The sequence below is a fragment of the Corylus avellana genome, chromosome 2, assembly GCF_965113065.1.
Source record: "Corylus avellana chromosome 2, dhCorAvel1.hap1.2, whole genome shotgun sequence".
Lineage (NCBI taxonomy): Eukaryota > Viridiplantae > Streptophyta > Magnoliopsida > Fagales > Betulaceae > Corylus > Corylus avellana.
In genome coordinates this window covers 22957376-23029464 of record NC_142491.1, presented here as the reverse complement: position 1 = coordinate 23029464, position 72089 = coordinate 22957376, and the positions used below count along the sequence as shown (strand labels likewise).

The 72089-nt window shown below is 37.3% G+C and overlaps 2 protein-coding genes across 2 annotated transcripts in view; one reads left to right on the top strand and one right to left on the bottom strand.

Annotated features, from left to right (window-relative positions):
• Positions 1–15744: 15744 nt before the first annotated feature.
• Positions 15745–34487, bottom strand: LOC132180647 (putative magnesium transporter NIPA4). The gene is made up of 9 exons (XM_059593543.2): positions 33938–34487; positions 32531–32587; positions 31214–31304; positions 30973–31133; positions 30694–30821; positions 30465–30602; positions 21686–21778; positions 16248–16353; positions 15745–16126 (listed from the first exon to the last, which is right to left on the bottom strand). The coding sequence occupies exons 1-9, from the start codon at positions 34104–34106 to the stop codon at positions 16020–16022; spliced, it is 1050 nt and encodes a 349-aa protein (XP_059449526.2). The 5' UTR covers positions 34107–34487; the 3' UTR covers positions 15745–16019.
• A 29596-nt stretch (positions 34488–64083) lies between these two features.
• Positions 64084–72089, top strand: part of ATP-PRT2 (ATP phosphoribosyl transferase 2) — a 13298-nt gene continuing 5292 nt past the window's right edge. The window contains exons 1-6 of the mRNA XM_059579028.2: positions 64084–64399; positions 64494–64553; positions 69559–69672; positions 70387–70452; positions 70544–70651; positions 70778–70861. Coding sequence (XP_059435011.1) covers positions 64181–64399; positions 64494–64553; positions 69559–69672; positions 70387–70452; positions 70544–70651; positions 70778–70861 — 651 coding nt within the window. The 5' untranslated portion in view covers positions 64084–64180. The remainder of the gene's footprint in view (positions 64400–64493; positions 64554–69558; positions 69673–70386; positions 70453–70543; positions 70652–70777; positions 70862–72089) is intronic.

Sequence of the window (72089 nt, the reverse complement as noted above, 5' to 3'; positions counted from 1 at the left end):
TGGTCTTCCCATGCAAAATATGACCACACGTAATGCCATTATGAGTGGTAAGCCCTTGGCTCATTACTGGAGGTGGAAAACTGTTCCACAATGGGTCTCATTTGTAGGCAATATTTACAGATTAAGGTTGATCTAAACACTACAAAACCTTTGATTCCGGGCTTTCACATTCCTCGTCCTGGTAAAGACCCATTGTGGGTTAGTTTTAAATATGAGAGGCTGGTAGATTATTGCACTCTCTACAGACTCATTGGCCATAAGATGATTTTCTACCCTGCTTCACCATCTACAATTCCTCATACAAAATATGGTATCTCTTTGAAAGCTACATCTTTCTCTAGCCCAAGGATTGTCTCAGCTGCTTCTATGGATGATTTTTGGTTCAGGGTTGTCGTCAGAGGGGCAAGGTATTCATTCTAAAGCTTTTGGAACAGCCTCTCGTGGTGGTGAGTCCACTCGGTTACAACTTGTTCCACGTAACCCATATTCTCGGATCAAGATCCCCGGCTATTCCTTCAAAATTGCAAACCGATTTTTTTGTCAATCTCAGCCATCGAATTCCATCCAACCGTCTAAATATCACCACGTGTCCCACTAAAAAGAAAATAATAAAAGATTATTTATATTTTAAAAAATAAATATAAAATAAAATAATTAAAAATTAAAAAATTAATTTAATAATATGGGGTGGCCGACCACCCCATTTTCCCTATAGGGGGTGGCCGGCCACCCCTAGTTGGCCCTTGGGGGTGACCGGCGCCACCCCCAAAGACCGGTTGGGGGTGGCACCGGCCACCTCCGAAGACCGGTTGGGGGTGGCCCCGCCTAGGGGGTGGCCGGCGCCACCCCCTATGGGCAAAATAGGGTGGATATTATTAAATTAATTTTTTAATTTTTAATTATTTAATTTTATATTTATTTTTTAAAATATAAATAATATTTTATTATTTTCTTTTGAGTGGGACACGTGACGATATTTAGACGGTTGGATGGAATTCAATGGCTGAGATTGACAAAAAAATTGGCTAGCAATTTTGAAGGAATAGTCGGGGATCCTGATCCCATATTCTCGCTTGTTGTGCGGATCAGGATCCCCGGCAATGGGGAAGAAATTGCCCACAATTTTTTTTTCAAATCCTAACCGTTTAATGTCATCCAAGGGTCCATATTGAACCATGTGTCCCACCATTAACAAAATAATAAATTATTATTTAAATTTTAAAAAGAAATTATAAAACAAAATAATAAAATAAAATAATAAAAATTTTGGGTGGCCGACCACCCCATTTTTACCATAAGGGGTGGCCAGCCCACCCCAACTGAGGGCCGGTCTGCTGCCACGTCGCCGGAAACAACCACCGCCCATCACCGGTGACCTGACCACCACGGTACACCCCTCTCTTTCTTTCTTTCTTTCTTTCCTCCTTCTCTTTCTTGTTCTGGTTGGGCAAGAGAACACTCCCTCTTCCTTTGGTTTTTCTCTTCTAGCTCCAGCTCTCTCTCTCTCTCTCTAACTCCAGCTCTCTCTCTCCTCTGAATATCTTTCTCGGGTCTAGTCTGGGCAAGAGGGAAACAAGCCCTCTTCCCAGACCCAAGCCGAAAATCCACCCATCACCCTCCTAATCTCACACATTTTCATCCATATTGTAAAGGATAAATACTCTTATAAGATAATTTCTAATCTTATCCCTACAGACTCAAGATAACAAGCTGTATTTTAGATTATGATAAATTACATATTTGAAACTCTATAGATAGATTATATTATCTCTTATCTCAATGAGATTATCTCTTATCTCAAAGAGAGTTTATATATTTGAATTGTAACGCTCCAGATTATAAATATCATTAGCCTATGCTAGATTAAAGCAAGGTGAAAAATATTCAAATTCTCTTACTTTACATGGTATCAGAGCTACCAAATGACTAACGTCAATTTTTCTCTCCTTCTGCAATTTTTTATCCTACGTTTTTTTTTTTTCCCCTCATGTCAATACCTACTGCTCTTCATCAATGGCAACCGTGCATTTTGCCTCCCAAAACCCACCTCACCGTGGTGGCCGTGGCAACCGTGGAGGCTACTTCAACAACTCTGGCTGTGGCTCCTCCCTCCACCGTGGATGCTACCGTGGCTCATTTCCAAATGGTCGTGGCTCCTACAATAGTGGATCCTCATCCACACGTCCTCTTTGCCAGATTTGTAATCGTCTAGGTCATGTTGCAATTGATTGCTACCAACGCTATGAAGAGCAAATCACCACCCAAGAGCCTCATCCCCTCATGCAAGCCAACTTCTCCACTCCATCAGGCGGCCTAGACCAAAATTGGTACCCCGATTCCGGCGCCACCCATCACTTCAGATCCGATTTCAATAATCTCAACCACCGATCCATCAAGTACATCGGATTTGACCTAGTTCATATGGGTAATGGTACGGGTTTAACCATTCAAAACACGGGTGACACCCTTCTATCCTCTCCTAATGCATCTTTTCTGTTGCAAAATGTTTTACATGTTCTATCCATCACAAAAAATTTACTATATGTTCATAAATTCACTCTTGAAACCAATACTTTCATTGAGTTTCATTCTTGGTATTTTTTTGTAAAGGAACAGGGGTCGGGGAAAATTCTTCTTCAAGGCCTAAATGATCATGAGCTATATAAGCTCCCAATCAAGGTCTTTCCTAGTCGTCCACTGATAAGCGTCGAATGTTGCACATTCAAGCCCCTTAATTTACATATGTTAATTCCTTAGCATTGTTATTTGTTTGATTTTGTTTTGTTTTTGTGTTTTCAGGATATAAATCAAGATGCAATTAATTCCATTGATTTTGGGCTTAAAAGCACACTTTGAGAAGACCTAGAAGATATGGTTAAACTTAACCAATCATGGTTAAGTTTAAATCAAATAAAGAAAAGGATTAATTCGGAATTTCTCAAATTGGAGTCAAAATCGGATTGGATTCAATTTTGGACTCTGCATATGTCTCGGTATTTTGGCCATAACTTTCAGCTCAAATATCCGATTGAGGTTATTCAAGCGGCACTGGAAAGCTAACTCAAATTTCTACAAATCATTGTGAAATAGCATTTTCCTAATTCGGAGCACCGCATTGCCAAAATTGCCCCGCAAGATAGGAACGCAATTCTGGGCGAATCCTATTTCGATTTGGACTTAGGTTTTCTTTATCATAATTGGACTTGGACTTAAATCTCCGAAATTTTATAGGATTCCTAGGGCTTCTAGGACTCTCCTAAGCCCTATAAATAGGCCTCTAAGCATTGAGAAAAAACACACCGCCTCTTAGAGCAAAATTCAGTAAATTGTCTTTGGAGCTTAGGAGATCATGAGCGGCTAAACCCCTTCGTGGGGTATTGATGTAGCCCTTTCCAAGCACAATGGTTTGATTGTATTTAATTTCTAGATTTTCAATTTATGCATGTTGATTGTATAATTATGAGGATTGCTACAATTAATTTATGTTCTTAATTATTAAATGCAATTGCTCTTAAATTCCAAAATCAATATTTGTGAAATTCTTCTCTTGTCTTAGAAAGTATTTTACTTTTATTGATCTCAAATCATTCTTGTTTTCTGTGATTATGAGGATGATGGTTATACAATGGGTTTAATTGACATATGATCAATAGGATTTGATAGGCCATGCTTAGGGAAGACGGATTGTACTACACCCTAGTTTAGTCTAATTTAGGTAGACAGTCCGTGCCAATCGAATATGGGTTACACTTATTCATTGATTGTATGTATCATGTTATAGAATTTGATAATTTATACCTAGGGAAGACGGGTCGTACCGCGTCTTAGTGGTTAGGTGGACGATCCGTGCCAACCGAAGATAGATTATGCTTATTCTTTAATAAGGTAGTTTCTTGTTTATTTATAACATGCATAGAATGAATTTATGGGATTAATTATGATTAACCATTGTTGTGCGGATAGAGGTGAAGTCAATACCCTACTCTCTCTCTCTCTCTTATTTTAAATCTCTTTTATTTTCATGCACTTTAGTTTTTAAGCAAATCAAATCAAAACCCCTTTTAATTAAGTTAACTTTGATCTTTTAATTTTGATAATTAAACCCTTGCAGTCCTTGAGGTTCGACACCCTCTCTATAGCCGTATCCTACAAAGATTCGTCCTATTGCGAGTGGTTATTTTTATAATTGATATTTTTTGTCGCAAAAATACCACATCAATTTTTGGCGCCGTTGCCGGGGACTGCTTAACGGTTTTATTGTCACAATTTAAGGATTGATTTTAGCTTAATAATTCATTTTTCTGCAAATTTTAATTGTTTGTGTTTTGTTTTTGTTTTATTTTAGAATTTGCAAACAGGTCCGTAGCTGCCTTCACTGTGACTGCGATCGAGCGCAGGTCGCGTGCGATCGAGCGCATGTACGCACTCCACCTTTTGCGCTCGATCCCTCCACTCCTGTGCTCACACCTATCTGCGGCAGTAGGCTCGAGCGTACTCTGTCATGCGATCAAGCGCATTAGCAGTAGTCGGCTTCCAAATTTCCAGGGCACCTAAAGGCCGTTTGTGAGTTTTTATTTTTATTTTTCTGTTGTTATTTTATGTTAATTATATTAGTTTAGTTCATGTGGGGAGGCATTCCAACACCCCATGGACCATGTTCATATTGCTATAGTCCTTATCATCATATTAGAGATTGTCCTACAGCGGGACAATTTTCTAATTATTCTTATGAGCATATGAATAGACCGTTCTCTAGACCGGGGAATGGCCATTATTCTGATTCCTATAGCCCGGCGTGGAGCAACCAGTCTAATCTTTCGTGGCAAACTCAAGCTCCTGGGAATTATGCTCCACAACGTCATGAACTGTACCATCAGGCATATCCTCAATTCAATGGTCAATCCTATTCTCCTCCATATCAAGCAAGTCCACAACAGATATACCAAACCGAACCACCTCCTCCGATGGGTTCTGACTTTCAAGAATATCAAGAAGAGCCATCTTCCATCTACTGGCCTTCACAACAACAATACCAGGCTGCACCACCTCCCTCAGATTCTAATTTTGAGGCCCGGATACTAAAAATGATAAGTGAGCTAACGGGTGAGATAAAGCAGACGGTGAAATCTCAACAGGAACTTTATACTCCTCAATTCTTCGCCAAGATAGACGCCAGGATGGAAGCTCATGTTGAACAAATCATCAACCACCTCAATAGGATGGAAGAAGAAGAGCTTCAAAGTCACCCGATGGCCATTCCTGATGAAAACTACATGGAGGAAGAGAGTACTTTGTGTCATGAGCAAGCTATCACCACATTGAGGAGTGGAGAGGTGGTTGGAAACCACGTGGAAGAAAGGAAGGAGGAGCCAAAGGAGGAGCAAATTGAGGTCCCACAGGATCTACATCAGGAAAAAAGCAAGGAAGCGAGCACTGAGACTTCTTCACCATCACCTCCTATTCCTGAGATGCCATATGAGCCTCGAGCCCCTATTCAAGGTAATCTGAAATCTTCATTTTTAGGGACAGATGACACTATCCCGATCATTATTTCTTATGACTTACCAAGAGGCCAGGTGGGTAGTCTGTTAGGGCAGTTAGACGAGGAAAAAGAGACCATCGAGGTAGAAAAACTCCCCAAGTATTCTCCCCATTTTATTCCAATTCATGATTCCTTTTCGGATGAGAAATTGTTTGGAAATACTCAGAAGGATCTACCTCGATATGCTGACATTTGGAATTACCCATTTGTGGGTAAAATTTATTCTCTTTGGTCCAAGAGAAGAAAAGATTGGTGCTTCAAATTTAAACTTAAGGGTCCGAGAATACTGTGCGAATCAAGGATGTGGATTCCGTTGACTTGGCGGATTCCATATATTTTGACTAGATGAGTCAGTTTCATAAGATCGAGTGCAAGTCCTGTGCGCTCGACTCCTCATTCCACCAGGGCATATGATCTCCATCCAAGTTTATTTTATCCATTGTTGCTTCATTCTTTGTTTATCTTTTTACAACAATGTGTGCACTTGATTGGTATTTGGTTGGAGTATCACTTTGTTTTTCAGGACATGTGTTTTTGCATACAAGTTTGGGGGTATGATATGCCCACATCTGCTCATTCAGGTATTTTTGTACTCTTGATCTTATTCTTTAGTTCTATACATACATTGGGGACAATGTATGATTCAAGTTTGGGGGTATGGAAAAACAAAACACAGTCCATTTTTGTTGTTATGTCATTCTTAAGCATATGGTTGAGCTTTGATTTTGGTTTAAATTTCATTGATAGGCTTAAAGTTATGAACACATGATCATATGACTTAGGGATTTTAAGTCTTGTTACTTACTTTTGGCAACATGAGATGCTTCTTGTTTCAATTTAAATCTATCTTGAGCACACTAGCACATGTCTGTGAGGTATGAATTTTGAGACCAATTATGTTTGTTTTCAATGTCTTGAATTCTGTTGGGTGGCATATTGGATGAATAACTTTGGCATGATATATATGTATAAAATAAAAGAAAAAAATAAAAAATAAAAATAAAAATTCAAGTTTGAATTTTTCACTGAGTAACCGGACATCTTGCCTCATTAAGCAGTGAGTGTTCGCGTCAAAAAGTGAAATTTTTTTGGGTTGATTAATAAAATGGCTAGCTTAGCTTCGTAGCCTTTTTGACTCGAGTTAGTAAGTCCTTAGGGGTGTCTTTACACCTAGTGCCCTAAAGCCATTTGGTTTGGGAGACATTGGCCTAACACTCGATACATGGGTCAACTAGAAAGCTTAAGGGAGCTAAGCATTGCAAAGCCTACAACAAGAAAAAAGAAAAAAGAAAAAAAATGTATGCCTTGGTTGTTTCATTTGATATGAAGTCCAATAAATTCTGAAATGTTGATTCATTCATACTGGAATTATTTTGAAGCCTCATGATTATGTGTTAGTTCACTTTGCACTAATTGAAATTTATGTATCTCAATCTGCCATTTGTAAGTGATTTGACTTGTAAATTCCTTGGAATTTTGAAGATGAAGTTTATAATTTTAAGCTTGTTAATGAATGAGAACCATTATTTTTGTGATGCTTTATCCTTTTGAATGACATAATGATGACAATGTTTGTGGGTATCATTCCTGGAAAACCCTCACGAGACTTCACTCGTCCTCTAGGGAATGCCTGGGGGTTTAAAAGACTTGTTGCATATGCTAAATGCAATCGTACATCCCACGAAAGATGGACTTATCTTTTTGTTTTTCAGTTTATTTTCTGTTTTCTATTGCTAAGGGACTAGCAATATGTAAGTTTGGGGGTGTGATCAGCGTCGAATGTTGCACATTCAAGCCCCTTAATTTACATATGTTAATTCCTTAGCATTGTTATTTGTTTGATTTTGTTTTGTTTTTGTGTTTTCAGGATATAAATCAAGATGCAATTAATTCCATTGATTTTGGGCTTAAAAGCACACTTTGAGAAGACCTAGAAGATATGGTTAAACTTAACCAATCATGGTTAAGTTTAAATCAAATAAAGAAAATGATTAATTCGGAATTTCTCAAATTGGAGTCAAAATCGGATTGGATTCAATTTTGGATTCTGCATACGTCTCGGTATTTTGGCCATAACTTTCAGCTCAAATATTCGATTGAGGTGATTCAAGCGGCACTGGAAAGCTAACTCAAATTTCTACAAATCATTGTGAAATAGCATTTTCCTAATTCGGAGCACCGCATTGCCAAAATTGCCCCGTAAGATAGGAACGCAATTCTGGGCGAATCCTATTCCGATTTGGACTTAGGTTTTCTTTATCATAATTGGACTTGGACTTAAATCTCCGAAATTTATAGGATTCCTAGGGCTTCTAGGACTCTCCTAAGCCCTATAAATAGGCCTCTAAGCATTGAGAAAAAACACACCGCCTCTTAGAGCAAAATTCAGTAAATTGTCTTTGGAGCTTAGGAGATCATGAGCGGCTAAACCCCTTCGTGGGGTATTGATGTAGCCCTTTCCAAGCACAATGGTTTGATTGTATTTAATTTCTAGATTTTCAATTTATGCATGTTGATTGTATAATTATGAGGATTGCTACAATTAATTTATGTTCTTAATTATTAAATGCAATTGCTCTTAAATTCCAAAATCAATATTTGTGAAATTCTTCTCTTGTCTTAGAAAGTATTTTACTTTTATTGATCTCAAATCATTCTTGTTTTCTGTGATTATGAGGATGATGGTTATACAATGGGTTTAATTGACATATGATCAATAGGATTTGATAGGCCATGCTTAGGGAAGACGGATTGTACTACACCCTAGTTTAGTGTAATTTAGGTAGACAGTCCGTGCCAACCGAATATGGGTTACACTTATTCATTGATTGTATGTATCCTGTTATAGAATTTGATAATTTATACCTAGGGAAGACGGGTCGTACCGCGTCTTAGTGGTTAGGTAGACGATCCGTGCCAACCGAAGATAGATTATGCTTATTCTTTAATAAGGTAGTTTCTTGTTTATTTATAACATGCATAGAATGAATTTATGAGATTAATTATGATTAACCATTGTTGTGCGGATAGAGGTGAAGTCAATACCCTACTCTCTCTCTCTTATTTTAAATCTCTTTTATTTTTCATGCACTTTAGTTTTTAAGCAAATCAAATCAAAACCCCTTTTAATTAAGTTAACTTTGATCTTTTAATTTTGATAATTAAACCCTTGCAGTCCTTGAGGTTCGACACCCTCTCTATAGCCGTATCCTACAAAGATTCGTCCTATTGCGAGTGGTTATTTTTATAATTGATATTTTTGGTCACAAAAATACCACATCATCGACCTCCATATGTCTCTCCCTCCACAATCCAGTCTCATTTATCCTCTGTGTCGCCCAAAACTGCATCTGCTCATGTTGGGGAACACACGTCTCCTCAAAATTGGCATGCACGGCTTGGGCATCCAGCTTGTCGCATTTGTTTAAATGTTTTGTCTAGATTTAATTTACCAATTTCTTCAAATAATCAGCCTTTGACATGCTCTGCTTGTCACATGTCAAAAAGCAAACAACTTCCTTTTTCTTTGTCCTCAACACGTGTTAATCATTCTCTTGAATTGATATACACTGATGTTTGGGGACCAGCTCCTATGTTTTCCACAAATAGCAATAAATTTTATGTTTCATTTTTAGATGCCTATAGCCGTTATACGTGGTTATTTCCAATATCTCACAAAAGTGATGTTTGCTTTATTTTTCTAAAATTCCAAAAATATGTTGAACAGTATTTTAACTCAAAAATAAAAACCATTCAATTTGATTGGGGAGGTGAATATCGCTCCCTCAACAAAATTCTCACAAATTTAGGTATTTCTCATCGTCTCTCTTGTCTACACACACCAACAAAATGGTGATGTGGAGCGCAAACACTGTAACATAGTCGAAACTGAATTAGCTCTACTCTCTCATGCTCATGTTCCATTTGAATATTGGGAACAAGCTTTTCAAACTGCATGTTATCTCATAAATCGCATGCCCACGCCTCTTTTGTTAAATTCATCTCCTTATGAAATTTTATTCAAAGATTCTCCAGATTACACACTTTTACGTATTTTTGGGTATGCTTGTTGGCCAAATCTTCGTCCATATAATTCTCATAAACTGCAACCTCGATCTGTGCAATGTATTTTTTTTTTGGGTTATAGTATACGTCATAAGGGTTATCAGTGTCTCAATCTCAAAATTGGTCGTCTTTACATATCTAGAGACGTTTTCGATGAAAACATATTTCCCCTCCAAACTCCTTTATCCATTGAAACACAAAATCCTTCAGATAATACCCATCTCTACCCAACAAATCCTATTATTATCCAACAACCTCTATCTCCTACGTCTGACACCTACCCTTATGTAATACCCCTCCAATCTAGAATTCCATCCATACACGGCAATACCCCTGCAGTTAGAATCCCACCCGTACAAGGTAATAATCCTCTAGCTAGAGTCCCACTCCCACCTACACACGAAAATAACCCCTCAACTAGAGTCCAAACTATGTGCCCATCCATTCCTCTCTCCACCCAACCCATGACTTATCCTTCTGCACAGCCCACGCCACAAACTACACCAACTCACGTGCCTAATATTCTCTCCTCAACAAATCCCACGCCTCACGTGCCCTTGTCCCCTGCTCAACAGCCCCTCCATCACATATCTTCATCTTCTTCTCCAATTGCCGACACTAACCCAGATATCCTTATACCAGTCATACCAGTAAACAACCATCCCATGCTCACACGAGCAAAAAATAATATTACCAAACCAAAGCCCTTCTCTGATGGTTCCATAAAATACTCATCCCCACATACTCTCATAGCTGACAATGCTCTCAATGTTACAGAACCCACATGCTATACACAAGCCTCCATGGATCCTCACTGGAGAATGGCTATGAATTATGAGTTTGATGCACTCCTACAAAATAATACTTGGTGTTTAGTTCCTGTTTCTACAGCCAAAAATTTAGTTGGATGCAAATAGGTATTTCGTATAAAAAGGAAAGCGGGTGGTTCAGTTGATCACTACAAGGCACGATTAGTGGCAAAAGGATTTCACCAACAAGCTGGAATCGACTACTCAGAGACCTACAGCCCGGTAATTAAACCAACAACGGTACGTTTGGTATTGTCTATTGCAATTTCATCTGGTTGGTCACTTAGGCAAATTGATATTCAAAATGTCTTTCTACATGGTAATTTATCTGAGGAAGTTTACATGTCACAACCCCTTGGTTATGCCCCCCCTCACTTTCCTAACCATGTTTGTCGTCTTAAGAAATTACTCTATGGTCTCAAACAGGCACCACGGGTCTGGTTCTCCAGATTGAGCAATAAATTGCTAGAGTTTGGTTTTAGGGCTTCAAAATTAGATAACTCTATGTTCATATATAAATCTGCTGCTTGTATCATATATGTTCTTATATATGTTGACGACATAATTATCACAAGCTCAGTTGTATCAGAAATTGATAATTTACTCCGTAGCATGACATCTGAGTTTGCAGTAAAAGATTTTGGTGAGTAAAATTTTTTTCTTGGCATTGAGGTCTCACGGCTTCCAGATGGTGTTCATCTCTCTCAGCATCATTATATGCTAGACATTTTACAGAGAACAAAAATAGCTGATGCAAAACCTGTTTGCACTCCAATGTCTACTTCACTTATTTTATCTGCATTTGATGGTGTGATATTTTCAGATCCCACCCTTTACCGAAGTATGATTGGTGCCCTACAATATCTGTCTATCACTCGACCCGACATAGCTTTTACAGTGAATAGATTGTCATAGTTCATGCACAAACCTTTATTACCTCATTGGTAGGCTACAAAAAGATTACTGAGATATTTAAAGGAAACTATTCATCTTGGTTTAAAAATCCACCAATCCACATCCAATAAACTGCAAGCATTCACTGATGCTGACTGGGCTGGGTGTCAAGATAGCTGTTAATCTATAGGGGGTACTGCGTTTTTCTAGGAAAAAATTTTGTTTCATGGAGTTCTAAAAAGCAAGCAACAGTGGCTCAGTCAAGTACGGAAGCTGAATACAAGGCATTAGCAAACACAGCAGCAGAATTATCATGGTTAAAATCTCTTTTATGCGAACTAGGGATCCCTGTCTCTCATCCTCCAGTCTTGTGGTGTGACAACATAGGCGCCAAGTATCTCTCATCCAATCTGGTTTTTCATGCTCGAACCAAACTTGTGGAGATCAACTTTCATTTTGTTAGGGATATGGTAGCTTCAAAATCTCTAGACGTTCAGTTTATCTCATCCAAAGACCAAGTTGCAGATATCTTCACTAAGCCTTTATCCTCAATCCAGTTTTCAAATCTACGAGACAAGCTCAAAGTTGTTACACCCCCACTGAGCTTGAGGGGGAGTGTAAAGGATAAATACTCTAATAAGATAATTTTCAGTCTTATCCCAACAGACTCAAGATAACAAGCTGTATTTTAAATTAAGATAAATTACATATTTGAAACTCTATAGATAGATTACACTATCTCTTATCTCAAAGAGAGTTTATATATTTGAATTGTAACGCTCCAAATTATAAATATCATTAGCCTATGCTAGATTAAAGCAACGTGGAAATTATTCAAATTCTCTGACTTTACACATACCCACCGAAGCCACCCCCTCCTGTAACGTGTCCCTTTCGTCCTTCTGCCTCTTCTCTCCAGCAATTTACTTCTCATCTCCCATATACACCTTCTCCTCCATTAGCACCAGACTTGCTCTTAATGGCCAAACACAAGAAAAAACAGGTGTTTTTTTGTGGATATTGGTGAAGTTCCTCCTAGGATTCTGAAAAAATCAAAGCCAATTACTGCTCCTCAATTTGAATCTTTCTCAAGTATGGAAATGGCAGCAATTTCTTTGGCTTCACTCAAGTGTTTGGTTCCACCTGGTCTCACGGCCTTTCTACATAGCTCCTTGTCTTCTGTTGGGTGATCAGTTTTCAGCTCAAGCCATGCAGACATCTCAAAGGACAAGCTCTCCCAATTTCGGAAGTGGTTCTCAATCTTTGCTTGAAAAGAATAGTTCCTTCGCCACTGCACGGCTGAGTCAAACCACTTCTCTTGGTCCACAAGCAGCTTTTGGAAATACTTCTTCTACTTTTGGTAGTAGCTCTTCCATGACTTTTGGAGCTAGAACTATGATAGCTGCTCAAGTTGTGAATCCAACTCTTTCCCAAAGGTTTTATCGGGCAGCAAGGGGAAGTAGGAGTTCTTCTAAAGCTCAACAAGATGATGGGGATATCTTCTAAGGTTTCAAGTTCTAAGGGAGCGGATCCACCTAGGCGCCCTCCCAAAATATGATTTTCCTTACATAGAATTGCAAAGGTTTAACATGTGCCTCCGCAATTCGTAGTTTACTAGCCAAGGTTAGAAAGCATTCTCCTGATGTAATTTTTCTTTCAAAAACTAAGGCTAAACCGTATGATGCTTCTATTCTACTGAATAGGCTAGGTTTCTTTTTGATGTCCCATGTTCCTTCTTCTGGTTCTAAAGGAGGACTTTTGTTGGCATGACGTATTGGTGTTGAACTTGAATGTTTTCTTACTAATGTGAATACAATAAGTGTTTGGTGCTACTCTGATCCTCCTCATAAACCTTGGATATTATCTTGTATATATGGTTCTCCTTATAGTAATCATAAATTTAAAATGGGATTCTCTTGCTACTGTGGGTAAAGAATTTTTTGGGACTTGATTATGTATTGGTGACTTCAATATGATTTTGGACCAATCTGAAAAACTAGGTGGACATCCTTTTGCAAGTTCTTCTAGATTTGTTCCGTTCTTTTATGGATTCCTATGGTATGGTTGATTTAGGGTTCTCTGATAATCATTTCACGTGGTCTAATAATAGGCAGGGGCGTCATTATACTAAAGAAAGATTGGACCGGGGTATAGCTTCTACAAATTGGATTCATCAATTTCCAACTTTCTCTCTTTGCCATTTGCCTGTGCATGCTTCTGATCATAATCCCCTCTTATTAAACACTTCTATGGACTCTTCCACCTTATCCCGTCCATTCAGATTTGAGGAATTTTGGACAGAAGATCCTACTTGTGAGTCTATTATTTCGATGGCTTAGGCCTATTTTTCTAATGGTTCTCTAGCTTTCATTTTGATAAAAAAGTTGAAGTCTACAAAAGTTGCTCTCAAGAATTGGAATTCTTTGCATTTTGGTAATATTCAAAATAATAATGCTGCAACTCTTAGAATGCTGGATGTTATTCAACAAGATTCTCCCTCTATCCAGAATCATAATGATGAATTGTCACTCAAGATAGAGCTCAACGATCTTTTGGAAAAAGATGAACTTCTATGAAAAAATAAATCTCGTGAAATTTGGCTGACATACAAAGATTTAAATACCAAATTTTTCCATACCTATTTTCTTATTAAGAGAAGGCACAATGCTATAAATTTTCTTAAGGTTCATTTTGGAGCTTGGGATTGAAATGCTATTGGTAATTGTTTTACGAATCATTTCAAAACTTTATTTACCTCTTCAAATCCAATCATTTCTGACAATATGCCATCTCTATTTGATAGTTCTATTTCTAAAGAGGAAAATATAGTGTTATGTTCTATTACATCGGAACAAGAAATCTTCAATGCTCTTTCCAACCTCAGGGCAACAAAAGCTCCTGGACCTGATCGTTTCACTGCTTTTTTTTACAAGCAATATTGGCACATTATGAAAGATGTGGTTCTTCAATGTATCTAGGATTTTTTCTCTAAAAATCATCTTTTGCAAGAACAAAATCATACTTTTATAGCTCTTTTCCCAAAGCAACTGGGTCCTTTTTCTGTGAATCATTTTAGGCCTATCAGTCTGTGCAATATTATTTACAAGATTATCTCCAAAATATTGGCTAAGAACATTCACAATGGAAGAGCTAAATGTTACTTTTATCTAAAATGGCTAATTAGATTTGTAAAAAAACCCTACATTGGATAAGCCAAAAAAAAAAAAAAAAAAAAAAAAAAAAGGCTAAATGTAGTAGCATTTTTCAAGGGAGCCATTTTATTTTTTATTGTTTCTCTCACCTGTTTTCTCTTTTTCCCAAAACTTTTTCTCAATAAAGAGTAAAAAATAATATTTAAATGATATAGATAAAAATATAACTAATCCGATATAGGGGGCCTTTAAAAATTCATTAGGATATCTCAAAACTCACTGAGTTTATTAGAGCCATTATGCAACACTGCCTTGGATTATCTGCATCTCTTTTTCAATTGCATTTTTGCTTGAGTTGTGTGGCGGAATTCTTTTTGGCCTCTTGACTCCTCATCACTAAATTTTTCAAATATGGTTGATTGGATAAATATGATTCTCTCCTGGTTTGTCTCTAGCCATCCCACCTACTGAGCATCATAAATTCCAAATTTTTGCCTCAGTAGCGTGTGATCTTTTATTGTTCTAACGAAATAAAGCCTTTCATGAAGGCAAAATTGTTGATGCTCATACTATCTCTGCCCATATCAACAAAATTGCTTTGGAGCGTTTTCATGCACGGAAAAATCGGTCTTCTTTCATAGAAGAATCATGAATTCCTCCTCCTAATGATTGGTTCAAAATTAATTTTGATACAGCTATTAGAGATTCTTTTTCTGTTCAAACAGCGGTTTTCTAGGATTCCAATGGCTCTATTATTTGGATGATTTCTCAAGTCAATCCGACCTATTTGCCTAATTATGGGAAGCCCTTGTAGCTCAATTGGCAGTATCTTTAGCGGCTACGCTCCAACTTGGTAATTTTTTTTTGGAAGGTGATTCACAAGTTGTTATTCTAGGTTTTCAGCAGCCTAGCATTTCACAAGATTGGCGGATTTCTTCTATTATCTTAGATACTATTGACTCTATCCCAACATCTTCATTTTTGGAACCTAAGAAAGTCACCAAAAATGTAAACTTCTGCGCCCATTATGCGGCACGCTAGGCCGCGGCCAGAAATTTCTCTGGCTGCATTCCTTGTTACCCCTTTCCTTCTCTCTTGATTCCTATTACTAGTGGGAAGGATCCTCTGGTCTCTTTATCGCTTTCTTAGTTTGTTGTTGTTTGGTTTTTGGGTTTCTTTGTTTGTTGTTGTTTTCTACTGTACCCACACCCAACAAAAAAAAAGAAAAAAATGTGAGAGAAACATCAAATTTTGGCAATAAAAGCATCGAACCTTGGAAAAATTGAACTAGAATACACTATATAACAATTGAGCACAAAGTGGGGAGAGAATGCGTATACAATGCAACAGCTGAAAGCATGGTTGAGAAAGGAAAAGATAAAATCAAAATCTCACATTTCTCTCTTCCTCTCTCTCTCTCTCTCTCTCTCTTCATTCAAGAATAACATGATCGTGTAACCAGATGGATAACTTGATAAAATACAAGTTTCATCAGCAAGATCCCTCCCCAGAAAAAGCACGAAAGTTTTTACGCCTGGCAAAGCAAAGATACATACATCATGATCTCATGGATTCCTGCCGCCTTAGAGGGATGCCTTCAGCTCCATTAACGCCATCCTCTTCCGAGTGCTTAGAAAGTCGCATCGACAGGGACGCTGACAAAGCTGTACACGATTTCACAAAATCATCCATTAATTCAAAGTCATGAACCACACCAAGTTCCCACGGGACCCTTGTAACCTATCATCATTTGATATGAAGGGTTGTGCTAAATAGAGAGCATACCATCAGACATATCCTTCGTTTTGTGAAGAAGAAAAGTCCCCGCAAGGATTGTCACAAACCCACACATTTCTGTGACTACCTGGGTTGGACTCTGCCTATCCCAGTCCTGAAAGCAAATTAAAATTACTCAATCTCATCATTTTGTTGTCATCACATGATAATTGCAAATGAGTCAATAATGTAACCAGGAGGGAAAAAAGGAGCTGAAACTATTCAAAACAAAATCAGAAATATTTACTCTTTGTACATCAGCTTAATCTAACACTACATAAATAAAAGCAAGATTACTATTGTTATTCAAGAAGAACAGCAATTGAAACAAATGACAAGGAAAAAAAAATAGTTTGTACATAGAGTACAAATATTTACTCTTTGTACATCAGCTCAATCTAACATTACATAATTAGAAGCAAGATTACTATTGTTATTCAAGAAGAATAGCAATTGAAACAAATGATAAGGAAAAAAAAAAGTGTGTGCATGAGAGAGAGAGAGAGAGAGGTGAGGGGTGGAGGGAGATGGAGCAAAATTACATCTGGTAAAGTACAGTAAAGAGTCTGGAAAGACTGCAAGATTTGGAGTATGACAAATTATGTTCACCACTTTGCATATGAAAGATTAAAGACCAAACGCAGTCTCACAACCGGTTATGTGAATTTCATTTTATATTGATGTACATCAATCATATCGTACATGGACTTCTCAATTCTTCACTTGCATTTCTTTCATTTTATGAGCAAAGTTATCTTCAAAATTCCTTCTTCCTTAAACAACCACTCAAAGACAACAACAGCCAGCTTTTAGACTATCTTTATATCATCAATCTTCATTCTCCCAGACCTGTACTCTTGGCTCTATAAAGGTTACAACTATCAAAGCCTAAGAGCGTAGTTACCAATGCCAACAATCTTCCTCAATTTAACTTCCTTTATTTTTGGATCAGTGACCGGCCTTACATTCTCCAAAACTATTTTAATAGTTTCTGTATGTTCATGTCTTAAGTACATGATAGGTTCTCATTAAGTTGACTCTAGATGTGGGTCTGATTCACCCTAGTTCTTTCTTCCCTCCTAAATGTCAATATGTAGCTCTACTTCAGATATATCCACAAATTTGATTAAAGTCAAAGGTTTTAATGGACAGGGGGTGTAGATTTAAAGATAAAGCAGTCACAACTATCAAACTCAAAACTTCTTTTGAAAACGTATCAAGGAAACTTACCAAATGCTGGTTTACAATTTAAACATATTTTTTAATTATTGCACTTACCTAAACCCTTATGATTGCAAAACATCTTCAAAATTTGAACTTAATCACACTCTGACCTAAACTAAAGCCACCTTGGCAATCAAAAATTTATTAAGGATATTTTTGTCATTTGTGGGTACATAGCAATCTTTAGTTTGGGGAGGACATTGGGTGTGATTCACCCTAGTTCTTTCTTCCCTCCTAAATGTCAATATGTAGCTCTACTTCAGATATATACACAAATTTGATTAAAGTCAAAGGTTTTAATGGACAGGGGGTGTAGATTTAAAGATAAAGCAGTCAGAACTATCAAACTCAAAACTTCTTTTGAAAACGTATCAAGGAAACTTACCAAATGCTGGTTTACAATTTAAACATATTTTTTAATTCTTGCACTTACCTAAACCCTTATGATTGCAAAACATCTTCAAAATTTTAACTTAATCACGCTCTGACCTAAACTAAAGCCACCTTGGCAATCAAAAATTTATTTAGGATATATTTGTCATTTGTGGGTACATAGCAATCCTTAGTTTGGGGAGGACATTGCAAATTGAGTGTTAGTTTGAGAAAGGGAGGGGGAGGGGGGTGGGGTGGTTGGTGATATGTATACTTTTTTGATAACCATAGCATTAACATAAGATAAAACTAAAATTAAATTGGGAAATGGATCTAAATAGATCCGGTCCCATAATTCCTTGACCAAAAGGCTGAGGAGAGGGGCGCCTTGAAGGCGATATGTGATGATTGGACAGCTGCAAAAAGGGTGCACTACCAATGATTGTGATGAGGCAGTTAATGAAGTTCACCTATCCTATTGGTTTAGGTAAAAATAGAACTCACACACACACAATTAAGTCTGTAATTTATAAGAGGGTAGAGGAAGGAGCTGCCATTTGGGCCAAATACCATTGGCAATAGAAAGGAGAGAAAATAATGGACTGAACCATGACAAAGGAGATCATTAAACTTCAAACTATCACCACAAAAACTATACTTAACCAACTACCATCAACACACCTTTTTTTTTTTTTTCGCAGGGGCAGGAGGATAGGTAAATACAACTCGCACATCTATATGGGGTTAAATTTGTAACTTCTTATTTATAAGGGGTTGCGATCTTAACAATACTAATGCACCGAATCCCGTCAAAACTCCACAATTAAGTGTCTAGCATGGGTAACCTCTTTGGAAGAGTTGACGAAGGAGCTGCCAATTGGACCAAAGACCATTAGAAGAAACCTATGAGGCAATAGAAAGGAGAGCTAGGAACGGACAGAACCATGCCTTTAAACAAGTAATCAAGCTACAAGAACCAGACTAAAATCCTCCTTGACCTGTGGCGGCTTTGGGTCTAAACAAATGATAGATTTGCAGAAGCCACACATAACAAGCAAGCAACATAGGCCTGCTTGGCACAAAAGATTTTACCAAGCTGTGCCACAATGGAATAGGTCACAGCTTACAGACCAAAGTCTAACAAACAGAGAAAGAACACTACTTCCAAGAATGCAGCCCAACTTTTTCTTTCTACAATGACATGGGCAAGGGCTGTCATGCAAATACTCCTTTATTACACTAACATAGACAAAGGAGCACCATTATCAGCTTCTCACTCTTCTTTCTTTATATTCAAATTTTGGTGCATTTAGTTGTTTAATAGAACTTTTTCTTTTTTTTTTTGGATAACTGGGTATCGACTAGATTCCTAAGACACCATGCAAAATGCCCCATCCACACAGGTCGGGTAAAACTCAAGTTTTTGCTTGCGGTAATAACCCCAAAGAATTGTTTGCACTAAAAGGGAGTCGAACTTTAAACTTGATGCTTCATAAGGCAACAGGACCAAGTAACTTACCACTCGAGCTCACCCGTTGGTTAATAAAACTCAAATTTGAATCAGATGTTCACTCGGTAATTTGAGTTCAAAGTTTTTGAGACCCAGAATTAAGAAATACAAATTGAATCCCACAAAAAATAAATGAGGCTAAAACAAAGTGCAACTGATTAAGGAATAACAAAAGAGTTCGGCTCAGTTTACATATGACAGAAACTCCAAACAAAAATCAGGAATGAGCACTGATTTTAAAGTTGAATAGCCTCAATTCATAGGAAATAACAATGGTCTATGACATGCCTATTAGAAAATTGGTATGAACCAAAGTCCAATTGCATATCTTGAATAAAAGGCCGCATGGTTATACTTCCTTATTTGCAGACCTTTCCTTCTCTGGATTGTATTTTCACTAATCCTAAAAGTTATTAGAAGGAGAGTATAAGTTTTTTCTTTTTTTGATAGGTAAGCAAAGAAATATAATTGAAGAAAGCATCAGGCGCCCCTAAGCATACATATAAAGGACACCAAAACAGAAAGAAGAAAATAAAAACAAAAAAAACAAACACCTGCAAAAACCCAAAAGACAAAAAAGAAACCAAGAGCCCCACAACAGAAACCCAAAACCCGCAAAAAACCATGGGCTACAATACAACACAGCAAGAGCCCTCTTGCCTTTGCCCCTGCTAGAGTCAACTCCCCTAGCATCAAAGTTGACTGAGCACTCTAATTCTTAAGCTCCCTTCTCCCTTTTGGTTTAGAAGCAAAGACTGAAAACTTGTCGCTGCCCCTCATCAACTAAAGTCAAGAAATCCAGAAAACCCTTCTCTCATCACCCCCGTAAGAGATCCCCAGTGTGATAACACAACTTGCATCTTGCACTACCTCAGGGTAACCTATAACCTATAACCCCCCTTCTTCAAGATCACCCCCCATCAAAGATTCACCCACCTTAGAGACAAAAGAAGGCCACTGAGCCCTCCAGGACATACTTGGCAGAAGCTGAGGGGAACATCCGATTACCATAGAAGGGCCCCCTGCAGACAAACCACCCGGCAGGGCACAAAAGCCCAGCATCTTCTCACCCACAAGACCATCATCCCACTAATTTGAGGGAGCAAACCCACCCGCGCCAAACGAAGATGACGAACCATTCCCAATGCCACTAGACGAAGGCTAGGCAACCAAAGGACTCTTGACCACACTAGAAGCGCTCGGGATAAGGAAACCTCCCAAGAGAAAACTTATCGGAGAGGATTTCCTGACCGCACCCCTTACAGATGCCGGCACAGACTAGGCAACAGCCACAACCAATCGCAAAGAGAGAAAACCCAACAAAGAAACTGGCAGGACACTGATTGCCGCCACAGCCTCGGCAATCAAGTTCTCATCCAACTGCATTCCTCTGCCGTCCTTCGACTTCTAAGAGTCTCTACAAGAGCTTGGGCTCCATCGGAAACAGAGGCGCCCTAGACTTTGCCATCAACGAAACAGTAGTTTGAACCCCTGAAGAAGAGCCACCGGTGTCACCAGACTACGCCGGACCACTCCCAATGTCTGCCGAAAACAGAACCATCACTGGCGAGGTGTTTTGGGCAGACTGCAAAGGCAAAAAGACGCTGACCTTACCCTCCTCCTGCGCATTTATCAGCAAACCAAAGTTGGGCTGAGTGACCAGATCCAGAGAACCATGCATCCAAGCCCACCATGGATGTGGGCTTCCTATCAAAACCCAAGCCCGACTTAGAAATGGGTTTAAACAAGAAATTAGCCTTGGGCTTAAGTTTAAGGGCCCATCCTTTCGGCCCAGCATAAATGGGCTTGCGGGAAAGCCCACAACGTGGGTAGCAGCTCAAATCCACCAGCCCTACCAAATAGTTCTGCACAGCCCACTCCACCTCAAACCTCAGCCCTGAAATCCTATCCTTCCTCGCCCAAAAAGGCAAAAGCTTCAACCCCTTTCAACATTCTCAATTTTCAATTGAAAGCAACATTCTCAATTTTCAATTTTCAATTGAAAGCAACATTCTCAATTTTCAACATCCTACGTTTCTCCCTACAAATATGTCACTTAAACTTAATTTTTTCCATAGACAATTAACTCGGTTCATGTATCTGATGACCAATTTTATGATGTTTCATAATTTAAACAAAAAAAAATTGAGAAAGAAAATATTAAAGGCTTAGTTTCAAAAATTCAAGGTTTTTGAACAATGACCAACACCAACGGATGCCCATATAATACAGGGGCTTTCACATTAGACATTTTTAATATGATGAACTGATCAGATCATATAGATAAAGTGAATAATAAAAGCAAGTGTTCAGATAACACTGATCAGAAAGAAGAATATACCTTAAACATTATGACACTAGCCAAAATAGTAAGCGATGTAAACATAGTATAGTATATGGGAGATACGACAGCCGTATTGAAAGTATCAAGAGCCTGCATCGAACAAAGAAAAAAAAATCAAATAAATAATTATGAAACAGTAACTATCAAACAACAGGGGACCAAAAAGTGAATAAAATAACTTTTAAATATTCATATGAAGAGAAATATATGGTAACATTCCAGAATTTTAGTTAAAGTCTATGCAATTGCAGATCAAACCCTTACTTCTTCAGATGAGTCAATCCAATATGAACTCATACTAAAATGCAGCTACTCCAATGGTCATTCATCTCAAGACAGTATGTAATACCTCAAATGCTCAAAGACCTTTTAACAATTCACTTATTATTTATATTAATCACTCTATAGTACAGGTTAGTTTGCTAAATTGTAAGGTGTTCATAAAAGGGATAAAGATTTCAGTACCAAAAACACAAAAAACAAAAATTAAGGGAATCCGGAAAATCTTCTTAGGAATGTGTTAGTGTGTTTATGGGCTTAGCATACACCCATGTAACGCCCCACCCCAAAATAACATAATATTGTCCGCTTTTGGCTTCCCCAAACCAGACTTTTCAGGAGATCATCCATCTTGGTACTACTCTCGCAGAAACTCGCTTAACTGCGGAGTTCTAATGGGATTATGACTATCACGGCTTTAAAACGCGTTGTTATCATAAAGAGTGTAAGTATACGTATAAGCCCATCTCCATCTTCATATCTAGGCGATGTGGGATGCCACAATCACTCCCTCTTAGGACGAGCGTCCTCGCTAGCGACCCTAATGGGATTATTCTTGGCGTCCCAACGAGTGCCCGCTAGCAACCCCATGGGCTTGTGCACGCTCTCTCAATCTCAGGTTGGGCAATGACTTTGATACCATACGTAACACCCCTGCTCCAAGTGGTATGAGATGAGGAGAGCGTGCACAAGCCCATGAGGGTCGTCAACGAGGACGCTGGGTCCCAATAGGGAGTGATTGTGACGTCCCACATTGCTTGGATGTAAAAAAGATGATGTGTTTATATTGAATATGCTCTCTCTAAATGGTATGAGGCCTTTTGGGGGTAAACTCAATAATTGGGCTTGGCCCAAAGCGGACAATATCATATCACATGGAGCAGGGGTGTTACAGCCCACTTCCTAATGGCTTAACTTTGCCACCCTCGGTGGAGGACAGCACCCCACCACCCCCCCAACCCCCCCCCCCCCCCCCCCCCCCGGCTTTTCCACTTAATTTTTTAAATAATAAGTTAGCTTCTACCTCACAAAAGTTAAAGACACTTGTTTGTCAAAATATTACTACAGGTTAAGAATACAATTTTACAAAAAGTGTTATGTATTTTGAGAAGTGTTTTATTTTGAGTAGTTTGTTAATGTATTTGAAAAAAGTGAAAATTCAAGCTGAATACAAAAAGAAGAATACAGTACATTGGCAAACATAGCCATAATTTCTCTAGTTCCAATAACTCATGAAAGAGCAATCAGAAAATAACCACCACAATTGAGTCCAATTTCACTTTTCAAGGCACTAATCCTACTTCAATATCAAGAATGCCATGAACTCAGCTAGACTAAAGTGAAGTTAGTATTACACTAGCCCCAAGACATACGGAAATAGTCCAAAGAGCAGTTTTAAATTTGTGAATGTGAAGCCAAGCAGGGGGAAAATCCATTTCCTTCATACAAGGTGCTCATGTGACCAGTGAGCACCGAGTAATCAGGGAAGAAAGGAGAGGAAAGGAGACGAAGGAAAGAAGGAGCTATGCGGAGACACTGAGATTGTCATCGAAGTTAACTAAGGAACGATGCAATTCCTTCCAAGAACCATATGTCAGGGTGAATAGGGGGCCGAAAGGTGATTCTGGTTGCATGAAACAGCAATCTCAAGAATATGGCAACAAAGTGGCGTTTCTGCCGAAGACCCATGATTCGGCGAGGGCTCTTGATGTTTCTGGGGTGGTTCCGACGAAGGTGTCCTTGCCGGCGAGGTCTGAGAAAGTTCTGGTTGAGTCTGGCAGACGAGGCTTCAAGAACGGAGGCCGCGTGGGGGCGTTGATAGGAGCTCCGGTGAGTCGCAAGTCAACACTGGCAGTGCAGAAGGAGCCGACGTCAGATTCTGAGCACTTGAAGGGACGGGAGGGAGAGGTGAACCATGCTGGGCAGACCTACTCTGCAGTAAGTCTCGAGCTCCTCAATGTTAGGGAGACGTTGTGCCGTCTGAAACAGGAGTGTGACGTGGGGCTGATGAAACTAGACAAGGTGATCAAACAGGTGGAGGGAAACGGGCTTGGGCAGGGGGATAAGAAAGTTAGAGGTCACCAACGAGTTTCTGCCTGGAGAAGGAAGGAAAAGTATGGGCTGGGGAGTATAGACACAAAGCCCAACAGCTGGATAAAGGTGAATAAAAAAGTAGTTTTTAAGCCCAAAGGGATGCTGGGCTCAGGAGCGGGTTATCTCAATAGCCCAGGGAGAGCTGGACTGAAAGAAGCTTCTCTTTCAGTTGTTGAGAAAAACTCGATAGAACCGAGACCTCGCATGGAACAATCGGAGACCTCGTCGTCCCTGGCTGAGAAGGCTCTATCTGCGGGAGGGGGGGTTGGATCAGCGGAAAAAAATATACCCACAGAGGTCTTCGGCAATTCTGCGTGGGCGTGCAATGGGACTATGGCCGGAGAGAAGCCACGCAACAAGGTCTGTACTATCCCGGCGAGGGAGTTTCAGTCTGCCGGTAAGGGTAAGGAGGTGTTGACTTATAGAAGGAGGAGGTTTGGGTCGCAAAAAGGGGACAAGGTCGCGATGGGCTCGTTAGAAGTCTCGGTTGTGGCTTGTCGGCAGGGGAAAGGGATTTTGGGGTCGACGCCGGAATCAACCCAGAGGGTGCCGGAGACGCAATTTTTGCCGGAAAATCCTCAGAGGTCGCCGATTTGTCATGTGGGGCCTGGAGTTGCTGGGGCAGGTACGGATGAGGGATCAGTCCAATTTCCGGCGGAGATACTCTCTCGTCCGAATATAGGAATGGTAGGGGGGGGCTGTTTGCAGGAGTTTTGTCGGGGGGAGACAAGCAGTCTGAGTCAGCAGGTTCTTGTTGGAGAGAAAGGAGTGGAATGTATGCCGGCAATGGTGCCAATTGGGCCTAGTTCTGGTTTGGAAGAGGATAGTACCTCAGAGACAGCTGGGTTGGAGGACTTGGGGCCAGGGATGATTTCTTCCAGCTGGATAGTTAATAATTGTCTCAATTTTTGCCCTAAAATTGGCATAACTGATGGAGGGAAGAAAGGGGATTTGGAGTTTTTATTCAACTCTATTGAAGCTTCTAGAATGCAGGGTGATTCTGTTTTGGGAGGCATCTCTGCCTATGTTCCAGCCCCAACAGGAATTAAGGAGCTCAAGGAGTGTGAGAGGGGCACATTGGTGGATCAATGAAGCTTAACATCGTAGCATGGAATGTGAGAGGGTTGAATGCCCTCAAGAAAAGGTTGCGTATTAGGGGTCTTTTGAAAGAATGGAGTGTAGATATTGTGTGTTTAATTGAGACTAAGATGGAGGTTATTTCCCGAGAGGTGGTTCATAGTCTTTGGGGAGGTCAACATGTGGGGTGGAAGTTTAAAGGGTCTAATGGTTTGTCAGGGGGGATTTTATTGATGTGGGATAAGAGGGTGGTGGAGTGTAAGGAGGATTGTGTGGGGCCTTTCTCCTTGGCTTGCTCTTTTCAAAATGTGGAGGACAATTGGAAGTGGGCTTTTGGGGGAGTGTATGGTCCGAATGAGGATGGGGAAAGAAGGGCCCTTTGGGAAGAACTGGTGGGTTTGATGAATGTGTGGGAGGTTCCTTGGTGTCTTGAAGGGGATTTTAATATTGTTCGGTTTCCTAGTGAGCGTTCCAGTGTTTCTTACTATTCCACTAGCATGATGGAGTTTTCGGACTTCATCTCAGAGAACAACTTGGTGGACATGCCCATGATGGGGGGTCAATTTACGTGGTCTAATAATCAAGAAAATGAGAGTTGGTCTAGGATTGACCGATTCTTGATATCCTCGGATTGGGAAGATCATTTCCCTGCAGTGTCACAAAGAAGACTTCAGCGCTTGATTTCCGATCACTTCCCTTTACTATTGGATTGCGGGGCTCCTTGCGGAGGTAATAAATGCTTTAGATTTGAAAATATGTGGCTTAAAGCTGAAGGTTTTGTTGACAAGGTTAGGTCTTGGTGGGGGTCTTGGCTTAAAGCTGAAGGTTTTGTTGACAAGGTTAGGTCTTGGTGGGGGTCTTATTCGGTGGAGGGTTTACCTAGTTTTGTGCTAGCTAAGAAGTTGAAATCTCTTAAATTGGATTTGAAAAAGTGGAATGAGGAGGTGTTTGGGGACATTGGGAGGAAGAAAAAAGAGTTGTTGGGAGGTATTCAGGAGTTGGATGAGTTGGCAGAGGTAAGGGGCTTAGCCCAAGAGGAGAAGGCCCAAAAGGCGGATATGGTGAAAGATTTGGAGAACACCTTATTGTGTGAAGAAATTCATTGGCGCCAAAAATCGAGAGCTTTGTGGCTCAAGGAGGGGGACCGCAATACTCGTTTCTTTCATAAAATGGCTAACTCTCATCGTAGGTATAATCGTGTGGAAGTGCTTCGTATTAACGGCGTTTTATCCGATGATCCAGCTGAGGTAAAAGATCACATTGTGAGGTATTATCAAAACTTATATTCGGAACAAAGCACGTGGCGACCTAGAATGGACAACCAGCCTTTTTTGTCCATTGATGAGGAGGATAAAAGGTGGTTAGAAAGAGATTTTGAGGAAAAGGAAGTTTGGGAGGTGGTTAAAGGTATGGATGGGGATAAGGCTCCGGGTCCGGATGGCTTCTCCATGGCTTTTTTTCAAGCTTGTTGGGGGGTTATTAAGAATGATGTTATGGCTGTTTTTGCCGAGTTCCATTGTAGACGACAGCTGGAGAAAAGCTTGAATGCAACTTTTATTTCCTTGATCCCAAAAAAGGAGGAAGCGGTGAAGATGAAGGACTTTCGGCCCATTAGCTTGGTGGGAGGGGCGTACAAAATTGTATTTAAGGTTCTTGCCAACAGGATGAGAACCATGTTGGGTAAGATCATATCCTACTCTCAAAATGCTTTTATTGGGGGTCGTCAAATCCTAGATTCGGTTCTTATTGCAAATGAATGTGTGAATAGTTGTATGAAGTCAGGGGTGCCAGGTGTTCTTTGCAAATTAGATTTGGAGAAGGCCTACGACCATGTTAATTGGGACTTTGTGTTGTATTTGCTGCATAGATGTGGTTTTGGCGAGAGGTGGAGGGCTTGAATAGAGTGGTGTATTACGTCGGTAAGATTTTCCATTCTTGTGAATGGTTCTCCGGAAGGCTTCTTTAATAGCTCGAGGGGAATTCGGCAAGGGGACCCGCTTTCTCCGTTACTTTTTGTGCTTGTTATGGAGGCATTGAGTAAGATGGTGAATGCGACGGTTGACTTAGGCTTTTTGACTGGCTTCTCGGTGGGAAATAGGGTTTTATCGGAGTTGGTGGTCTCTCACTCTTTATTTGCTGATGACACCTTGATTTTTTGTGAAGCTTCGATCGAGCAAATCCGGTATGTGCGGCTCATTCTTTTGTGTTTTGAAGCTGTTTCGGGTTTGAGAGTGAATCTTGGAAAGTCTAAAATTGTGGCTATTGGGGAGGTGGAGAACATTGAGGGTTTAGCAAATATCCTTGGGTGTAATGTTGCCGATTTGCCTATGAAGTATTTGGGTCTCCCTCTTGGGGCGGCGCATAAGGATACAGCTATGTGGAATGATGTGATCGAAAAGATGGAGCGTCAGATGGCAGGTTGGAAGAGAATGTATCTCTCTAAAGGAGGTCGTTTAACCCTCATTAAGAGTACGCTCTCTAATCTACCGACTTACTTTTTGTCTCTGTTTCCAATCCCTATGAGTGTAGCCAAAAGACTTGAGAAAGTTCAAAGAGATTTCTTATGGGGAGGGATGGGAGACGAGCCTAAGATGCATCTTGTCAATTGGAATCAAGTCTGTCGTCCCCTTCGGTACGGCGGGCTTGGCATTCGAAAGTTGCATCAGTTTAATCAAGCTCTCTTAGGTAAATGGCTTTGGAGATATGCGAATGAGAGTGAGACTTTGTGGTATAAGGTTATCAAATCTAAGTATGGAGATCAGGATGGTGGGTGGTGCACAAAGAAGGTCTCGGGTTCCCATGGTGTGGGCTTATGGAAACACATTCGTCAAGGTTGGGATTTTTTTGCCAAAGGCATCCGTTTTCAGGTGGGGGTGGGTTCAAAAGTTCGTTTTTGGCATGATATTTGGTGTGGGGATTCCGCTTTGAAGCATGCTTTCCCGTCCTTGTTCAACATTGCCAGACATAAAGAAGCTTGGGTGAAGGATCACTTCATGTGGAGGAGTGGGGTGGTCGAGTGGAATGTCATTTTTGTGCGGCCCGTACAGGACTGGGAGATGGATTTGATTTCTGCTTTCTTGGACCGGTTGTACTCTTGCAAGATATCCACAGGTTCTGAGGATCGTATTCGATGGTCATTGTCTAAGAAAGGCAAGTTCGAGGTTAAGTCACTTTTCAAGGCCTTGTCTAATTTAGATCGTGAGGTGTTTCCTTGGAAGAGCATTTGGCGTACTAAGGTGCCTATGCGAGTGGCTTTTTTTGGGTGGACCGCTGCCTTAGGCAAAATTTTGACTCACGACACCCTACGGAAGAGGAACTTTGTGATAGTGGAGTGGTGTTGTATGTGCAAGAAGAATGGAGAGTCAGTCGATCATCTTCTTCTCCATTGCGAGACAGCGAGCATTCTTTGGCATACTATTTTTGATCGTTTTGGGTTGCATTGGGTCATGCCTTGCAAGGTGAGGGGCTTGTTCGATTGCTGGTGGTCGGGAGGTCGGTCTCGAAGTGCAGTAGTGTGGAAGATGATCCCACTGTGTCTTATGTGGTGTATTTGGAATGAAAAGAATGCTAGATGCTTTGAGAACTCCACTAGGACCATAGAGGAATTGACCCATTTCTTCTTCTTTACTTTGTATTCCTGGACAGCCGCTTGGCTTGCTCCTATAGGAATCAGTTTCTCTGATTTCCTTTTTCATTTTTCTCTCTTAGGCGCTCTCTTTTATACTTCCCGTGTATGTGGGTTGCGCCCCTCTGCGCTTTTTATATCATTATTACTTATCAAAAAAAATACATTCAGGATTATAATAAAGCAGGAAAATCCTGTTAGAGCATGAAACAAGTTCCAGGAAATGGTTCCTCCAGCATCACCTGCCATATTGTGAGCCAATGGTTGCGAGAAAATATCTAAAATTTTGGTAGCTCCAAGTACCCTGATCTGACTGGCCCATCATACACCATATTACTACACTAATTAAAGGAGACTCCACCAAGCCAAATTCCAAAACCTGCAAGTTGCAAGTTCATGGGGGACAAATATACCCTACCAACCTCCATACAATGTGCAGCCAAAGAGAAACCACCTTGGGTTCATACAAACAAATAAGGAATCCCATCGCACTAAAGATTCTACCAAAAAGGCAAAGGTTGGCACAGGTGCATGAGAAAGATATTATCACCCACCAAGACATCCTTAGCAAAGATATCCATGCACCCAAATCATCACAATCTATTCAATTCAAAATGTCCACCTTCTGCCAAATCACATATAATACCAGTCTAATCGAGTTCAATAATCTATTTTGCTCTTCCCAAGTTTCCAAACTATATACAACATTACTTATCAAAAAAAAAAAAAAAAGTTTCCAAACTATATTATGCAAAGTAACCCTATCCATCACTGACAAGTTACAAGTATCTAATTCTCCATACTTACCTTGGCCTAGTCCAAACAATCCTCTTAAATACAAATTCACCAGCACCCTTATTTTGCTTCATGGCATCTTAAAATGACTGAAACCTACTTATCAAAAAAAAAAAAAATGATTGAAATCTACTTATCAAAAAAAAGAAAGACTGAAATCTCCTTTTGGATCTCTTACACTAAAAAAAAATTTCTTTACCCAACCTTTATTCTTTTTAACCCACATTTAGAAGAAACTATAACAGATCAGTGAGATCATCCCTCCAGAATCAGTCAAGTTCTTGGAACACCTCATAAAGCCCTCTGAAAGGTAACATTATGAAAGACAGAGAAGAGAGACATTTTGCCAACACCACAGCCATCCAATATTGAAATCCATTTTCTAAAGAAAACCTCAATCATGGCCAAAGGTCACTATCAGGCCAGCTGATAAAAAAGATAACTTGGAATGACAGTCCAAATGTAGAAAATTGTGAGTTGCGGCAGGCATGTCCCTTGTGAGCATTGAAGATGACTGCTTATCTCTGACAAAGACCCAAAATTGCATGTTATGGGAATATAATTCATGTTCCAATGTTTTATTACATCAAGTCTTTATGACTTAAGAAGCATAGCCCCTCACGAGCTTGAAAATGAGATGGATTTTAGCTTACCCATTTCACTTCATTCCCTTACTCCCGAAGCAACCAGATATTATAGGATACATGTTTGAAAGCTTTGAAAAAGGCATAAGTTTAATGGGAACATAGTAACATACTCCACTCATAAGTCATAATGAAAGGATAAATAAGAACATGAAAAATTTGGTACTGAAGAATATAAAAGTGGGAAAACAAAAACTACTGAAATAAATGAAAAAATATGAAAGAAGACAAAAGGTAGGGCTAGAAAAGAGATAATTGTTACCTTATTTAAATAATTCATTTGGGTAAGTACACAAGTAACTACAACTAAACCGAATGCCCAAGTTTGGGGATAAATCAGTTGATTCATTCCCGACAATGTCAATTTCAAGGCAATTCCAAGTGCTTTGACACTCATAACCTGTCAAAGAGCACCCTTATAATAAAACAACTTAGAAGATAATGACTTGGGAAAAGCAAACACATTATAGAGTTTAAATATTGATACATACCGACAAAGAACCTACAAGGGAACAAACTCCAATGTAAACCATTATGTGCGTCTGTCCGTATTGTGGGATAAAGTGGAATATAAGTATAAATGCAGATGCTATGACAAAAGCTGCATACATGACAAAAGCTGGAAAAAAAAAAAAAAAAAAAAAAAAAAAGAAGAAAAAAAATATAAGTTTCAAATTTAACCAAATGAGAGAGTCAAAGGATATATGAACATGAAAAGCCTAGAATGATTTAATCAATTAACAAAAATAATTCCAGTAAACATCAATTACCTGGCTCCATTGCAAGATCCCAAACTTCTGCCACAGATTCAATCTCACGTTCTTGGGGAGCATGTAGAACAATTGTCGTAGAACCCACAACACAAAGAACACAACCAAGAATTCCAAAAATATGAAGCTTCTCCCGTAAAATAACATGTGCAAGTGCAGCACTGCAAGACAGCATGATAGTCAGCACTCAAGCACCGAAGAATTAGACTTTATTTATAGAGAGAAAAAAAAATTATCATGCCTGATAATAATGCTGAGAGCTCCAAGAGGAGTGACCAGTATAGCTGGCGCAAATGCATAAGCCGCAAAATTAGCAATTTCACCAACGATCACTGTTGAACGGCAATTTCCCATGAGAAATTCTTAACTAAAATCATAAACCTTTTTTTGGTAAGTAAATGATTTCATTAAAAAAAATAGAGGATACACCCATGTACATAGAAAGTATATAAGAGAAACACCAACCTACTACAATGACATGTACACAGGAAGTACACATAAATCATGTAATCCAACCCCATTGCCCTTGTTGGACAAAGTTAGAACATATAAAAATGTGTTTCCGCTAGGTTGAAAAGAAACTCTCACAAATACTGCTAGAAATGGCCATGTAAACCAGCCATTGGATTTCAGAATTGGTTTAGAGATGTGCATTTAGAATATTCCAGTGTCATGGGATACAGACAGACACTTTGGAAACTCCTCTTTTTTTTCAATTTTTAACAAAATTGAAAAAATATAAAGGGAACAAAAGGCAGCTTTCCATTTCTTAGTGACGAAACATATCTCGTTTCACATCACTCTTTGCAGAAAGGAAAAAACAAACGAATGAGATATTATATATGCCCCTATTTTCATTGATTATACAATGGAACCTTTAAGCCATTATCATTGTTCTGTAAGGATTTGCAGTAGAAGCTGCTGAGACATACTAAGCACAAGGAAGTAATTTCTTTTCTCCATATTCTTCAATGTTCCTTGGAGGATTTTATCTTCAACCCTGTTCTTAAAATTTTATTTTCACCCTCATGTCTGTCACCAGTGCTCCAGCAGCTAAAAGGGATCAATGAACTTAGACATAGCATGTTGTGGATGCTTGTATCATTTTGAGTTGGTACATATAAACTAAAGTCTTTAGGTACCCAATATATTGTTTGCAAGGATATATCGAGTCAAACCAGTGGCGGAGCCAGACAATTCATATTGGGGGTGCCGCTAAAAATTTTTTGATGGTGCCGAGTGGTAACTTGCGTAAGTAGGAGAGAAGAAAATTTTTTTTTTTTCTTTTTTTTTTAGGGAGTGCCGTGTGGAACTTGGGTAGGAAAACAGCAAAATTTTTTCAAAAAAAAAAAAAAAAAAAAAGCTTTGGGGGTGCCAGCCTCAATTGGCTCCGCCATTGAGTCAAACCAACTGATTGAACAAACAATACCTTGCTTTTATTATGGGTATCAATTTATTTTCTGTTAATTCCCATCATAAATTGTAGTGTATCAAAGGGGAAGTAGAATAGTAAATCTAGTCATTGATCAATGACCAAAGGGAATCAAATAAAACTCACTTGTTATCATGCCCACCCACCATAGTGGCTCATATAAGTAAGAATAGCCTCCAACCCCTGTTGAAAACATCAAATAACTTAATTTCAAGAAAACCTGTTACACACAACATTACCGTTAAAAATATATCCAAAGACAAGAGCATGCACACACTAAATAATGCAACATCCAGCCCACTAGCACCAGTGTATATTAAAGACAGACATGAGTATATGGCCACTGCTCTGAAAAGGGTAATATAAAAAGTAGTTGAAAAGATACACCATCAATCCATATAGAGCAAAATACAAGCATTCAGGCCATGCACACATGAAAAAGAAAATTGGCAACTTTCCTAAACTTTCACTCAACAAGAATAACAAGACTCCCAAACCCTCAATACTGTTCTATTACATATTTACATGTATCAATGCACATCCACATGGCAATCAGATAATAAAAACACAACACTAAATTCAGTCACTGGTCCGTCCAACATTGTTATGAGGACCTGAATTTTGAAAACTCAATTTGCAATTCCATTTACCAAACACACCACTGGATGTCGGCAAAAAATGAAATGCCCCACGAATTATAAATTCTATTTTAACCACATCAATAGGTCAGGGAATTCCCATTTCCTTTCCAATTATAGTCCACGGAGTCAATTGTACTATTAATTATAAATTCTTACGTTAGAAATCTCTACTAAATAGATTTTCACAGTGGTAATAGTCCAACTTATTTATGATATTTAGTAGATCCAAGTCCACATATCCCAAAGGTAGCAATCAAAACTATGCGAAATCACAATTTCTCAAACACAGGCTTCTTACATGTCCCATCAACCTATCACAAAGTCCATAAACAGGCTTTTTTTGATAGGCAGTAATTTTTTTCCATTCAACCATTTGGTGTCATTAGACTCATTACCACTAAAAACTTAAGAAAAATGAATCAAACACTCAGTAATAATGAAAAATTGAACCATAGGCAGATTGAGTAATGCTAGATACTACACCCCCCATCCCATCCCATCCTACTGGGCTGATGTGGCAGTATCCACCAGCTCTTGGATCAGCCGTTAAAAAACACAATCCAAAGATGGATGAGCACTGCCCTCACCATAGTGAATAGGGGTGTGGTATATAGCATTACTCTACAGAGATTATTTTCATACTGAGCAATTACGACCACAGCATTTTCCAAGCCAACTTGACCTAACCAACCTACTTACATTGATACTTCACCCATTTTCCTATTTTTACACGATTCAAACTAAAATCTGAAGAGTATAACAAGCAACAAAATCGATTTTTGTTTTTGTTTTTATAAGTAATCCAATCTCGATAAAATCGAAAATTACTGAGAGCACCCTGGAAATAACGGAAATCTAAAAAGTGGGCCAAGAGTTGAGCAGATTTCGATACCTGCCCGGACTCCAGACGCGCCAGCCTTCTTCAAGCCCTTCTTCTTGACAATGAAGCTGCCGCCGATAAAGAAGCTGGACGAGAGAGCAAGCACAAGGCCCTTGATGTTGTCAGAGGACATGCCCTCGCGCCAGCTCGACGGCGTAGTCAGAGTGGTCGTCGACGCCATGGCTGCTCAGAAGAACCAAAACCCTAGCCTCCACCGCCACCGGTGACTCTATCATACCCCCACCGGGAGAAGCATGAAATGGAAATCCGCTGCTTCTTGACCCAGTGATCTGAGCACTCTGATACCGAGTTAGAACACCGAGTTGGATCTTAAGATTAACAATTTCGAGATTAGAGAAGGCTTATTTTGTCGGCGCTTGGTGGATTTGGTGGGTACAGCTGTGAGTGAGGTTTCTGGGATCGCACAGAGAGAGAGAGAGAGAGAGGAAGAAAGTGTGTTGGGGGGTCTTTGCCTTGTAAACTTGGGTTTACAAAATAATGACTCCACTCCGACTTCAGGTTGATTGACTGCTCCACCCTATCTCCCCTTTCTTTTTTTAAGGCTAAAACCTCAATGTCCACCCTCATTTTTGTTAGATTTGGAAAACAACAATCTAATATGAATGTTAAACGAAAAAGATAAATAAGTTATCCATATTTTGTAATATTCTCCAACAAATTTAATTTATCAACCATTAAATTTGTGGAATTCACCATTGACTTATGTGCAGTGCAGAGGTAGAACAAGAATTTTTACTTTGAGGGGGCAAATTTAATAAATAAATAAAAAAATTGTGAGGGGGCAAAAATTAATTTTAAAGGGTATATTTTATAAAAAAAAATTATTTTTTTGAAGCCTTAAGGTGGTTCTACCCGTGCTTATATGGAGTCCACATAAGTTCATAAATCTAATGGTTGATTTGTAAGATGAGATGAAAATAATATTGACATTAATCATTTCTCAACAAAAAATCTATAGTTTTATACCGTTGTCACACAAGTAGGATGAGGTAGTTTTTTACTTTTATTTTGACAATATTTAACAAAAAATTCTAACAGAATGAGATAATTTAAATAAATTGACAGTTTGATACCCTTAATTGAGCGTTTTTAGACTTTGAAGTTGAGTCAAAACGAGTAGAAGTTCATAAGGGTTTTATGAAGTTTCTCCTTTTATTTTTTACGAGCTATTCATGATTTAAATGTTGATTTTTATTGTCATAGCATCATAGTTGTATGACAATGCATAACAACTACCAATAGCATTACTCCATATTTTAAGCATTAATGCTATAAACTATATTTGTATCCTATAACTGTCAACAAAGTTGACAGTTACAATCCCAACTAACTTTTAGATCAATTGTTGTTAAAAGTAAAAAATAGTAGAAAATGCAGTTTGCTCCCCTGAAGTTTCAGGAGTTTTTCAATTTTAACTCCAAAGTTCAAAAATTGGCAATCTATCCCCCTAAAGTTTCAAAAATTGGCAATTTAAACCTTCCGTTAAATTGGACGAAAATTAAAAAAAAAAAAAAAACTGAGGGTAATGATGTAATTTCATAGATTTCCGTCTATTTTGACGGAAAAATTAAACGAAGAGTTTAAATTGCCAATTTTTGAAACTTCAAGGAGATAGATTGCCAATTTTTGAACTTTGAGGTTAAAATTGAAAAACTCTTGAAATTTCAGGAGGATAAACTGCATTTTTCCCTAAAAAATATAAGGATTAATTGAGATAATTATATGATAAAAATGTATTATATAGCATTACTGTAATACCCCGAAATTTATACCTAAAAGAAAGGTGATCTTAATATCAAGGATAAGGAGGATTTGCAATTTTATTAAGATTTATATGGAGTTAGGTAAATAGACTTAATGTGAAAGATGATGAAAAATTGCTAGTTATAATTTTAGTGGTTATTGAAAGAAAAGTCACATTGTTTTGGACACCAAAAATTCTATGAGTGACCTTAAATAAAATTGTTTTAAGACATTATAGAATGATGAGAAAGGAAGATTTTAAAAGTGATTTTATGATTTTTGGACATTTGTAGAAGGAGTTGTGATTTTTAGAAAATTCAAGTGTCAAAACAGGAATTTCAGTCAAACAGAGGCACAGGATTTCGAGGGACTTTTGAGGTACCAAAATGTTATGGGTTGCTATGATTTTTTGATATGTTTTGGATCTTTTAATGAGGAAAATTTTGAGCCAAATTTCATGTCATTTGGAGTTAAATTGAAAAAGTTATGATTTTCTCAAGTTTAATAGGTCAAGCTGCGGAGTAGTTGAAGCACCTGCGATTTGGGAAATTAATTGGATGGGTTAATGATGTCTGTAAGCCACGATTTTTTTGGTATGTGTTAGTCAAAAGGTTTAGGTTCATTAAGGATTAATTGTAGATTTTTATGATCACTTTTTAATGTAAATGCATGACCTAAAGGTACAGGTGTTATATAGCATGTTGCCCTTGCCTTCTCGGTGAACACCTGGGGTTCTAAGGTGTCATCTTCTTAATACATTCCTGGACACTTGTCTTGTGGTTAGAGGAAATTGAATGTATGTGGGACACTTGGTGGACACTTGTCTTGTGGTTTAGAAGGAATTCGATGCATGTGGAACAAACATGTGGCAAGCTCTCAAGGGAAAATGTCCCACATACAGTGGGTATTTAAGGAGAGCAAATCCTCTCAATTGCTCACAGCTCAAGTGAGCGTGAGATCCGGAAGAAGGAAAAGAAAGGAAAGAGAGGAGAAAAGAAAGAGAGAAGGGAAAAGAGAAGAAAAGAAAGAAAAGAGAGAAGAGAGAAGAAAAAAAAAGAGAAGAGGATGAAGAAATAAAAAATTTGAGAACTCTCCAAGGAATTGTGAGTTGGATGCGGATTCAAAATAAGGGCATGCAATGCCAGGTAAGGGGACACAACACCAAAACCCCCAACAAATTTTATTATAAATCCTTGAAATAAAATGTTGGGGATTTTATAAAGGATTCACTTACATGATTTTCAATTGCACTTCCTTTCGTTTTTTTATGACAAGTTTTATTTATTTATATGTCATTGTTTAAGAATTTTACGTGATACAGTTACCCTATCTCATGATTTATGCATGACTGCAATTATGAATGAAAATAGCTCTCAAAGTTCATGGCACAAATGAGTTTACAGATTATATGAAATGTTATATGTACATTCATGGCATAGCATACAATTACAGATGAGCTTACATATCATATGAAATGTTATATGTGCATTCATGGTTTTAAATGTTTAACCCGAGACATGATTATAGTGACGATCGGTACCGCATAGGGTAGCAGGGCAAGCACACCGAAGGACGGTTACGAGAAGGTGTGTGCTACCGGCCAGGTGGCCTTCACCTAGGGAAGTTCCCAACCTGGTAGCTCTCCCCTGTGACGACAGGATGAGCATATAGGTCCTTCGGGACAAGCCAACATGCGCTGCTCACAGTAAAAATTGTGGCGTCGGGTCAAAAGGGTAAAACAGCAGTTTTGAAAGAAAGAAAAAGGAAGTGCTTGTACATCTCATAAGTCACCTAATTAATTGTCATTTATTTTATTAATTGTGCATAATTGATATTATAGCATAACATCTGCATTGCATATTTTATAGCATCTTGGTTTTGTGGCTACTTACTGAGTTGTCGAACTCACCCCTTCTCCCTATACATCTTTTTTCAGATTGCTCTATATGTATATCGTAATAATTGAAGACATGGGTACCAGTGGGCCTCTTAGTTGTTAAAGATCCTATCGCTGCTTTATGGACTAGCAGGAGCAGTAGCAGTAGAAGTGTCTGGGACTCCATTCTATAGACTAGACGGCTTGGGCTATGCATAGACAGTGTAATTTTATTGTTTATGAGATTATTGAATACTAGCACATTATGTGTTTGTGATTTTATAAACGAAAAATTTTAGTACTCTGGTGACATTATGATCTTATATTAGGAGAATTTTTTTTTTTTGTTTAAATATGAATATGTTACAATTGCTCTCAATCGCTCTACCTCTAGAACTTGGGGCGTTACAATTACACTTAAGTTATTATTATTTTTTTACTTGGTTATTCATTTACACGTCCATTTTTAGTGATCAAGTTAAAAGATTATAACAAAATTGACCTGAAAATTAATGATGTTTTATAGCGTTATTATGGATTATATTTTATACATGAAAATGGAAAGTTTGCAAATATTTTCTTATCTCATTGTGTAATTTGAGGTGTTAAAGATCAGATTTTTTTTTTTTTTCTAATCAAAGATAAGATTAATATATTACAATAAGAACACGATTACACGAAGATGAAGTGATAGAAATCAAAATGTTTATGAGATTCATTATCATTTTCCATATTTATATTGAAAGAAATAATAGTTGTCTCAATATGATGAGGTCAAGTCTTCAAGGAGTAGCTCAATCGGCTGCAAACCACACCTCATGAAGTGAAAGTCACTAGTTCGAATCCCCTTCCCCCTTCTCTCTTGTGTGGACATGTTTTTAAAAAAAATGATGAGGTCAATGTCATGACTCATGAGACAAATATCATAATTTAAAGTCTTTTCAACTGTGAAAATTAAGAAGATGTTAAAGAAATAAGGAAAAATATGATAGTATCTCTAGCGCTTTATTCAATTTTAATTGTTTCGTCTCGTTTGTTTGAGTGTAAAATATTTTATATTATAAAAATATGTTCAACTTAAAATACTTTATGGCGTTTAATTCATACAAAAAATCAATAAATATTTCTCATATTTTCATTCATCATATTGACCTATAATTATCAACTTTTATTTACAATATAAAACAAATAAAAAAATAAGCCAACAAATTATGTTTAGTTAAAATATAATTATATTGACTAATAATAATCATATATTTTCATATATATCACAAACTCCTAAACATATTGTCCATGTATATGTGACAAATCATCTCAAATATATGCCTCATAAAAGACCCATTCACAATTATTTGTCCAAAGGTGTGCGAGAACAGTAAAGAATGGTTTACACATATGAGGAGCTTAAACCATTTTATGCCTCATGAAGATTATTTTCATTGGTCAACTCAAAACATTTCTAGATTAACCAATATTTTATGGCGAGCAAAACACTCAATTTTTTTGTTAAAACATTTTTTCTATAAAATATTTTATGCCGAAACAAATGGGGAGACAATAATTTTTTCAAGGAAACATAAAATGCCGACCAATCCTATATTGATTCTTGGTTTGGATACATCATTATTCATGCACCAAAAAAGAAAAGAAGATACCAATTCATATTTGAAGTTTGAATTTTCTCCAATTTTTGGTTGAAAGTAGAAACTTCATTAATCCAAATTTGATTTGGAAATTAAAATTGCAGATTCTACCCTCAATTAACAGACTCTTTTATTAATAGCTCATCACATACATTCAATTAAGAAAGAAAACAGTGAAATAATAAGCCAAAAACTAGAAATCTCCATAGGCTCAAGGCTGCGTAGATGGTGCCATATGTGCCCACAATTGCTGCCGCCACCGTCTACTCCCTCTTATCCTCTTTGGCTTGTACCCGCAACCAGGGGCGAAACTAGATTTTTGGATTGGGAGGACGGACTTATATAATACATAAATATATAGATATATATAGTCTTTCTTTATAGGTGTGTATTTATGCTAAATAAAAAATGAGAACTCTTAAATTTAATTTCATATTAAATTGTACGACATTACAAAAGTTGCATGTCTATAAAATCATCGTAGAAAAGATCAAGAGAACTTTCGTTTGATATAGACATGTACAAAAAAAAAAAAAAAAAAAAAATCCAAAAAAAAAAAGAACTTAGTTTCTCCTTCAAATTATGCTCGACGACGATCGCTAATGGAATAAAATTCATCCATTATTATCTCTGTAGTGAAATTCTTAACAATTTCTTTCTCAATATAAACTACTTAATGGTATGCAAGAAACTCATCTTTCATTCTAGTACGCAATCTAGTCTTTATAAGTTTCATGGCAGAAAAAGCTCATTTTGTAGTTGCAATAGAAACATGAAGAGTCAACACTAGGCGAATCAATCTGTCAATCAAAGGATAGATCTTTGATTTTTCTGAAACTGCCAATCTTCTGCATAACTCAAATAATGTAGACATATTTTGAAAATCTTGATGCTTTGGCACATCAAGCTTATAATGCTGCAATTGAAATTTCAAACAAATTTTTTCTTGCTCGGTGAAATCTCAAGGATAAAACTTCTCAGCTAACTTACATATATCATCAATCTTAAATGATTTGTATGCATCTTTAGGGCTTAAAGCGACGCTAAGAATGAGAAGTTCCACATCTTGCTCATTAAATCTATTTTTCAATTCTTATAACTGGAAGTCTATTGCAGTAGTAAATATATCAACTCTAAAATGATGTTCTATTGTTGTCGGAGACCCTTCATCTTGACGATGAGATCTACCTCAAGCTCTAGTGTAATGAGCATTCATATCAGGAATATCAATATCATTTTCTTCACAAAATGATTTAACAGTAGCAAGTAAAGGCACCCACCCATCATCTTTCATCTTTTGAATGAGTGATTGTGTAATTGAAACTTGACTCATGGCATTTAAAATGTCTAGTGACTTTTGTTGCAAAGTTTGGCAAAGCATATTCATGAGTCCCATAATTTCTTTCATCAAATGCAATATCAAAATAAATTCAAATGATGTTAATATCATGTAAGCCGCTTCAGCATCACCACGTTGACAATAATTAACTCCCTCATTTGAGATCTTGTTGATAACTGAACAAGTTGCACCAAACATTCTTATCATACTACAAACAAATTGATAATGAGATGACCATCGAGTATCTCCCGATCGTTGCAAAGTGCCAATTTGGTTTACCCCCTTTCTAGTCTCAATTGCATTAGAAGCAACCAAAATTTCAATTTCAACAGCGTGAATAGATTGCAAGCCATCATGACGTTTAGAAGAATCCCCAACAATATTAATAATTGAAGCCAACTGGATAAAAAATTGATGAATGTGCTTGGCTTCTCTAGATGCTGCAACTAAAACTAATTGTAGTTTATGAGCTATGCAATGCACATAATATGCATAGGGACAATCCCTAACAAATAAAGCTTGTAACCCATTTCATTCACCACGCATATTACTAACTCCATCATATCCTTGGCCTCGAATATTTTCAATTTTGAGGTTGTAATGAGAAAGAACAGCACATATCTCTTTTTCCAAAGTTGATGTAGAAGTATCTTTAACATGTAGAATAGCTCCCTAATAAAACCATCTTTATCAACAAACCTCAAAATAATAGCCATTTGCTCCATTTTTTATTCATCCCGAGCTTCATCAACGAGAATGTAAAATTTGGCATCCCCAATTTCTTTTCTAATCGCATCCCGCACTTTATTTGCAATGATATGTAGGATTTCCTTTTGAATTTTGGGTGATGTATATTTGGCATTTTTTGGAGCATTTTTCAAGACAAGTCCAGCAACATCGTCATTATAGCTTGCTATGAGCTTTACCAATTCAATGAAGTTACCTTGATTTTTTGAGCCGGAGCTTTTATCGTGACCTTTAAAGGGACATGCTTGGAATGCAAGCCATTTAACACTATTTATAGAAGTTTTGAGCCGTAGCCGATTATTCTTTGTTTCTTGTAATGTTTGCTTTTCAACTATTTTGTCAATATGCTTTGACTGATTCATTAGATCCTCACAACATTTCACGGCAATATTATGTGGTGAATTTGGATCTTTCCCCACATGTCTCATTAAAGAACTATTCATCCCATCGCTTGCCTTTTTCTAATTGTTAAAACATTTCCCTGTAAATGCATCTGATCCTGGACGACCTGTTGGTTTCTTAGCAAAAACATAGCATTGAAGACAAAAATATAGCATCCTTTGATTCTGAGTACTCCAACCAAGTTGAGTACGTCTCAAACCAAGAGGCTTGAAATCGGCGACGATTATTACCCGTTCCTAAAAATGGATATTTCGAAAGCTTGGGTTGACATGGTTTGGCTCTAATATAAGCACGTCGAATGTCATCTTGTAAGTTAGCAGGGAATTCTCATATTTGCGGACATAATCCTGGATCACGTTGCAAAAAGGTAGCATTCATTTCTTCAGGTTGAATTCTTGGACATTTGGAGGGATGCTCATCAGTCACTAAAGCCTCGAGATCCGTTGCTAAAGGTCTCTCTAAATGTGTACAAGTATTAACTTCTGATTGACTCGCATCTTTTTTCTTAAAGAATGAATCAAGTGTTTTTGGCTTTTCCATATTTCTCTTAACTTTAAGAAAAATTATGGATCAAGAATTAACCTGAAAAATATCTAGAAGTATAAGATTTTTGTTTAGAATTTCATTATATTTCTTATTATCACTAACAAGTGAAGGAATGCCAAATAAATTAATAAATTCAAACCTATCAAATTAACCCACAAAATATAACAATGAAAACTAAAATAAAAAAATTGTATAATTTTTCTCTATCAAATACTCATTCGTTTCGAAATCTCATGGCATCATAAATATTCAATAGTACAAACTGTTGTAAAATTAAATGGATGGTGCAAAAATTCTTATTGATGCTAAATAATATTAATCCGAACAATTAACAATAAGATAAATAGAATACAATAAATAAAAAATAATAATAAAAAAAAAAAGAGCAAGGAAAAATCTCACAAAGTTATAGAATCACGCAAAAGCGTTGTCCTTAAGGTTGATTTCGTACCTCCCAGAGTGTATAACTTGGTGTGATTGGATCTCTTAACACGCAACCTCCCAGGATTAGACTATAGCGTCTACCTTCATTAAGGATGCACTTCCAAGTAACGAAGATCAAATGAACAACCATTTGATCAAAGAAAATGAGGGGCAAATCCACACCAAAAAAGAAAAGGAAGACCAAAATATAGCTCAATGGCTTATGAAAAAGAAAAGTTGTTGGAAAGATAGAAAATGGGTTTAGATGTTGTACGATCCTTTTCTTTTGGAGCCAAAGAAGTGAGTATTAGATGTGGTAGGTGGGCTCAATTTATAAAAAAATTGAGCTCATTGCTTTTACTAAAGACCATTAATAGCCAACAGTAAAAAAGCAATAAAAGATGATTTTTTTCTCTTAAAGCCTATGAAACCATTAAAATCAAAACTCATGAAGGTGACTTAATGACAAACGGCTAGAAAATGTGAGATGAAATATTTTTCATAAAACTCAAGAATAAATAATGAAGATAATCTAATGACAAACGGTCAAACCATAGATTCAGTTTTTTCCTCATAAAATTCATAAAGAAGACTTGATGTCAAACGGTCAAGAGGAAAAAAAAAAAAATCAATGAGAAATAATGACCAATGTTTGTAACATAACAACAATCCCACACATGTTACACACACTAGAGTAAAAGGAGATTGAAAGCATGCATCAATGTGGTACCCGAAAGTTTTAACCACACTTAGGATAAATAAGTAGAAACTTAATGAATTGTGGTAGAGTTAAACTCTTTTAACCAAATCTATAAGTTGAGCAAACTTATCACCCACATAACTTTCACCAAAAGAAAAATAATAAATAAATAAAATTGGAAAAAAAAAAATTGAAATAAAAAAAATTGGGTTGTTTTGCGGGTTGACGCCTTATATAGGCCATGTGCCCTTGGGTTTCATGAGTGCTCTAGAGACCTACCTAAGTCTCATAGGAAGCGGCACCACCTCCACACTCACATAGGTGGTATCCATCAAGAGTGTGTGCAGGAAACACTCCATCCTAACAGGTAAGGACTATGGAACCATTAAGAGTTTTAAACTCATCCTTAATCACCCTGCATCTTTGTATTGTCTTACACCATAGGGATGGACTCATTAATAATCTTCTCAACAAGATTGTGAAATAACATAGAATGACCGTACCATACAATGATCACTTGTGACTTCGTTTCCCATTAAACCTCATTCATGGGATCTCCAATCACAGAGGTTGGGCATCCATCACAATGTCATCATTTGGGTATCAGTCATATCTCCCTCGATGTTTCACTCACTAGCTTTCTTGCTAGTGGCTTGGTCACCTCACAAAGTCCATTGATATTACACCAGTCTCAATAAGCTGCCTCACAATATTGTGCCTTAATCGGATATGTCGACTTTTCCCATTATAAATCTTACTCTTGGCTCGAGGTATGGCAGCCTGGCAATCACAATGAATACAAACAGGTGGAACTGGGTTAGCATATAAAGGCAAATCAATCAAAAGGCTCCTTAGCCATTCAACTTCAGTTCCAGCCTTCTCCAAGGCAACTAACTCTGCCTCCATTGTGGATCTTGCTATGCAAGTTTGTTTGGAGGACTTCCAAGATATAGCTCCTCCTGCTAATGTGAACACATAGCCACTGGTAGGCTTTAGTTCATCTAAATCAGAAATTCAGTTAGCATCACAATACCCTTCTAATATAGCAAGAAAACCATAATATGACAAACCATAATTAATTGTGCCCTTTAAATATCTCAACAATCTAGAGATTGCATCCCAATGCTCAACACTAGGATTATGAGTATATCTACTCAATCTACTGACAACATATGCAATATCAGGGTGTGTACAGTTTGTCAAGAACATTAAACTATCAATGATTTGTGCATATTTCTCTTATAAAACACTATTACTGTGATTCTTAATCAAATGTATTTTAGAATCATATGGTGTAGACATAGGTGAATAATCAAAGTGTTCAAATCTTTTAAGCATCTTTTCAACATAATGTGACTGAAATAAAGTAATACAATTATTATCTCTAAGAACTTTAATGCCCAATATAACATTAGCTTCACCCATGCCTTTCATATCAAAATTAGATGAAAGAAATCTTTTAGCTTCATGCATAACATTAATGTTGGTTCCAAAAATAAGCAAATCATCAACATATAAACAAATAATGACACCTTCATTATTACTAAACTTGTTATAAATGCATTTATCTCCACCATTAATAGAATAAGCATTAGACAACATCACTTTGTCAAATTTTTCATGCCATTGTTTAGGAGCTTGTTTTAATCCGTACAAAGATTTCACCAATTTACAAACTTTGTGTTCTTGTCCGGGGATTACAAGTCCCTCGGGTTGCTCCATATAAATTTCTTCTTCTAAATCACCATTTAAAAAGGCAATCTTAACATCCATTTGATGTACTACAAGTTTATAAATAGAAGCAATAACAAACAATATTCTAATAGATGCAATTCTAGTAACCGGAGAATAAGTGTCAAAATAATCAATATTTTGCTTTTGCTTGTAGCCTTTAGCCACCAAGCGTGCCTTGTATTTATCTATTGTACCATCCGGTTTGAGTTTCTTCTTGAACACCCACTTACAACCAATTGGTTTGGTCTTAGGAGGTAACTCAACAAGTTCCCATGTATGGTTAGACATAATTGAATCTAATTCATTATTAATAGTTTTTAACCAAAAAGGTGCATAAATAGATTTGATTGCATCATTATAACATGTTGGATCATCATCAACAATATAAGCAATAAAATCATTACCGAAATTCCGTTCCGTTCTAGCTCGCTTGCTTCTCCTCAATTCTTCCACATCATCAACAATTTCATTAGAAGTAAAAGAAGGTCATGCAATAATTTTTCCTTATTTTTCAAAGGAAACACATTCTCAAAGAAAATAGCATTTTCAGATTCAATAATAGTATTGTAATCTAAAACATCACTCTTAATAACAAGAAATCTATAACATGAACTATTGCAAGCATAACCAATAAAAACACAATCACAAGTTCTAGAGCCGAGTTTCCCTCTTTTTAGGCTCGAGTAATATAACCTTTGCCAAACACCCCCACACTTTGAGGTATTTCAAACTAGGCTTATGACCTTCCCAAAGTTCGTAAGAAGTTTTACCGGTTTTCTTATGAGGCACTTTATTCTGAATGTGATAAGCCGAAAGAATGGCTTCCCCTCACATGTTAGTGGGTAGCCCGGAACTAACAAGCATAGCATTCATCATTTCTTTCAAAGTTCTATTCTTTCTTTCGGCTACTCTATCAAATTCCGAAGAATAAGGAGGTGTAACTTCATGTATTATGCCATTTTGTTCACAAAATTCCTTAAAAGGATTAGACTCATATTCACCACCTTTATCGGTCCTTAGTCTTTTAATCCTTTTATTCTTTTGATTTTCAATTTCAATTTTGTATTTTATGAACATTTCTAAGGCTTCATATTTGGATCTTAATAAATAAAGTTTAGAAAATCTAGAGTAATCATCAACAAATATTACATAATATTTTTTTACCACCTCTAGTCATTGTGTGTTTTAAATCACCCAAATCACTATGTATTAAGCCAAGAAGTTTAGTTTCTCTTGTAATAGATTTACAAGGTTTTTTAGTGATTTTAGTCTTAGAACATACTTCACATTTATCCATATTGGTTTCACTTAGTGAATTAATAATTCCGATTTCTTTCATTTTCTTGATGTACCCAAGATTTACATATCCAAGTCTACCATGCCAAATATTAATAGAATCAACCAAGTAAGCACAAGAAGATGAATTTTCATTAATAATATTAGCAACATTTAATGCAAAAGGACCTTGATCTTCATAGCCTTTACCAACAAACGCATCATGCTTAGTTAAGGTAACAATGCCACCATCAAATAAAACCTTAAGTCCTGCCTTACCAAGCAAGTGTACTGAAACAAGATTGTGTCGGAAATGAGGAACATGTAGAACATCGGAGAGTGAAAGGGTTTTACCCGAAGTTAGCTTTAAGAGAGCTTTCCCTTTGCCTACCACAGACACAGATCTATTGTCTCCAACAATTACTCGCTCAGTATTTTCCTTTATTGATGTGTAGGAGGATAAGTCTTATTTATTTCCACAAATGTGCCTAGTAGATGCGGAATCATTCACTCATCTTTTTACTTCCATAGTCATGTTAGCTTCGGATACGACAACTGCAATGATCTCTTCCACTTCCGTCACATTTGTCTTGTTTTTTGATATTGATCCTTTGTAGTTGTTGGTAGTCCTTTGCTTACATACCGCTGCATAATGATATGCTTTGCCACAAACAAAACAATTGACCCTTTTCTTTTGTATTAGAGAATAAAATGTGTTGAATCTTTTCTTATTAGGGGAAACTTCACTAAAGACCCCCAAACTTCCATCCGTTTTGAAATACCCTCCCTGAACTTCAAAATCTCTCAATTTAGTCCATTGCTTTCAATTGCTTTTAATTTGGACCCCTGGAAGTTTGGGGGTCCTTATTATTCCAAGGTTTTCCTTTGGGCTTATGGTCAAATTTCTTGTAGTGTTGTGGAGGCCTACTGGATCTCTCTTCTACTAAATTAGCTTTGGAAATAATTTCCTTAGCTTTGTTAACCTTTTCCAAAGACCTATTCATTTCTTCTATTTTAATATGAACTATGGTTTGTTGAAGACTCATGAAAGTCTTATTTTGTTTGAAATGGAGTTTATACTCCTTCCAAGAGTCGGGTAATTTTTTAACAAGACACTGGGTCATAAAACTTTCAGGTAGACCATCACCCTCTTTGGCTAATTCAGCAACTATGTTATGAAACTCATGAATTTGAGAAGTAATACTCTTTCCATCGGTCATTTGAAAATGTAAGAAATTGCTTGCAACAAATTTCTTAGTACCCTCATCCTCAATCACATATCTACCAACTAATTCATCTCATAAATCTCAAGTAATAGTAAAATTGCAATAAACATCAAACAATTCATTAGATAAATAATTCAATATAGTATTCACACATAACGTATTAGCCATCTCCCAATCTCTTAATTCTTTGGATTGTTCTTCAGATTCCTCATCCGGTCTAGGCTAAGTTAGAGCACTAGAAATTTTTGAAAAATCTAAAACTGCAAGAACCTTTTGTTGCCAACGTTTAAAATTATTTCCATCAAAATGTTCAATTTTTGTAGCATCTGGAAGAACTTTAGCAGCAACAAGAATTTGTGCATCCATATTCAACCTTTAAGATTGTTGTCAAATTAAATGGATGGTGCAAAAATTCTTATTGATATTAAATAATATTAATCCGAACAATTAACAATAAGATAAATAGAATACAATAAATAAATAAATAAATAAAATAGCAAGGAAAAATCTCACAAAGGTATAGAATCACGCAAGAGTGTTGTCCTTAAAGGTTGATTTCGTGCCTCCTAGAGTGTATAACTCGGTGCGATTGGATCTCTTGACACACAACCTTCCAAGATTAGACTATAGCGTCTACCTTCATTAAGGACGCACTTCCAAGTAACGAAGATCAAATGAACAACCCTTTGATCAAAGAAGATGAGAGACAAATCCACACCAAAAAAGAAAATGAAGACCAAAATATAGCTCAATGGCTTATGAAAAGAAAAGTTGTTGGAAAGATAAAAAATGGGTTTAGATGCTGTACGATCCTTTTTTTTTTTAGCCAAAGAAGTGAGTATTAGATGTGGTAGGTGGGCTCAATTTATAAAAAAATTGAGCTCATTCCTTTTACTAAAGACCATTAATAGCCAACGGTAAAAAAACAATAAAAGATGAATTTTTTTCTCTTAAAGCCTATGAAACTGTTAAAATCAAAACTCATGAAGGTGACTCAATGACAAACGGCTAGAAAATGTGAGATGAGATATTTTTCATAAAACTCATGAATAAATAATGAAGATAACCTAAAGATAAATAATCAAACCATAGATTCAGTTTTTTCCTCATAAAATTTATAAAGAAGACTTGATGTCAAACGGTCAAGAGGGAAAAAAAAAAAAAAAACAATGAGAAATAATGACCAATGTTTGTAACATCACAACACAAACTACTAGCAAAATAAACTAATCATGATCTCTAGGGTCCAAAAAAAAAAAAATACCTTTCAGCGTGATACCTCGTTCTTGCCTATGAAATTCGGGAACTGGTTGTGCCTTACCACAATGCGACCAAAATTTGTTAAAACCTATTTATCCAAAAAAAAAAAAAAAATGTTAAAACTTGATCACATATCACATACTTTTGGCATCCCATTCTCATCCATGGACCATAGTCATGTGACTCAACTCCACTCTTAGGCCTTGTTTGGGAACGGCCTTGACCGAAACACTGTTCAGTGTCTGGGTCAAACGCCTGCTTTTGGGGTAAAAAAACACCTCATTTTCCCCATTTTGCCTTTCTCTCTTCCAACGTTGCAAGAGGCCCTATTTTGCTCAGTGTCCCACGCTGAACAACTGAAACAGGCCAGCGTCCCCAACACAATCCCCCTCACACGCGTCATTTGTGATTTCTCTCCCCCACCCCCCCCCCCCCCGCCCACCCCCTACGCTCTGTCTGAAAAATTTTCCCTCCCCCCCCTCACACGCGTCTACAGCTGGGTAAGGAAACACAGTTCTAATTTCTTGTCCCTCTCTCTTCCACAGTTGAAACAGGACTTCTCCCGTGAGTTTCCCACGCTGAAGGAAGGAACAGGCCGTCATCTCCCCAACACAGTGCCCCTCACACGCGTCCGAAGCTGCCTAAGGGAAGCCATTTTTGATTCTCTCCCCCCCACCCCCTGCGATTTGTCTGAAAAATTCCCCCCCTCCCCCTCACACGCGTCTGCAGCTGGGTAACGAAACCCAGTTCTGATTTGTCGCCCCCCCCCCACCCCTGCAATTTGTTAAAAAAAAAAAAATTTCCCCCCCTACCACGCGTCCGAAGCAGGCCAGGAAACCCAGGAATTTCTCTCGCACTCAGCCCCGCCTGCGCTTTGTTTGCAGAGTTTCGCCCCCTAACACGCGTCCAGCCCATGCGTATCAGGTCCCCCCCACAATGCCTGGACCTGGTCAGCTGTGTTCCTCGGCTATATTAGACGCTTTGCCCCCCAATAACCCAGAGCACCCATTTAGAAACTCATCTGCCAGTCTCGGTGGAGAAGAGCTCTAGCCACGGCTCCACGCACACGCTCACGATCGAAGGTACTGCATGTAGCTTTTTGTTATGGTTCTGTTGAATGTTATTTTGTTAGTTTCGTTTTTGTGTATCTGTGTAGCATTTTATTTTGGGTTTTCTTTATAAATGTTGGTAGAATCACAATAAATTGCTTGAAACACCGGTTTATGCATGCCCCATTGAGAAAGCGGAAAATTAGACACCACAACATCTCGTAACAAAATTTGGGTTCAGTTTTGCACAGCTGCTTGCAGAGAGTAGGGCAAATTTTCCTATGTAGGTTAGATATTGTTGCCCACATGAGATTGTGTGATATAATTGTAACAGGGGTCCGAAAATCTTGCAAATTATTATTGATGGTTGTGTCTTTGGGTTGGTTTCCTGTTTTCCAAGTGTATATGCTTTTTTTGTTTGGTTCAATTGTCTTCTAATTCTAGATGTGTATAAGGATATTGAGTTATATACTCATTTTGTAGGGTTTTTTTTTTTTTTTTTTTTTTTGTGTCCCTTTTTAGGCATTTGACTTGAAAAATTCCAGATTTGTATTCGGATACAGAGTTATATTTGTTGAAGCAATGTCTAGGGGTATTTTCCTTTTGGTTTTTTCATTGGCTGAGAAGGGAGAGTTGAAACAAATTACTGCTGTCCACGGTTTTACAAAAACAACGAAAAAAAAAGGTGACGCTTTTATTCCTTAGCTCCCAACAAAATTTTGCATATATATATACCTTGTATTTGGATTTCACAGCATTTGGATTTCACATTATCTTGTATTGGCATTCATATGGTTTTGCTAGTTCACCTTATTGGTCATTAAAAAATTTGCAATAATTATGCTAAATATGTGTATCTGTGCGTTGTGTTTGGTATTAGGGTGTTTCATCAATTATGCTTAATATGCCACCACTTTCTGCTTAGTTGGCATTAATGTTGGCCTCGTTTAATTTTTAGTTCAGCGGGTATAACTTGCGCCAACGACAATCCAACAACTTCAAGGTAGGTTTCTTATTTTATATCAAAGCTTGCTGCATTTCTAAATTATTTGTGCCTAACCTATTTTCCTGCTTATTGTAAATATGTCATATCACATTTAATGTAATCGTATATATTAGTTCGAGTGTCTACGTAAAAGCTTAGTTTTGTGTTGACTATGGTTGGTAGATAAGTATCATACATGATTTATGCACGTTCTTTTGCTGTTTTATATACTTATTCGTAGATGTCGTTCTTTACCACTCCCCGTAAGTCCCCTCGAAAGCATGAGATGCAAACCTCATCCCTACCAGAAGTTCCCATCCCACTGGCAAATGTGAAATGGGAACAAGAGCACGACAATATATTTGTGCATATTCTTTGTAACTGCCAAGATGACGGAGTTCGCCATCCCTTTGGGAAGTATATACCGAACATCACGAAAAAATTAAACAGGCGGCTGAAGGATGGCACCGCCTACACACAAAAACAGGTGAGCGACAAAATTAAGCATCTTAGGGAGCTTTGGGTGCACTTCTCGAAATTTGTCCGAGATAAGGCCGGCACGGGCTGTGGGTGGGATGATGATTTGGGGACTGTCACGGGAACTCCGGAACAATGGGAACACATTCGACTGGTACGCCACTAATATTAAGTTTAATATTTCCTTAATTATGCGATTTGCCGTACTTATTGACATTTTCTATTTTATCTTGTGTTTTTTTCGTTTATTTGCTCTTCCTTCTCAGACAACGAACCTCAAGAAGTACTACAGATTCCGAAATGGCCCCCCGGCGAACTTCCAGCACCTATGCTACATCTTTGAGGCCTCAACATCCACTGGAAAGTTTAGGTATGCCAGCACACAATCACCCCCGGGCAGCGATTATGAAGAGAATGACATCGACCTCAACAACCCCGCGGCGATCATAGACCTCACGGAGCCCCAATGTGCATCATCTCACAAGGCAAAAGGAAAAGGAAAAGGGAAGTTGAAGAGGGAAGGTTCGCACTTGCAGGGATCGAACTCTAGCAAGCGTTCATCCAAGGGTGAGCAAATTTTCTCCGAGTTGCGAAGCGAGTATGATGTCTTGCGATCCAACTATTTACAGAGGTGCAAGCTTAGCGATGGCCAATCACCCGGCGATTGTATATCTTATAAGCCACCTCCCAGCCAGTATCCTGAGGAAGACATCATGGACCGTATCAATGTGTTGGCAGCTGAAATGTCATTGCCCACGAACAAATATGTTAAAGCATGCGAGAAGGTTGGTAATTTGACTTGGGCAAGGATACTGTTGAAAATGAATGACGACGGTGTACGTCATTGGCTAAACGACATTGATCCAGACAACGACAATTGAATCTTATGTTTTATGCTAATATTTACTGTTGTGTTTTTTTGTGTTTTCCATTGACTATTTTCTAATCTACCCGCTTAATTTAGTTTGATTGCAATATTAGAAACTCCTAAGTTATGCTATAGTATGGATGCTTATTATGTAGGAGGAGAACAATTTTAACACTAATGATTAATGTTATTAACCGAGTTTTACTTTCCAATCTTAATTATCCGGTCGCATGTTATTAATATAGACTAAATATAGCCTGACGATGTTTACGCATGTTATGACTAGCATGTGACGTTATTCATCTCATTTAAATGTAGGCCTGTTGACATGTACGCAGCTGGCCCGTCTAATGGTAACATTGGTAATGGACGTCATTGGACGGACAGTATCGATGAATTGCCGGACTCAGATGCATTCGACACAGACGACGAGGATGAGTGTAATTTTGAGGGAATACGATTCAAGCTAGAGAATTTACTAGTGCGCATGGCAATGATCGTGGAAGAATGTTACCATCATTTTATGCACCCATGCGTAAGGGTTTGCATTCCACAGAGGACTTCCAAGCTGACTGGCGCGATGTGGGTGCACTGGGTGCTTACTAATCCGAACTCAACTACATGCTATGAGCAATTTCGTATGTTGCCCAAGACTTTCTTAAAATTGTGCAACACACTGAAACACAATGGTTTTTTACAAAGCAGTCGGTATGTAAAGATCACAGAACAAGTTGCGGCATTTTGCCTAGTGATGGCACAGTGCCACACGCAACGGACGGTAGCGGATAGGCTACAGCGCTCATTGCATACGGTAAGCGTTTACGTTAATCGGACAGCTAAAGCGCTATGCAGGCTTGGAAAAAATATTATACGTCCAGCTGCGATGGAGTTGCCTCACCCATACATTGCACGCAATGGCCGCTACTATCCATGGTTCGCGGTACGCCATAGCATAACATATCGCATTACTTCACAAGCACCAATGGCATATATCTATTGTCTTTTGTGTCCTATATCTAATTTATTTTTGGTAATACTGTTATAACCAGAAATGCATTGGAGCGATTAACGGCACTCATGTTAAAGCGTGCGTTCAAGGTGAGAACATTGTGCCCTACAGAAGCAGGAAGTCCACAATAACACAGAATGTCATGTGCGTCGTTGACTTCGACCTTTGCTTCACATACGTTTATGCTGGATGGGAGGGCAGCACTCATGACTCGCGGATTTTCCAAGAGTGCATCGAGGATCTCACCGCTCTTTTCCCCATGCCGGTCGAAGGTACTGTACAAAGACATGGCTTTGTGTCAAGTTCTATTGATTTGTAATACGTTTACAATTCCTTTGCTATGTTGGAACCCTATGTGATACAATGTTGTACCTTATTATGTTCAGATTACTTTTACTTGGTTGACTCGGCCTATGGATGCTACAAGGGATTTTTACCCCCGCATCGCAATGAGCAATACCATTTGCAAGATTTCTGCCGCGGTCGACGTCGTCCGAAGAATGCAGTAGAATTGTTTAATTATAGGCATTCCTCATTACGATCAGCTGTGGAAAGAACTTTTGGAGTTTGGAAAGCCCGATTCCCTATCTTCAACAATATGCATCCATACCCGATTGAAAACCAACGACTATTTGTGGTCGCATGCTGCGCGGTACACAACTTCATTCGCAAAGACTGCGGTGCTGATGATCCACTATTTTGTGCTGCCCTAACGACGCATTATGGGCAAGATTGGATCGATGTCGCGCAATTGCCTACCATGACACCTGTTCCATACGTCGCGCATGGAGCACCACCAAACCGAACCCGCGAAAACAAGGAAATGATGATTATAGTCCGAGAGGCAATGACCTCTCACATGTGAGAAACCGCGAATGAAGAGTAATTAATGTTATTTTGTATGGCTTCTTGAATGTTAACAAAGAAAAATACAAGGAATGTAAAAATTGCCATATATAAAATTTTTGAAGGTTCGGACTATCTAATCGGAATCTTAACCGATCTCGCTTATTTAATCTAAATCGATAAGCACAGGATCATATGTGTACCTCTGCATCTTAGTAGACAGTGCTATCAAAAATATATGACCTCGATGAACTCCTATAATCCATTTGCTCTTCGGAGTGTAATTCACTTCAACCATTAATGTCAAATAAATAATACAATTTTATGGGATTGAAGGAAAATATCCAAATACATGTTTTATTCTTTCAATAATCTATATTTTATAGAAATGACACCTGATTGTTCTTACCCTAAGTAAAGTGATAAATGACAGATTACAAATATATATGATCTATATTATCCTCATTATTATCTATAAAGGACCAAGAATGCATTGTTTACATATCATTGGATGTGCATTAACAGCTTCTTATACTTATATTTAAAAATTAATAATTTATTAATTAAATAAACTATAAATAATCTAAATTAAAATTGAACCAATATTTTATGTTAATATTGGAATTACTCTGGAAAAAAAGAGTAGCTGTCGCAGCTCTGCACAAATAAGGTCGATACGTTGTATATCAAGAATAAGCGGATATAAATTACAATGATTGCTTAAAAGGAGTAGCACAATTAATACAAAACAGCAAAAAATATAAATTACAACGGTTAAGTATCTACAATTTAGTATGAAATAGTTCATTTTAACATTAACTTGCTACCACTAGATGCATTGTAACCGCCACCATAAAGGAACACTAGCAAGACAAGCAAAGCTAACACTGCTTGATACGTAATTTGTTTAAATTGGAACTTGACCGCTCTAGACTGGTTATTCGCTACCATAGATTTCCACATCTCATCCCTAGACTGAAACATATTTTCTAGGTGTGTTCTATACTGTGCTTGTTCGGCAGCCAACAATTTTTCAAGTCTTCCAATTTCTGCCCGGGTTTACTCTTCTATATCCTTCAAGCCTTGCATGATTCTTTTTTCGTAAGCTGTCATCTCGTTGTCAGCCCAAAGAAAGAAGCCACAATTACCAACTTGCTACAACATACAAAATTTGGAAGAAAAGTCAATAATATACCCTAAACCGAATAAAACTGGTAAAAAAAATGCAAACATGGGAAATAAATGTCATTGAGCACCTTATACTTTTCGCACCCATACCACTTTCGGCTGTAGTTATCATTTGTCCAGGAACACCTTACGAACGCTACAGCTCCACAGCGACATAATGGACGGCCACTCGATGCATCACTATTTGCAGACATACTCAACCCTGTCATATTGTGAAGAAAACAAAGATGTAACAACAGAAAAAGACCTGGTGGTGCTAAACCAAAAAACTTGGATGCTCAACAACCTCTTAGTAGAAAACAATCAGTCAGAAACAAATTCCACCCCAAGCTAACACCTTCCATAAACCAATACCACAGTCTCACAAAACCTCCCCAATCACAACCGTTTGTACAAAATGATGCTGCCAATACCTAACTAACATAATATCTATGAGGAAACAATTAATTTAACTCTACCTTAAAGCACGCAGTTTTCCACTATGCAAATATTAAAGCTCATAATTTAACAAAATAATGACCAAAACGTAGAAATTAATAAACACAAATTCAATATATTGGCTATTGAAAAGTACAAAAGGTTTCCAAAGCTAAACCTGTACACCACTTGTCATTATCTCCAGTATCTCAAAACAGAGTTACTATCTCAATAGAGATATCACATCTCAGAGAAATCGTACAGTTGGAGGATACTTATATCAAGGAAGAAAAGCTATGTGAACACATGCTTATTTTTTAAGTTCAGCCCATAATCTCAATGGATAAACATAGTAATAGCAGAATAAATAATTATTGAGACATATATAGTTTCCTACAAGTAATATGAGTTTAGCATATATTTTTTAATTCCTATTCATATTGGTTATGTAAGAAACAACTATATGGCTATGGAAAATGTCATTTACTACATACATGTTAAAACAATATTTTATTGTCGGTAGAAAGAGTTTAATACATATAACTAAACACACATTCAGGTTATCCTAGTGTAATTTGTAATGAACTGAACATAAATAGTAATGATAGAGCATGAGTTATTTACATATACACAAGTGAACAATCTTTGCATCCCACCTAACATATATTTGTCACACAAGTTAAAAACAGATACTAGCAATGGCCAATGTATACCTAGTGTTTCCTAGAATTGGAATCCCAAAAATACCTTTCAGTAAATGTTAAACTCAGCGTTTCCATGACATGTAATGATGTAAATCAGTCAAACCGCCTGGGCAACTAAGACTTCTTTCACCCAGGCATTCTAAGAAGAAGCACATGCAAAATTTAAGAGGGGAATTAGCACTGACCAAAATTTCCATGCTACATAACTACACGAGAGAACATAGTGTGGTATTTCTAAATGATTGTAAACATATCAAGTCAGGTTAAACTTCAATGATCTAAAACTCTAGTTAAGCACCTGTTCAACAATTAACCCCTACAATCAATCCCTAACATAAGAATTCTTTCCCATAACCTTCAACATTGTCTTACATTTTTCACCAATAAAAAAGAGGTGTATTTTCAAATACAAAGCTACTGTTTCCAAGAACATGATCATTGAATAACAGATTACTTCATGTGATCATTGGAAAACCAACCAAGAATTACCTCCCCAAGAACAGTTTTCTTATATCTCCAAAACCTTAACAATCTTAATACAAATTATGAACCGTCTAATCACAATTACGCCACTCAATCCTTAACAAAGAACTAGATAACCGTTTAAATTCAACTATATCTCTTACATAAGGGTATAATTCCTTGGGTGCTAACCGGTGGAATTTGGAATTGGGTCGTTTTCCTTGACCCATTCTCAGCCATCAACACGGCTCCTAACACCCAAAATCGGAAGTAAACCCACACCAATTTGAACCGAAAATCAACAACTACGAATCATATCATAAAACTCAATGTGGGTACAATATAGCACTAAACAACCGAAAATCACTACAACCAATCACAAGAATTTGAACCCAAAATTAACAAAAAACAACACATCTGACATTTCCAAACAAAAACCCTCACCCAATGGGTCTAACCCCGTTAAACTACAATGGAAACCCTCAAAAATAAGCCCTAAAATGTTTGAACACTCACAACACACCAAACCGCCACTGAAACGCCAGAAAATGGCCCCAAATTCTGAGGAAAACCAACCAAACCGAAAGGAGTTCAACAAAGAACGACACAGGGGGAGAAAAATAAAAGGAAATTGAAGCTCTTACCTTGTGGACGCGCGATTTTCCCCCTGCTCGAAACAGAGCATACGCTGACGCCACGGTGAAACGGGAACAACTGAAGCTGTACTTTCGGGAGCGGTGGGTGGTGAAACGGCAGCTGGTATTTTGGGAGGGGGATGGGTGATTCACGCGTTCAGGAGAAGCCAAAGACATGGAGAGTGGGCTGAAGGAGTTTGAGATGCGGTCGCTTCACCCAGACGCTGAGTTCGGATGGTTTTGGGAGAAACCACTCAGAAAACGTGTAAAGACATATTCAGGGGCAAAAGTGTAAAGAACTTTTCAGAAAACGCCAAACACAGTGTCTGGGTCTCTCCCAAGGCCGTTGCCAAACGCCCCCTTAGCTACCAATTGAATATTATAAGATCATTACAATTTACAATTTATTATAAAACATGTAAGCTGAAAATTCCAATTGAAGGCTAAGCTCAGACAATGGAAATTCTTTAAGCTCACATCCTCACACAACAAGTCCATTTTTTTTTTCTTTTATTTTTAAGATCACATTCTTTACTGGATGTAGTAATGATTTGCATTCTCCAAGTTGACTATCTTTTAAGTTGCTACCAAAATTCACAAAAATCTAAAGGAAATAAAGGCACCGACTCACCTACAACAAAATTTAAAAATAAATAAATAAAAACAACACGGACTCACCAAACAACAAAATAAAATTAAAAAAAAAAAAGACAAAACAAAGAAACTTTCTAAGATTATGGAAGACTCATGTGATCACTCAGACACTCACCAAACAACAAAGTGTCGTGTCACTCACCATTCACCAACAATTAGCAAAGACAAACTTGAAACTTCGTATTAAAATAAAAAAATTGCACTGACCTGGTGCTAGCGAGGCAGACTTTTGAGTCTTTTGCTTATGCCTTTAAGCCTTTTCAAATATTTGAGAGAGAAAATGAGAGTTTTGCATAGGCTAGGCTCACAGTCACGCCGCTCACCAGTCACCACACACCAACACACGGCTTTGGCCTTTGGGCTTCACGCCTTCACTGTTTCAGTTCACCAAAAAATCATATTCAGATTTCAGAGTAGAGATAAAGAGTTGCAGTCTTGCATATATACACTGGCAGAAAAAATAAACAAGCATCTTCAATCTTCCAACTTCCAAGCTTTAATTTTTCGTCAAATGGATGATGAATCTAAGATTGTAAGAGAAATCCACGACTCAGTCATAGACTCATAGTGCACGCTTCCATTCTAGAGACAGTAGAGTAGTTTTGAAAGTGAAAGAGAGATGAGAGAAGCTGAATCACACGGAAATGTTGATTTTGTTTTTAAGAGACAAGATGTGGTTTTTATCCTGATGCCAGGCTGCCAACAGAGGTTAGTTTGATGCTTGACTCTTGATGTAATGCTACACAAAAGCTCAAAAATCCAAATCAAATTGTAGTTCTGCTAGTTAGAAATAAACTAGGGAAAGACTGTCTAGTCGTTTAGGGGCAAATAGAATGATCTAATTTTAGTTGGGGTGAAATTAAAAAAAAAAAAAAAAAATTAAAGAAGATAAAAATATTATTTTGTGGGGACAAATTTTTTAATTTAAGAGACAAATTTATAAAATATATATATTTAAGAAGAATTTTAAAAAATATGGGGGGACACTGCAACACGTCCGTCCGCCCTTGCCCACAACTCTTTGTTGCCCTACTTGCTGTCACTATACCCTTATTCTCACTCTCTTCCTCGGCGGCTTCTTTTTTCCTTGTTGCCACTACTATAGTAAACAACATTATCACTGATTCTCGACCCCTTGTTTAATGTTGTTTAGCAAGTGTCATTATTCAAATATCACTAAATGAATAGTGTCTTCTTTTTCTTTTTTCTTTTTTTTGGGTCTAAAACGATACTATTGACGTGTCACTAAAAATGATGTGCTTTTTTGTAGTGTCATTGCTAACACATCTACTAACTACAAGAGCCAAGCAAAGTTTTTATTCATTGCCAGGTCAGAAATATTTTATATGAATGAAATTCCTTATAAAAGAATTTCAACTACGGACAAACACTTGATTACAAACACATTTCACCCAACCCAAGCTATTAGGAAATTCCTGTAGCATACAAATCTGCAGAAAACAAAAACACCTACCACAAATAGCAAGCACAAAACCACTAAACCTCTTTCAACAACACAATACTTTTCAAAAACTATCTCTTTTAGAGAGAGACTCTCCTCATTCTCTCTAAAAAAGAGTAAGGCATTTCCCTCTCCTTTGTGAGGCTTTTCTTCCACCTCCAGTGGTTTTTCAAGGGAGGAGGGATGGATCTTTTCTCCTCCCTCCTCCTTTTCCCTCTTGTTTTCGTTCCCATTTGGTTTTGTTGTTTCCCCCATTGTTGACGTCTTTGTTTCCTCCAAACAACAACACTGCAACATAGTCACCACCACTGGTCAGTTGCCCCTCACCGCCACACTGATCTTCGGCCCCTTCCCACTCCACGTTGCCAGCGATCTCCCGAGTTTGTAAAGGTTCGGAGATCTGGTTTTTCCAAGGCCATATTTGTAAGCTTCTGTTAGCCCTACTCGCAGACCTTCCCCCTCCCTCCCCCCTCCCCCCGCGGGTGCTCCTAGGCCTCCCCGCTCACTATCGTTCTCCTTCATGTCACCGTCTGGCCTCCACGCGCCTGTGTGTGGCCCTCATGCGCCGGCGCGTGGATCTGACTCGCCGACGAGTGTCCTCCACACGCCGATGAATGGAGTCCTCATCCCAGCATCTAGCCTCTCGATCTCGCAGCTCCAACGCCCTCCTCAGCCGTTGCTGCTGTTTTTTTGGTGTTTTGTTGTTTTTCTATTTTATTTATGGTGTTTTTCTACAGCCTTTTTGATGTTTTGCTGCTCTCTTTGTTTTTTGTGGGTTACCGTCTCCTTGCTCAGTTGTGGTTGTTTCATTTAGCGGAGACTTTTGTAGCCGGCATTTGTTCTCACCAATTGTTCTTGTTCTGTTTTTGACAATACTCCACCTGCACCAAATGCTTGAGTGTGATTGTTGCACGTATCGCTTTGGGCTCCTAACCAAATCCTTTTGCACCTATATACCGCTTTGTGCGGCCCTTAAAGAGGCCTGAAACCTTTTTGGAATCATTGCCTACTGGTACTATTTGTATTTGTGTTTTCCTCTATATTGCCTTTTCCATTTGAGTCTTGTTATTGGGAAACCCGCCCCACTTTATTCGTTTGTTCCATTGTAACCCTTGTCCCATTATTGAATATAAAAAAAATTAAAAAAAAAAAGAAGTACTTTCCATCAACAAGTACATAGCCAAGCAAACACAACACAAAGAAACACTCTAGCCTGCAGCAAAGATCTTTCTGGGAAGACTTGAACTGTTGCATAATTATAAATTGGGAAAAATATACTTTGTCCTTCAAAGTTTCACCTCATTTTTAATTTGGCCTTCAATTTTTTAAAATTGACAATATATATACCCTAATAAAGTATTAAAAATTTAAAATGTGACTCATCTATTAAAAATTTATGTTTTATCCTACAAAAATTATTGAAAAGACCTGATTGCCCCTATATTTTTGAAAAAAAAAAAAAAACCAAAATTTTGGGGGTGGCGAGTGGGGTAGCCGAACTACCAATTTTTTTTTTTTTTTTTTTTTTTTTCATTTTGGTTTATTTAATTGGGGGCATTTTTAAAATTTTCTAAAAAACATGAGACAATTTTGGAAAGTTTAAATAAAAAAACGAACGTGAGCCATTTTCCCTCAAATTTGATGGAAATAACTAATAGAGTGGTTACATTGTGAATTTTTAATACTTTGTTAGGGTATATTATTAATTTTTAAATATTTAAGGCCAAATTAAAAATGTGATAAAACTTTGAAGAAATCAAATATATTTTTCCCTTATAAATTAACACCTGACGAAAAAGGGCACAAGCAGGAAGCTAAAAGCAAAAGAAAAAAAGAAAAAAAAAAAAAAAAAAAAGGGCCTAATTTTTAGAATGGACTGCTATGAAATATGAATTTCATTATTTTCAAATTGATGGAGTACTTATAGTTTTCTACTTCAGGTGGGAAAATTTGAAATCAATAAACAAATAAATAAAGGTTTTATAGTCTATTTTTTCAGCCGGTTAGGAGCCCGGCTATGAACAAAGTGAGATAAACAAATATATTCGAGGGCTATTAAACTCGGTCACATTAGCATAGTTGAATAAATGTGAGATAAACTGATAAAGATATGGTAATGCTAGAAACTAAATTTTTTTCTCACAACTACCTTATAATATTGACAGGATTTAGTAGTCCTGTCATGTTAGCATAGTGAGATAAATGTGTGGTGTATAACATTACTCTTTTCTAATTGTAGTGGTATTTGTAAATCATAATTCAAGGGAAAAAAGGGTAAAGAAAAAGAATTAAAAAAAAGTTAAGAGAAATGTTATATACCACACATTTACCCTACTTTTATCGTACTGACATGTTAGGTTTAGTAGCTATTTATGTTGTATAAATGTGATATATATGTATGTTGTATAGCACTACTATTTAAATTTTGCAAAAAAAATAAAATAAAATAAAATAAAAAGAGAAAAAAAGCCCAGGTAAGAAAATTTCGATTCCTTGATGGATATGGAAACCGGCTTAGGCCCTGTTTGTTTCGGCGTATAATGTTTTACATTGAAAATGTTTTCAATTGAAAATATTTTATTTTTTGCATTTGGCTCGTAAGAAAAATAAACAAGTATTTTTTATATTTTCATATAAAATGAGGAGCTAAGATAAAGAGAGAGACAAGGAATATGAGGTGTAGAAGAAGTGTGTCTGAATAGAAGGCTTTATGGGGTGAAATTGAGATCAAGTGTAATTTGCTTATCCATATAAGCAATTGTGAGAGTGTCTTGTAGGGTCCACATGCTCAGACATATATTCCGGCTTCATATGGAGTCCTCTCACAGTATACTGAAAAGTCTGAGGAATTAAAGCAGCCCAAAATAATTTACCTAAATTATTTTGGGTCTCATGAAAATTGGTGGGAAAAGTTTACATACTTTCCTCAAACTATCACTCAATTGACAATATCCCTCTCTAAACTACCAAAAATTGTCTATATTCCCCCTGTGACGAAAGTACCCTTAGTAAAGTAAAAACAAAAAATAGTAAAACTTCTAGAAAAAAACCTAAAACTAACAAAAAAAAAAAAAAAAATTCCAAGGGGTGGCCAAAATTAAAAATTAAAAAAAAATCCATTTTATAAAAAAAAATTAAAAAATATTCGATATATATATATATATATATATATATATATAATAAAAGTTGAAAAATTTCTTTTTAGACTTTTTTTTTTTAAAATAAAAATTTTCGTTTTTTAAAAAAATCGGTTTTTAAATAAAAATGTCCGTTGAAAAAATCATTTAAAAAAAATTAAAACATTTCGTTTATTTTTTTTAACTAAAAAACTGTTTTTTTTTAGTTTTCATTAAAAAAAAATTAAGAACTATTTTTGTCTTATTGATAAATCTATAATGGCATTTATATATTTTTCCTAACCTTGGGAGGGACATTGGCAATATTTTGATAGTTTAGAGGAACATTGTCACAATTAAAATTTTGGGGGGACATGGTCAATTGGATGTTAGTTTGAGGGGTACGAAATTTACCCAAAATTTGTTTAATATTAAACAAATTGTCTTAAACATGTTTTTTACATCTCCAGCAGTATTAGATATTTTACCTAGTGAAAAAGTACAATTATTTACTTTAGCTATTGTTTTTTCACCACACGTCCAACATATTATCTATTTCGTTCTCTACTTGCTTTAAAATATTATTTTTTATTATATTATTGCCAACACTTAATTAAAGGGAAAACAAACACATATATAGAAATCATTTATAAAAACAAAAATAAACACATATGAGGAATATTCATCTCACATGCATGTACTAATTCTTAAAATTAATAATATAAATAACTTTTTTTCATCTAACTGCAATTGATTTGTTTCTATCTGTGTGTTTCTATGTAATAATTTTTTTTTTCATTAAATTTTTTATCCAACTGCAATTGATTTGTTTCCATCTGTGTTTTCATGAAATAAATTTTTTCTGCATTCAATTTTTTCATCCAACTGTGTGAAGAAATTTTGTAAGTGAGAGAGATAAATTTTGTATTTGAGAGAGAGACATAACAGATGTGAAGATGTGTTCAGAAGATATAAAAGATGTTGGATGAAAAGAGGTGAAATAAAGAAACAATAAATAATATTTTATTCATCTAGTGTGTTATAGTGAATAGTTTCAAATTTCTATCAACTGTAGTAATGTAGCTATTCTAACTAATGGCAAGCTATTCTGAGCTAAAAAAGAATAATAATAACTAAATATAGCTAATATTAATCTTTTAGCTAAGTCGTGTTTTTACTATGAAAGAAAATATCATATGATTTGACGAATTTGCATGGAAGAATATATGGCGGTGGCACTGAATGACGTGGCTTCTTTTAAGGGATGAGATTAAACACAGTTGGAAATGTTCACTGGACAAAGACTACACTCAACAGGATCTGAGCAATACAGCAGAGCATATACCTAGAGCCCTTTGATTTGTTTCCAAATTAAAAAGCGGCGGCGTTTCTCTGGCTTTTCTCTTTCACTCACGCACACCGACAGAGACTCAGGGAAGTGAGCAACCATGTCCCTTTCGATGCTCTCAGCTCCAATGCCCTCTCTTCCCGTCTTCTCTTCTTCGTACATTTCAGTGAAGCGCACCGTTTGGTGCCGCGTCTCGCAGTCCCAGGTGGCGGTGGTGAATGGGCCGGTGGACGACGCCAGGGTGTTGGAGAGGAACGAGATCCGCATCGGGCTCCCCAGCAAAGGGCGAATGGCCGCCGACACGCTCGATCTTCTCAAGGTATTAATTCTTCTTTGCCTAATCATCTGTTTGGTTCCCGAGAAATGCCGGAAGATGAGTTCTAACCTTTTTTTTTTTGTGATGAATATTTTAGGATTGTCAGTTGTCTGTGAAGCAGGTGAATCCTCGGCAATATGTTGCAGAAATTCCTCAGGTGCGGCATTCTCCTAATTGTGTATAAATTGAATTGTCATCTAGCTGGTAGAGTAAAAAACGTATAGAAAGGATCTTTAGTGCATGTTTTGCTATTGTGATTTGCCAAAGGAAAATTATGTTCATGCGTGATTACATTGTGGAAACAATCTAGTGAACTTTGGATGGTTAGTCCTAATCACTAGAGGTTTTCTATGGATTATTTGTAATGGCTCTGATAGGATCCATATTCAGCTTAGTAGTTGGGCTGTTAGCCCATTTGTAAGAAGCTGTGCTAGTTTATTCTGTTACAAGTTGTTGTGTATAAAAATGGCCCAAGAATAATGTATGAAATCATCCAAATAATGGATTTGGCTTAGGTGCTGTAAGAAAACTACGGCACATATGCAACACATATGCTCAACAGTCTAGATTTAATTCCAAGTTTTTTATGAGAGAGAGAGAGAGAGAGAGAGAGAGAGAGAGAGTAAAATCAAATCTAGACTGTTGAAAAAACTACAATACATGTGCTGTAGGTTTTTAGCACATAAGCTAAATTCCCAAAAATTAGACAAATTTCCTTCTTCTTGGAGAGTGACTTCTCGAAAGAGTCAATGCTATTTTCTACTACATACATCCATTCATTCCACTTCCATTTAATTCATCTTCCATCCAATCCATTACAATTCCCATTCGAGATATGCCATAATAATTACAATTTACATCCAGTCTAAACACAATTCAAGAAGAGGAATGAATGAATGTAATTTCTTGAATTTTGTTTAGACTGGATGTAAATTGTAATTTTTATGGTGTATCTTGGATGGGAATTGTAATGGATTGGATGGAATATGAATTAAATGGAAGTGGAACGAATGAATGTATGTGGTAGAAGATAGGGGTGATTGTTTCGAGAAATCACTTTCCAAGAAGAAGAATTAGAGAAGAAGGAAATTTGTTTATTTTTCCATTTCAGTTACGCTTTGAGCAACTGAAAATGGTCTTAGCACTCTTAACTAACTCTACAACCCACTTTAACAACCCCACTATTAACTATTTTCAACTAATTGGCACGTCATTCTACAATTATAACAAAACATATTGCTACTCAGCTTTTCGAATAGACAAGTTCACCCCTACCATGTCAGTTACGCTTTGAGCATAAGAATTTATTTTTCCAACTCTAGCCTGCATCTAGACCACTCCTACCCATGGCAGCTGTGTTTTACGGTAGAGTTTTTGAAAGAGCATTTGGATTTTAGAAAATACAATGGGTAAATGATGGGATTGATTGTGTGTCAAAAGAAATGGATTTGGGAAATGAAGTATATGGCTTTGGAAAATGAAGTAGGGCAGATGCATTGTTTGAAATGGCTTTAGGAAGGAAAAGTTGAAGGACGCATGTTGTAGTGGGACTTTGGAAATGATGAATGAAAGAATTGAGTGGCAGTTGTCCTTTCAAACTCCTTTTGTCACGCCTTTCAAGCCCAACTTTTACCGAACATGTCTTCCTTACTTTCGAATATCCTCTTGAGAATACCACCATTTTTAAACCCATCAGCCACCTTTGTGTAAACCACAGGCACACGCTCCATCCCACGAGTGAATCTTTCCACAACAAACCCATCACAAGTGAATGTCTTTAGTCGTGCTTCAATGAAGTTAAGCTTGTGGTTGCACATGACCTGGGCAAGGGCATCCTTGGCCTAGAATTGGGCTGAGTCGTGGATGAGAACCCATAGTTGGTCATAGGTAACTATCTTGACCTCACAGTGTGGCTCTTTCGGAGGCAAGCACTGTGAAAGAGGACAATACTCTATGGAGATAGGTGATCGTTGAGAAGTATGGGATCCAGAGAGGGGGTTGGTGTTCAGAAGAAACTAGAGGACCTTACGGGGTGGGCCTTTGGAGGAATATTAGGAATAGTTGGGGAACTTCTCCAAATTTGTTTCCTACAAGGTTGGAAATGGATCCCGCAGTCGTTTTTGGCATAGTGTTTAGAGGAAACTAGAAGGCCCTATGAGGTGGGCCCTTGGAGGAATATTAGGAACAGTTGGGGAACTTCTCCAACTTTGTCTCCTACAAGGTTGGAAATGGATCCCGTAGTCATTTTTGGCATATGTTTAGTGTGTAGAAATGGCTCTCAAGTTGTCATTCCCTGAACTTTATCCTATAGCTTGTGACAAAGATGCCTTAGTGTCGGATTACTTGGGCTACTCCGACAATTATATCCATTGGAATTGGATTTTCATCAGGGTAGTTTAGGATTGGGAGTTGGAGTCCCTACACTTGTTTCTCAACCTATTGTACTCTTCAAAAACCTATCTGAGGGAGCTGGACAAAATGTTGTGGACCCCAACATGCAATCAAGGTTTTGAAGTGAAGAGCTACTATAATTCTTTATTTCCTGGAGAGCCTTATTTATTCCCATGTAAAAGTATTTGGAAGGTTAAGGCCCCACCCCGCATTGCTTTTTTAACTTTGACAACAGCTTGGGGTAAGATCCTTATGATTGATTATCTGAGAAGATGGGGGTCTCACTCTAATTAATTGGTGTTGCCTTTGCAAAAAGAACAAGGAGACTGTAAATCACCCCTAACATTGTGAGTTTATGTCCGATCTTTGTCACCTGGTTCTAAATTTATTCGGAGTCTCATGGGTCATGTTTAGAAATATTCTAGAGCTGTTACATTATTGGAAGACTCAAGAAAGGGGACATTCCAACGAAGTCATCTAGAAAGTCATTCATGCACTATTAATGTGGAGCATTTGAAGAGAAAGAAACCAGTGTCTATTTGAGGACCGATTCTAATGCGCTTTGTTTAAAATCCTCCTTGAATTCTCACTTAGATTGGGTTGTAGCTTTTGTTCCTAAATTTTCCTCCTCGAATCTTGTGGATCTTGTTCACTTTTTAGACTTCATACACCATTAGGGATGTTTTCACTTGTATATTTTTCGTGTACAAGGGCTTTGCCTTTATTTTTAATAAATTATTGTTCATAATAAAAAAAGACACTTCGAAGTTTGGCACTACTTTGAGTGTGGAGGTTGAGGTGAAGGGAATTTTCTCGTCATTGGAGGTCTCCCCGCCTCGCCTCCTCGCCAGCAAGTCCGCGGCGCCGAAGGTGTAAGACACCATGCTGTCCCTCGTGGTGGCGTTGGCCCACAAGATCCAATCCAAACCTATCAGACCCATCAACTAGTTTCAACGGAGCAACTCGAAGCTTCTCGACTTTCCTCAAAACCTTTATGAAAACCTCAGTCACAATATGAACCTTCCCTTCTCGAAGACCTGTCAAGTCCTTCCCAAGAATATGATTCATACTCAGCCACTTCCATCTTTAGCCACAATACAAGGATCTAAGTCTTCTTTCCCTGGTTTGTGACTCTTATTCCTTCCCACAGTCCCCATTACATTTGCAAAATTAAAAGGTAAGAGTTCTTCCACAATACTTGCAATTTCATGCCTTTGATACTAATTGTAACGGGTTCTTGAATTCTGGTTGTAAAGTATGGAAAAGATTGTAATTTTTGTAGTTGTTCCAGAATTGTGATAGTGAATTTGATGTATGGATGATGATGAAGGTATTGAATGTGGTAATTATAATGGGTTTGACTATATAGAATTGGATATGCGTAACACCCCACCCCATTAACACATAATATTGTCCGCTTTTGGTTCCCCCGAACCAGACTTCCTAGGAGGTCACTTATCCTGGTACTACTCTCGCATAAGCTCATGTAATTGCGGAGTTTTGATGGGATCATTGCCATCATGACTTTAAAACGCGTTGTTGTCATTGAGGGTGTAAAGTATACATATAAGCACATCTCCATCTCTATACGCAGGCGATGTGGGATGTCACAATCACCCCCTCTTAGGACCCAGTGTCCCCGCTAGCGACCCTCATGGGATTAGCCCATTCTTGGCGTCCCAACGAGTGCCCACTAGCGACCTTCATGGGCTTGTGCACACTTCTCCCAACTTAGGCTGGGTAATGGCTCTGATACTATTTGTAACACCTCATTCCATTAACACACAATATTGTCTGCTTTTGGCTTCCTTGAACCAGACTTCTCAGGAAGTCACACATCCTGGTACTATTCTCACATAAGCTCGCTTAACTACAGAGTTCTGGTGGGATTATTACCATCACGGCTTTAAAACGCGTTGTTGTCATTAATGGTGTAAAGTATACATATAAGCACGCACATCTCTATCACCATACCCAGGCGATGAGGGACATCACAATACGGTTCCTCGATTGAATCATGTTTTTATTCTTGATTTTGTTTTTCAATGAATTTCACTTGTTCTTGTTGTTCCCCAGGCACTTCGACAAGTTCTTGGCTCTCAATCTCTACAATCTCAATTAGATTGTTCAATTGACTCAAAATCTCGCTTAAGCCCTCCAAAATACTGGCTTGAGATTCCAAAATACTTGCCTGAGCATTTACTAAAGTCTTCATACTTTCTGCAATCTGGCTCATTTGTAGAGCCAACTTATTTTATATCTTTGGTGTTTTTTGTTGCCATTCCATTGTAGGATCTAAGTGCTCTGATACCAAATGTAGTGAGCTTCTTGAATTGTGTTTAGTCTGAATGTAAATTGTAATTTGTATGATATGTTTTGAATGGGAATTGGAATTGGATCGAAGATGAATTAAATGGAAGTGGAATGAATGAATGTATGTTAGTAGAAGATAGGGTTGACTGTTTCGAGAAGTCGCTCCCAAGAAGAAGGAAATTTGTTTATTTTTTGGATGATTTCATACATCATTCTTGGGCCGTTGTTATACGTGTTACAACTACTTCTAACAACTTGTAACAGAATAACTCCCCCAACTTATTAGAAATGGGCTAACAACCCAATTACCCAAACCCAACTACTAAGCTGATTATATGGATCCTATCAAACCCATTGCATTGTTCCTTTCGTTTGTCTTAATATATCACACTTTATCTGGTTACTCATAAAGGCATGTTTCTGTAGCCAAAATGCTTATATGTTAATGTCTTTTGCAGCTCTCCAATGCGGAAGTTTGGTTTCAGCGGCCAAAAGACATAGTACGGAAATTGTTATCTGGGGATCTAGATCTTGGTTTTGTGGGTTTGGATACAGTCAGTGAATATGGTCAGGTAAGCATTAAGGTATCTGGTGTATTATTTCGTGTAGCAGGACGTCTCATTGATATTTTAATACCTAATTAATTGGGTCCCTAGGGCTAGAGAAAATGTTTAGGCCTATAATTCATAAAATAAAAACCTAATTGCCTTCCCATCTCTGCCAAACGACTAATTTTACAAAGTAGTATTTTCAAAGCCATAAATTTGAAAGAATGCTTTAAAGTGAAAATGCCCCTAGAATGTGCACAAGTATTTGTTTTATAAAAACATTGAGCTTAAGGCTTGTAATGAATGTTTTACACTGACCTAGTTTATGAGATATTCAGAATAAATTATCTAGAAATCATTAAGGTTAGATAATTTATAGAGTAATCTACTATCCCCACTAATTTAGATACTGAAGCATGACTCAGGAACCACAGGAATATTTACAAAGAGCAGGATTTTCTCTCTTTTAAACACACACAGATGCACCCATTGAAAATTGGCAGAGTGCTTCCATACGCCAAAACAAACGGTTTTTTTTTTTGATAAGTAATGAAACAATCTCATAAAAAAGTATACGGTCCCATACTTTTCTTGAAGGGGAGAATTGCAATTAGCATATCATATATACTTTGGGTTATGGAGTCATTGTGGAATTAACTATCAATTGTGTATGTTTTTGTATCAAGAATTGGTATATGGAAATGCATTACCAGTAGACTTATTTATTACTTCTGTCAGGATAATGAAGATCTTATTCTTGTTCATGATGCTCTTGAGTATGGGGACTGCCGTTTATCCCTTGCAGTAAGTCATTCTAGCAAGTAGTCAACTGAAGCATGGTGCTCATCTCATAGAGTTTTCTTTTGATACCTTAGTATATCCTTTGTTCTTTCAGATTCCCAAATATGGGATTTTTGAGAACATTAATTCTCTAAAAGAGCTAGCACAAATGCCTCAGTGGACTTATGAGAAGCCTCTTCGAGTCGCCACTGGATTCAACTATGTATGTTCTGTGTTTCATTTTGTTATATTTTATCATTGCTTATTATTTTTGGAGAGATTTTCTTCTGTAAGCTTCTAGGCAGATGGTTCTTTATTGATTTTGGTTTTGATTTCTTCTTCTGCACAGCTAGGTCCTAAATTTATGAGAGAAAATGGACTAAAGCACGTGACTTTTTCAACTGCTGATGGAGCACTGGAGGCAGCTCCTGCTGTAAGAAATTGTTTTTTGGCTGTATAATTAGGAGATTTTCTTTCTTCTTCTTCTTGTCTCTTTTTCCTCATTCTATAAGCAAATTATTGTCTGCTTTGTTAGATAGTTTCAGTCACTCAAACATCAGCAAACTGAATGTTACTCTCAGGGAAGGGATGAATTTCTGCTGATTCAGAATATTGATGATGCTGCTAGTCAATTTAGTAGTTATTGACATTCTTAATAATAATAATAATAATAATAATATTATTATTTAATAAAACATGATTATTACTTATCAAAAAAAATATTATTTTTTTTTTCCTTTCAAGCTAGTCTGTATATTTTATATATCTGCTTTATTTTTCTTCTCTAATATTATTATTATTATTATTTTTTAATAAAACATGATTATTACTTATCAAAAAAAATATTAATTTTTTTTTTCCTTTCAAGCTAGGCTGTATATTTTATATATCTGCTTATTTTTTCTTCTCTAATATTTTGCGAGTATAGTGCTTAAATTGTGTTGGATATCATTTGATTGGCTATTCTATATGCATGATTAGGGCTACCTCTAATTGTTTTTTTCTTTTCTTCCGTTGATTAGAAATATGATTTTTATATGAAAGACGACAAGAAATGCATGTATAAAGAAGATATTGTTCAGGGGTAGGAGGGTTGGTCTGGTCACAAAAAGGCTTAGAAAGAATTTGAGACAGAGTGAAGAAGAATTGGATGGAAACACAAGCAAAATAGAAATAGAAGTAAAATGCTAGGCACTGAAAACATAACTAAGCGACCACATATTCTTGGTGTCTTTTCTTCTCTTACTAAGGGAAAAGGGAAAAAAGAAAAGTTGTAAGTGAACTAATTCAGTTTCATGGGACTTTCAAAATGCACAATTTATGTGTGCCATGTAATTGTGGTTCTTAAAAAAGTTTATCAGCAAGTCATGGGTATAGGATGGTTGGAGCTTCTTCCAATATAGTATGAATGCATCAGTAACTGAATTGTAATATTTGATAATTAAGATATTTGATATATAAGAATGGTTTAAGAATTTTTTTCATGCTACAATGTAGAAGATGGGGAGGAGTTGTCTATTTTTTTAGTTTTCCATTGTCTATTGTATTATTTTTATTTTTATAAGTAATTGAAATATCATTAAAAGCGAAAAACATTATTCAAGTACATTAGATTCAGAGAAACACCTAGTTAGAAAAGGAAATCATGAAAATTAAGCACC

What these genes read in the sequence shown, in the direction of transcription:
- LOC132180647 (XM_059593543.2), bottom strand. Translation starts at nt 34,106, where the DNA reads ATGGCGTCGACGACCACTCTGACTACGCCGTCGAGCTGGCGCGAGGGC. An exon ending in AAATGAATTATTTAAATAAG is followed by an intron (nt 21,779 to 30,464) that starts GTAACAATTATC and finishes TGTTCGATGCAG; the next exon opens with GCTCTTGATACTTTCAATAC. An exon ending in AACGAAGGATATGTCTGATG is followed by an intron (nt 16,127 to 16,247) that starts GTATGCTCTCTA and finishes AATCGTGTACAG; the next exon opens with CTTTGTCAGCGTCCCTGTCG.